At 36.9% G+C, this 55,857-nt stretch overlaps 2 protein-coding genes and 1 long non-coding RNA gene across 5 annotated transcripts; all 3 read left to right on the forward strand.

The window, feature by feature from the left end:
* Window positions 1-1,583: 1,583 nt before the first annotated feature.
* Window positions 1,584-2,443, forward strand: LOC128016922 (uncharacterized). Of its 2 annotated transcripts, XR_008184312.1 has the most exons (3): window positions 1,596-1,724; window positions 1,818-1,951; window positions 2,086-2,443. It is a non-coding gene; the product is annotated as an uncharacterized LOC128016922 (long non-coding RNA). The 2 variants fall into 2 exon arrangements; XR_008184311.1 differs by having other exon boundaries at window positions 1,584-1,951.
* Window positions 2,444-3,461: 1,018 nt separating this feature from the next.
* LOC128016923 (anoctamin-5-like) lies at window positions 3,462-35,821 on the forward strand. 2 transcript variants are annotated; one of them, XM_052601880.1, is made up of 20 exons: window positions 3,489-3,601; window positions 3,704-3,801; window positions 12,021-12,082; window positions 16,823-16,930; window positions 18,331-18,399; window positions 20,247-20,660; window positions 21,105-21,220; window positions 21,409-21,543; window positions 22,449-22,554; window positions 22,634-22,694; window positions 23,266-23,417; window positions 28,760-28,834; window positions 29,077-29,305; window positions 29,606-29,784; window positions 29,876-29,973; window positions 30,511-30,641; window positions 32,082-32,287; window positions 32,506-32,708; window positions 32,831-32,936; window positions 34,508-35,821. In XM_052601880.1, the coding sequence occupies exons 2-20, from the start codon at window positions 3,726-3,728 to the stop codon at window positions 34,736-34,738; spliced, it is 2,757 nt and encodes a 918-aa protein (XP_052457840.1). In that variant the 5' UTR covers window positions 3,489-3,601; window positions 3,704-3,725; the 3' UTR covers window positions 34,739-35,821. The 2 variants fall into 2 exon arrangements, with proteins under 2 accessions (XP_052457841.1, XP_052457840.1); XM_052601881.1 differs by having other exon boundaries at window positions 3,462-3,801.
* Window positions 35,822-37,218: 1,397 nt separating this feature from the next.
* On the forward strand, window positions 37,219-49,510 carry LOC128016924 (vesicular glutamate transporter 2.1). The gene is made up of 12 exons (XM_052601882.1): window positions 37,219-37,903; window positions 39,326-39,581; window positions 40,069-40,187; window positions 42,140-42,254; window positions 42,514-42,601; window positions 42,859-42,945; window positions 43,293-43,435; window positions 44,526-44,675; window positions 45,320-45,452; window positions 45,636-45,746; window positions 46,471-46,598; window positions 46,939-49,510. Exons 1-12 carry the CDS (start codon window positions 37,818-37,820, stop codon window positions 47,278-47,280), a joined length of 1,758 nt encoding a protein of 585 aa, XP_052457842.1. The 5' UTR covers window positions 37,219-37,817; the 3' UTR covers window positions 47,281-49,510.
* Window positions 49,511-55,857: the final 6,347 nt, after the last annotated feature.

The raw sequence follows: 55,857 nt of genomic DNA on the forward strand, positions 1-55,857 counted from the left end.
ATTTTATTGGCCTTGGAGTGGGTGGAGGAAAATGGACCAGGGAAAAGAATAATTTGTTCAGACTCAAGTGCTGCTTTAATGGCATTAAAGGGAAGGAAAAGTGAAGCCAGGGCAGATTTAGTTGTAGAAGTCTTAGTAACACTTAATAGAGTTAATAAAATGGGGAGTACAGTTGGATTTATTTGGGTACCTGCTCACATTGGTGTTCAGGGAAATGAAGAGGCAGATGAAATGGCAAGAAGTGCAGTAAATAAAAGTGAAGTAGAGTTGGAGGTTATGTTCGGTAGGGTAGAATGTAAAAGTATTATCCAAGAAAGAACATTGAAATTATGGCAAAAAGAATGGAATGAGGGACATAAAGGCAGACATTATTATTCTGTTCAGCCAACAGTAGGACGTAACCTAAATACAACATTAGAAAGGAAAGAGAGTGTCATTCTAACTAGATTAAGGTTGGGCCATTGTGCACTAAACTTTGGGTTAGCAAAGGTTGGAAAACATCTAGATGGCAGATGTAGATGTGGACAAGAAGAAACGGTGAATCATGTAATAATGGAGTGTTCCAACCATCATACAGCAAGATGTCACATGATTTCAGAGTTATTAGAATGTGGAGTCTCTAATATATCTGTTCAGACTATTCTTAACCCAAAGGACTATGAGTCTACAAAGATTTTTATGAAGTTTTTGCACAAGACTGGACTTTACGCAAGGATTTAAAGAATAAACCGAGGCCTCAAATGACCTGAGGAGGGCAGTAATACGCCGGTGATGCGTCTATGCTGCCGCAAATTCAAAAGAAGAAGAAGAAGAAGAAGACAGCTTGCTGTGAGAGACAAAGGTGAGAATATATATTTTCCCCCGAAATAATTATTTAAATTGAAGCGTATTAGTCATTTTCATACAGTGGTATTGTTATTGTAGTTAATAATCTATTAAAACTAAGGCGTAAAGTAAGCAACCTATAAGCAAAAGGTCTGAAAACGCTATCCCCAGGTTTCACAGGTTTAATCTACCCTGTCTGTGACCTACATAATATAGCATATTTTTGATTTCGCTGTAAACATGTTTTATAATGCATAACTAACAGTGAAGCTCCATTAAGTACACGACTCAATGGTGGATTTAAATAAAACATATATACTTCTTAAAGACTATTACTAAATGTCTATTTATCATCTGACTGGATAATGTTTGATAAGTATTGTAGATGAGCACATCTAATAGACATGAAACAGGTGTCTGAGTGATATCTGTGTGTGATATTGTGTAGAATTCACTTTTGTCAACACTGCTATAGATCATGTAAACAAACAAATCTACGTAAAGTAACTAAACATAACTTATCTATTTTATTTGTCCATTTGCAATATTGATAATTTAGGGAACATTTGTGTTGGATAAAAAGTGAGTTACATCAGTTATTAGCTCAAAATGTAAATGCAGTATATCAGATATATAACAGAGGATACTGACTCTTGTCTGGATGTTACAGGGGCAGACGAGAGACACGTGTGTTTATCTGCTGCTGAGACACTGATGAAGGAATGCTAACATCAAAGAATTTGTGCAAGTACACTACAAAAATAAATGAAACATTTTAAATCTTTAGTTGTATTTTATTTTAATGTAATTTTAAACAACTATTACACCTCTTTTCTTATTCTTGATTTCTGTGCATTTGCTGCAGATCTTTTGTGGTGGAGCAGGACCTGCAAGGAAAGGTGAAAAAAAGGGAAAACCTGAAACAAAAGAATAATGTAATGACTTTTTGTATTGTGTATGTGTATTTTTGTATGACATGAAAATGTCTGTAGACTGGTGATTGCACTGAGGATGGCGAAGACCACAGCATCATCCTGAAAATGATCGAGAGTCACAGATGACTTTCCACCTGCCCTTAACTGTCTCATCAGTACCAGATGCCAGGGAACCAGGGAACACATGTTAGGTAAAAACTGTTAGTCTGAATGCACTGTAAGTCGCTTTGGATAAATTTATAATTGATTTATTAATTTGAACCACTTCAGTTCAAAGTAATAAATCAATGCATGTACTTGTAAACTCTGTGTAAATGTTTTTCAGGTAGTCGCGCTCATGGGGTGCAGGCACACAAAATTTTCTCTAACTTCAAGGTTGTGTGGTTCAGAGAGCCGTCACCAAGGTCTTCCTCATCCTGTTGCTCAACGACATCCGCGTTGAGAAGAGTGAGATTATGAAGTGCAGCAGCAGCGCTGTATCAGCTGTGTTCAGATGGCAGGAGGATGTTGGGTTCACCATCTGTAAATACTTGATTGTTAGAACATTAAGTTTGAATGAAGCTTTGTTTCATGTGTTGTTGACTTGTACATGTATGCATTTATTGTGATGCTAACTTTTATACATTATTTTAATCATTTAGACATGTTTTTTTGCTGTCAGTAAATAAAATATAAATATTTTATCCATTCATGTATTAATTGCTTTATGTATTGTAAATTTATGTATTCACATTGACTGCATTTATTTAACTAGTATATATTCATGTATAGCTATGTCACAAAAGAAAATACATTTTGCTTCTTTTACTAAAATGTCTTTTGAAAAAAATTATATTGGTTGGCATTTATCGTTATTATTGCATGTTAAGTATTGGGGTGGGCAAAAGATGCAATTCTTTATGGGGTAATGTTAATTTTCGAGTAGTAATACTTACATTTTTTAAGAGTATCAAATCAACAGATTTGTGCAGATAGTCCCTAGTGCACCTAATCCTCTTTTTTATTATTATTGCCAAATTATTTAATAAAAGATCATGGTAAGACGGTTGTTTCTAACAATAAACAATCATAATGCCATAAAACAGTAAATTAAAAAAAAATAATAATAATGTTTTCATCATAGTATGAGATACTACAAGAAAAACATTTTTCACGTAAAATTATTAAAAAATATTCAAGAGATAACAATTTTGGGTTTTCTAATAATAATAAAAACAATGCTTTAAGGATAACACTTGATCACATTAGGGGAGTTAAAAATATACACAATTTAAATCAACAGTATTGGCTATACTACAATCACAAAATAAAAAGGCAGCCGTTTCTTCAACAAGACTATAACATGGGCAATGTTCTTCATTATCAAGATACTTATACATTAATTAAACCTGTCACTTATATCTTTTAAGTTTTTGTGCTTTTTTTTTACTTTGTAGGTCACATGATCAACATAGATAGAGGATGATGATATACAAATTGCATTCATACTTCATACATACGCATTTAGGCTGTAGAGTATGTACTCTTTTAGCGCTCGTTAAGTTAGTACTTATTGAAATTAAGTGCCTAATTAAAGGGTATACGGTTTCGAACGCATCCCAAAAAAATCTCGTTTTGACATCTCGCGTTGTTCTGTGTGATTTGAACAACTTCAAGTTACGCCTCCTACTTCAAGTTACGCCCACTTCAAGTTACGCCCCCGTCTTGCAGTCTGTAGACAGACCCTTCTCTCCTCGGCTGCTCTAGTAACTATTGCTGTTATGTTATGGAAGAAAAAGCGAGGGAGTGATTCACAGTAGCACAACATTCTCCCTAACATCACAAAGCTTGAAGGACATCCGGTAGACACTTTACTCATAAAAAAAAAATAAAAAAAGGAGAGAGAGAGAGAGATAGAAAAGTTAATATGTTTGGCTTGCTTTTTTTCCATTGTCTCGTGGGAGAAAATAAACGCACAAACTGAACATGAAGAAACTAACGGGGAAGACGAATGAAGACACTTTGATAGAAATGTCCAACATGCTGGATTCTCAGATTGAAGGTAAGTAAATTGCTACAACATTTGTGCAATCGCCAATATGCTGTATTCATAATAATAATGAGAAGGTCATTCTCCGTTGTCAGCGTTAAGGACAAGATAAACAAATAACCTCTGCGTTAAGTCAGCTGTCGGAATCAAAGAACGATGAAAAACTGCTTCGTGTTCACTGGTCAGTTCGCCTTAACAAAACAAAGTTGAGCTTAAATTAAAATAGCTAAATTCAACAAATGGAAAGGCGTGGAAAAGTCGCTGTCTACACTCGGAGGCTGTTGTTATCTGTTTTTAATCATCCAGTAAAAACGTCCTGGTATTCATTTATTTGCATGATCTAAGGATTTTGGAAAAAGTACAGAGAAACGTGATATGTTATTGTACGTATCTTTGAATGAATTGTAGCGTTAGAAGCAGTTTATGGACCACCCCTTTAATTAGTTTTCGCATTACTCTGTCTTGCCACATGGCTTGGCCTCAGTCCAATTAGATTGCGTTTTTATTAAAGTCTACACCTACCCCAACCCTAACCCTAAACCTACCCTTACAGTAATGCAGATACATAAAATATTGTTGTTTAGCATGAGAAAAAGAACGCGACATTGATGTGAGCATGCGCAGTAAACCCGGGTAGGATAAAATGTCAGGACACCGTCCTTATGTTGTATCAGTTAAATGTCTGGTGTCTTTGTATCAGTGTAGTACTGAATAGTGTAATGAAGTGTTCTCGATTTTTGTAGCATTGCATCAAACAAATAGCTAAATCCTTATTTTATCTGGAATGATATCCAGTAGGTTTTGCATTAGAGGTCCTTAACACAGCCTGGGAAGATGTTCATGGGTTTCCCTCATGACAACTAAATACAGGAGGCTACCTTAATAGAATATCCTGCGCTGATTTAATTCTCAGAGTGACAGACACTCTCACTCAATATTACTCGGCTTGTTAGCTTGCATTAAGGCTTGATGGAGACTTTTATTAAGTTTAAGGCATGTAGGCGTATGTTTATGTCAACAAATTGTGTTTACATAGTGTGTGGGTTTGTATGCCCATGTGATGTATTATTATTGTTGTTATTATTATTATTATTATTATTATTATTATTATTATTATTATTATCAGGGGCGATTTTAAGTTTTTTGTTCTAGGGGGGCTCAGCCCCCAATTAGGTTATAAAAAAATATATAAATGTATAAATAAAATAAAAATGCTTGACTAATAGTGTAAGGTGGTATGCTAAATGTATTGCAGTATTCAACTGTATTGCAGTATTCAACTGTATTGCATAGATTGGTATAACATTTGAGTCTGAATAAGCCAAATACAAGTCTTCCCACTCACTCACACACACACACACACACATACACACACACCTGTTTACTGTACAAACACAAACATTTTTTGTTTGCATTTCTGGTACAAGCCTCTTTCTTAAGCTCATGTATGTAAACCTATTTGTCACATGCACTGTAATTAATATGTTTATATTAAAAGTAATATTTTCAAATAAAAATGGCAACATGATCATTTTATAAAGTATGTGTTTATATGTGTTAAGGGCTTCATTTTTGCTTGAGGAAGCAGCTGTGGTGTGATGAGAAGCCAAGTCAAATCACCTTTATTTATATAGCGCTTTTAACAATACAGATTGTCCTAGCAGTTTTCCAAATAGGAAAATACTATGTCAATGCAAAAAGACAATAGTAAACACCCAATTTTCAGTTGAAGGAAGTTCATCCTTGAACTCAGTGATGTCATCATCCAGCTCAGTTCAGTTTAAATAGTATCTGTGCAATCAAGTCGACGATATCGCCGGAAATTAAATGTTCCCAACTAACCAAAACTCCATCGGTGACAGAATGGAGAAAAAACTTTGGGAGAAACCAGGCTCAGTCGCAGAAAGGGGTGAATGCAGTGAAAACTTTACAGTAGATGGGAAACCAATTGCTCGCCCATTACATTTTATAAATTGCATTTATGAAAAAGAACTGCATAGATGCAGATTTTATAACAATCTATCGATAAACAGGGAAAAGGGGAATTTGTGGCCTAATGGTCATAGAGTCGGAGGACGGAGGCATAACCCATTGGATTCTCACAACGGCAGGGATTTTAGGTGAGGGGAGTGAATGTACAGCGCTTTCACCTTTAATGCCACGACTTAGGTGCCTTTGAGCAAGGAACTGAACCCCAACTGCTCCCCGGGCACCACAGCAAATAATGTCTGCCCTCTGCTCTGGGTGTGTGTTCACTTGTGATGGGATAAATGCAGAGCACAAATTCAGAGAATGGGTCACCATACTTGTCCTCTTTCTCTGGCTCATGCACTGAAATAATCTGCTGATTGAAGAATGTGATTTTCTGAAGAATCTGTATTTTTTCTGAAACAATGACATCATAACCCCATGTCTCGCCCCAAATCAGACACCGTTACATTACGGAACCACAATGAAAACATCAAAAAACACTGAACGATTGTCCTTTTTATTAACTAACATTAACACAGATTAATAAATGTATTGTGCCATGTTCGTTTGTATACAGTGCGCAAGGTTTATGCGCATAGTCCAAGTCTTCTCCATTTTTAGTTTATCTCTGTAGCAGAATTACAGCGCCACATGCTGGTCCTAAATGTATACTTCATCATTTTGTGTCGGTTTTGTGATTTCGTGTGGATGCAGATATTTCTTTAGATAAAGAAAAAAAAGAGATCGGATAGGGAAAACTCTAGCTTTGTGTAGAAATAGGCTAAAATGGCCTAGTGACAGCCATGTTTATTATTATTATTATTATAATTATTATTATTTTGCTTAGGACTGATGCTGGGGATTGCCTGTGTTTGTCTAGAATGTTAGGAAAGCAGCCTCTTGGTTAGAAATTATTTAAATGATATTTCAGGGGAACCCAAACCTAATCCCTCCTGCTTTGCCTGTCACTGTGACTGTTTAATCTATGTACTGATCAGTGATTCAGTGGATAGTAATTTGATTATGCTTCCTGACTGTGACTGTGACACTGCACTGCCACGGCTCACATTATGTCAGCAATGTGTGATTGGAAAAAATAGAGAGATTTACAGTGACTTACAATTTTGTATATACATTTGACTTGCACTGTATTTCATCAATATACAGAAATGTTTCACTCTGAAATGCATTGAAACCTCAAGTTAGTTATGTTATATGAAAAGCTTTATATTGGCCAAATGCTTAGCAACTAGAGTACAAGTGCACTACAAGATTTGCGAGTTTAATATACTTTTGATTTATAGATTCTTTATTCACTGCAAAATGAACAAGTGCAGCAGAGCTTGGTCTACATTTAAACAACACTAAAAACAGCTCTTTTAAACTTCTCTTAGAGAATCAATCAAAAAACCCCAGCTGATGGGCAGCTCATTTTAGCTGCATAACAGCGTTCATATTGCTTATTTTATTTTAGCTATAAAGCTTCTTGTTGCAGCAGTAATTAAAGCATGGCAATATATTAGGTTACTTCTTTTCATAATATTTATTGCAGCATGCACATCATGACTATTCATCAGTGTAATATTGTTTAGTTTTAAATTTAGTTTGTTTTAAATTCTTTTATATATACACTTCTCAGCTAAAATAATGAAATCCAATTGCTCGTTTGTAAACTATGAGTTGGATGATTAATCTGTCTGAAGTGGTCCAGAAGAGGTTGTTTGACTATATATTCATATATATATATATATATATATATATATATATATATATATATATGTATGCTGATTTTGTTTAACTGATTAACAGTTTCAGTATTGCAGAACTAAAAAAACTAATCTTAAGAGCATATTTCATGGTACATGTATGTATGTATATAAGTCCAATATAAACATATGCACACTATAATTACCAAGGTAAAAACTTAGGGTTGAGACTCCAATACTTCCCATTGTAAATTGACCCTAAATTTTGAAACCTGAGCTAATTTGAGCTACATTTGGCCTTAAGGTCTAAGGCAAAAAATGGCAAAGTGTTTAGATATACACATGTACCTAGTAATGCGATCTGGCGATAAGTAAAGGAGCTCAGAGAGCTGAGATATGGAGGTTTCTGTTAACATCTGTTTAACCAACATTTGTGGTGGACCGTAACAAACCATAACCTACTTCAGCTGAACTTGTATAGCATTTGTCACAATGCATAGTTTCAAAACCACTTTATGGAAATCATCCCTTAGTGCCACCAGTGAGCAACCAAAGAGACAGAAAAGTGAGAGGAAAAAAAAAAATCAAAGGAACCAGTGTCTCCTGGCAAGGCACACATTACAATTGTTAATCCAGCAAAATCATAAAAACCTGCTGAAAAACTCTTTTGCTTTTCAAAAGTACTGCATAGTGTCTGACTGAATCATTCCGCTGTCTCTTCTGTGTTTATCAGTGCATTGTCACGCTGGACTGTCACACAGAAGACAGAGTCTCTTATCAGGGAAGACCTCATGGTATCCTTTCTAGAGAGTGCTACATCAACACCCATGTGGGCCTTGAATAGATTTCAGAGTCATGCCTGTTATGAGCCGGCTGTGTTTGTTTTTATGTGTTTGCATGAGTGGTTTTCTTACCTTGACCTCTCTTATAAGGTAATAGACAGATTAATTTAGTTGCATAGTTACTCTACTAAAAATGAGTTATTATGGTATTAAATAAAGTCACTACTTATATATTGTGGAAATGTTCAATATTGAAGACATCTAGTGCCACACTCTAATCAGATAATTAACTCAAAACACCTGCAAAGGCCTTTAAATGGTCTCTCAGTCTAGTTCTGTAGGCTACACAATTATGGGGAAGACTGCTGACTTGACAGTTGTCCAAAAGACGACCAATAGCCGCGTTTTCCACTGGAGAGCTTAAACCGGGCGTGCTAGCGTGTGCCAGGGCCAGTCGCGTTTCCACTTCCGGTGCTTGATCGTGCCTTGTTGGGGCTTCCTCGGGGCCATCGGCCAGGGTTTTTTGGCCCGACGAAAACCTTGGGCCAACGCGGCCCAGCTGGGGCTAAAGGAGTGGTTATGAACAAAGGCGGAGTTTCTCCGTGTCTGGAGAGCTCAGCGCTGCAGATCATTTCATAAAGATAACAGTTTAACACCAGCATTTAAGACTTTTAAAAATAAGTTGAGCTCAAAACTCACTCTTAGTCAGCAGCGAGTGTTCACTAAACAAGGCAGAAATATTTATAAGCGATTTTAAAGACTGTGAATGCTAAACATTTGTTACCATAGTAAACATGGTAAATGCAACCAGGAGAAATCAGATGTCAGCTTCTTATTCTCTATCACAATCGTGTATTTATTTAGTAACTTATATTATTTGTCATAAATATCATCTCGAGAGTTATAGCTCCACATTTCCTATCATAAAAATATAATAATGTTTTTGTTCGGGAGCTTTTATAAAAATAAAGATTATCATTCATTCTTAATGTGACGTATAGGCTAGTGTGGCTACAAATAAGCAGAAACAGACTCAACTGAATAAGCAGGCTGTTTTCATAAGCGGTAAAAATAAATAAATACAATATAAATACATTTATTTCAGTGTGATTAATTTTGAGTCCTGATAAATTAATTCATTATGATCAATGTATCATTTATTCTATAGTAAAACATCGATGCTTTAGAATTTGAATATTTAATAAAGCATGCAAACAAACGGCCGCTTTTATCGTGTGAGATCGCGCATGTTACTGTGATTTATTTCTAAGTTTTCTGATAACTTCAGTTTGTTGGTGAAATGATGGTTGCGTGACGTTGTTCCTGAGAGGCATGGTTGCGTGGGCGTGTTTTAGTGACGCGCAGCAGTGCTTCAGGCTCGACTGCGGAAACCCTGCGCTATTCTGGTGGGGCTATTACTGCCAATTTTCCACCACAAAAGCCGGTCGCTGTCAGCTTGCAATAGTCCTTTTCATAACTCAGAATCTCCTGCAACTAGATGCGCGAATGAGGCGTAAACGCTTTTTTTTGTTAAAACTTTGGCTTGCCCTTTTCTACTCCATTTTAAATGATGTTCATGTATTCAAATTAAGCACGGTTCACTAATGCACACATGCCACAATATCGATACAGAGACCGCTGTATCGATACTCATATTGTCAAATCTCTGTAGTATCGATGTCTCAAACACAGGACTACTTTCGATGGTGAAAACGACATATCCCATCGTGCCACTCTCCTTCATAGCTTCATCAAGCTTTGCCTTTATGGTTTTAAAAATACAACCTCTAGCGGTTTGAAAATTTACATATTGTGCATTTTAAGAGTGCAACGATGTAATCTTTATTTGTTTAGCTGATAAAATATTAAGTTCACTTTATTTTCCTGTATAAAAAAAAGGATTCAGGGAAACAGTTGATGTGTTTACTAGGCAATGACTGTGGGGGCCACAGGTTTGTATTCAGACAGGTTTTATCAGCATCAACACTACTGCTGCTTTTTCCCTCTTTAAAGCTTCGAAGTATTACACAAAGGTGCTATTACAAAAAGCTGCCTTTCCCAGTAGGCCTAATAATCACTCATCACGATCAGAGGAAGCCTGCAAAACCACAGCACCTGTTGGCTCCGCTCAGAGCAGTTATTGGTCTTCTGATTTTGGTAATGGTTTAAAGTGTTAACCAAGGCAATTATTTTCATCTTAGAGAAATGCATGTAGAAAAGTTGATTGTGTGGTTTCAAATTTTTAATTCCAACTTTACGCTCCTGTCCGTCTCATGGGTTAAGATGACTTTGCTGTTCTGACAGGCTACCGGAGGACCTTCCAGGCAGGTTCGGACAGAGCTGCATGTGCCGCTTGTCTGTCCGTTCCTCACTCTGCTGTTTTTCATCCTCTGCTGTGTTTCTACTTCATATTCCTTTTTTTTAAATTATGCTTCGTCAGCATCCCAGAGATCACATTGTGACAACTGTGCTTGTCTGTGGCACCAGATATTTGGGGATGTGAACCTTGCTCCAAATGCTAGCGATGTTTAAGGAAATGTTGAAGCCTTTGCCCATTCTTTCATTCAATTGCCTCATGTAACCTTCAGTACGTCAACTTGTCAAGGTTTGTGCCTAAGCTGTAAGGCTGGATATGATTGTATGTTTACAGCTGCTTTTATCAGAAATGCTGTTGCTTTGTGGTTTTGTTGTATAAATTGATATCTGGGTTGTTCCTAAATAACTGAAGAATGACGGCAGCACAACTGGCAACTCAAAATTTAATAAAGCACAATCGAATTAACAGAATAACCATTCTGAGACCATGATCTGAACTGTCCATTATGGAACATTTATTTACTTGCACAAATTTTCAGTGTTAACTATCTTTAATTTGATTGGCAGCATTGGGCTAGCTCACTAATTGTGATATCATGCGCTAACCAGGCATATGTGTCGTGTGTATCCTGGTACAAAAAGAGAATACTCTGCCTGACTGTTTGACTTCCCCACAGGAAGTGCTTTTATCCCGCAGAGTTGGCAAACAAAGCATTGAAGTCGTTGTTGGCTGACTAACCAATGGAATGTCTGCTGAAATATGTGGGGAAGAGACCAAAAGTGCAGCAAAGACAGAAATGACATGTACTACTGATCAAATGATGTGTAGTGTGACATTTTACTTCAGCCACTACAAAATCGAACACTGTAAAACACTGAGTGGGACTTTAATTTGGAGCTGCTGTTCAGCATAGAAAATAAAAATAAAAATAAAAACAGTTCTGAAAATGTAAAATGTCTCTTGAAACAGTGGAATGAATCAATTTAGCTGTCAGCTGAATAACTCTAGTCACTAGTTTACATTAATACTTTTACATTAAGACCTTTGGTCTGCAGTAAATGTGGGCAGGAACTACTGTACTGAAAAAGCCCTATTTTTATTTAACCAAATATTTTCTGTTTTCATACACTGTGTAAATGTACATAAATCGTACCTTTAAAGAGTAAAACAGCTTGTCACTGGGGCAGTACTCTTAAAGGGAACTTTTTTGTAGTAGAAATGTGAATATTAGTACCATTGAGTAGAACTGTTTACTTTAAAGTACTGCTTTGAGCATTTTAGGGGTAAATAAGGTACAAAATTGTCCCTTTAAGGGGTACTGCCCCAGTGACAATCTACAGAGTGTGTAGAAGAGCATGAATTCTTTGGGGTAGGAAGGTTTCCTGTAGACTACTGTATATTGCATTTGTGGTTCTGATATGTACTGACGTGTCATTTCCTCTGTGTCTTTTGCAGGTAATAATGGCAGTATTAACTCCATCTCTGATCGAGGGACACAGCTGCATGGTCACCGGGAGGTAAAATGCCAGATATTTTCATCTCATTCAGATTATCTTTTCAGATTATGGTTCAGGTTTATCGTGTTTGAAAAAGCAACAGATGTGAGTGGTATTATGTAATGCGGTAAATAGGTCACATTCTGAGGTTGAGGTAGATTAAACGTGTGAATAACCACAAGGCCTCCTTACTGCTCTAAAATTTTGGGCCAATCTGAAGTTAAGTCTAGTAGGACTCTTGAAGGCAGTTCAGATGGATTGGCCTGTCTACCCCTAAAACATTTATAGTGCTGACCAAAAGCCATATAAAAAGTGTTTTTGATTCATGAATTTGTGACCAAAATTGGACAGTTGTGATTATTGAATATTGATTTTTAAAAACCATTTTGTGGGTGGTTTTGAACAATTAATAAAAAATAAATAGTGGGTTTTACTATACATAAAGGAATATTTTAAAACAGAAAATAATTAAATCTATAAATCTGTTATATCTATCTAGAAATTACCATGAATTATGATTTTTAAGTTTGCATTAGGCTTCATTACTTTTCTTGACCTGTTTTTGAAAATTCCTGATATATCCGTGTTTTCCATGACTGAAGGCTCCCTGAATATATTCAAACTTGCATATGGTAAGAAAATGTTAATGTTTATTATAAAGGTGAAGAGGTTTGTTTTCATTGGACCCTTTTAGTGTATTGTTCAGCTGCATTAAAGTATCATAGTTCTCACTTTCCTCAGTTTTAAAGGTGTCATATGATATGATTTCAAGTTTTCCTTTCTCTTGGGAGTGTTACAAGCTGATTGTGCATAGATAAGATCATTGAAGTTGCAAAGACTAAAGTCTCAAAACCAAAGAGATATTCTTTATCAAATTTAAGACTTGTCCATGCTTCCATAAAACGGCTCATTCAAACACACCCCCATATCTTTATGTCACTGTGTGGAAATATTTGCGTAATTCCACCCAAATGTTCACACAAAGAAAGGTGTGATTTCAGTAACCGCAGTTAGTGTTGAAGCAGCCATGTCAGGGAGATGCTGTGTGTATCTGGGCGAAAGCAAAAGCACTTTATTTTCCCTTCCTAAAGTAGATGCATTTAGGAATCTTTAAGATTACATACAACAGAACAGCAACACATTTTATGGACGACTGTTTTGTGATCCTCGGAGAGGAGGTCATTCTGACTTTGCAAGGACCTACAGTAATGTGCAGTATTTTAAAAATATTTTTTTTTAAACATTAAAGCATGTCAACATATTCTGTTACACCAAATACACAAAATAAGGATCTTTAAAAAAGTATATTATGACCCCTATAAACCCTGATTTTTGCCATTTTTACATGAACGCATATAAGCGAGCATCAGATCGATTATAGTATGACTTTTTGTTTCTCTTGCTGGTGCACTTTGCTAATGATACTTTCTTAATCTTAGTGCAGTCAGCAATAAAGGAGTATTTTGGCAAACTACATGCAACTGTGCATTTTTGTCTCAATATCTCACTAAACCTGGACACAGATAAAAAAAAAAAACTGCAAGGTTTTGGAATTAGTCACCCTTTTGATATCAGTTTGTTGAGAGGGCATCTAGAGTTGAAGCTGTAGTTCTGCTTTGTATTAAATGATGAAGCATTACAATGAACAGCACTGTGTATTCTCAGTCAGAACAAATACCAGATAATCACAGGACAGTCTCCAGGCATCTGAGGTGTCTGCAGTAAGGGGAGTGACCCGCTCTTATCAGAAGTCTCTGTTTGAGAGAGTGTGCAGCATGAGTAGGATCAACATAAACCGTGGATACTGACAGGTGGAGATACCTAATTGAGTTTACTAATGCTGTATCTTCATGGGCGTGGCTTCATAGATGGAGTCATAAAGTGTTCACTCCCTGCCCCATCTCGCACCCTAAACCCCTCATGGTCATATTCTGAGTCTACACTTTCGTGACGTAATCCTACGTCAGTTAGCATTTGCTAGCACTGCTTGCAACATGAATATTTTGTAAATACTCTCACCACTGAAGCACTTTATGAAAGTTATGATGGCTCAAAAAGGTTTGGATACCCCATTCATAGTCAGGACCTAGGAGAGATTGTTGCTTTGTTAGAGCTAGCTTTAAATTACTGAATTGAACTTTAAATTATCCAACCATGGGCTTCCCAAGACGTCACTTCAACAACTACTGAACTTCCAGCCAATCAGCAACCTTGGGAAACCCCCTTTTCAACGACAACAAAGGTAGCAACGAGAACAAGTAACATACCTCCAGACTCTGATCTGTACTGGTGTATCTAATATAATTTAAACCTCATTGAGGAACTCAATGCGAGGGTTAATTAAGTGATTGATGGTTGTTCATTTCTATGCAATTTCAAGTATTGCTGTAAACTTGGGATTCCACATTTTAATTCTCTTAAACTCATTCTTTCCCTAACTTTTGATCTTCCTGCAAATCTTGCAAATCTCTGCAATCCTAAATGTGTGAGTATGTGTGCTTATGTGTTAGATTAGTTTGTGTCTTAGATTTATCGAATAAAGCCTAATTCATATTGAAAAGAGAAGTATCTTGTGTTTTGTGCTTAAAAGTTAATGTCTTAAACTGCTGATCTTGTCACTGTGCTAATTAATAGTTTTAAAACATAGTTTTCACTATAGTTTGGATATTAATATCCAGCGTAGATTTGATGTTAAACGGCTCGTTCAGTGAATCGCAGGGCGTCTCCATGATCAGCCATGAAACACTGATTCTGTTCAAATTCCCTTTAAAATCTTAAATGATTCCCTTTGAGCAAAATTGACCTGTTTCCCTTACAATGCCGACAAAGGTTATCCTTCAAACGTACTGCCTTTCATTAAAAAGGAGTTGCTTGTACAAATGTTAGAGCGATACGGTAAATTAGTCTCCCAAATAAAAATGATTCAAATTGGCTGTAAATGACTGTGACGAGTGGGGCGGGGCCGAGAGATGTGGGAACGGGCGAGGCCGGTAGAGTGATTGGGAAATCCGCGACACCTGCGCCCCACCGCCGGTCTTGAGTCCCACAGAGGAGATGGAAGGATATAAAACTGGAGCGACGATAGTGAAGGACGAGAGAGGACCAGGCCTGGGCCATTATTTTATGTTTTGCTTTTTATTTATGCTCACCAGTCGTCCATGAGGGGCTGGTGCGCTGGTTTGTGTTTATTTGGAGTTATTAAAGTTTCATTTTGATTGTGCGCCGGTTCCCGCCTCCTCGTTCCCGGCGATTATGGAGTTTTTATCATTACAATGACCATTACTAAAACATGTAGTATCGTTTAGATGTTTCATGTATGTTTATGGTGTTAAAGGATAACAGAGAAGAGTTGGACTTGACGTTTAACTTTAAACACAATGAATTAAATTGTGATCTATGCCACAACTAATAACATGAGACGCCTTAATTGCAGTGAAATAGGACACCTTGTGAGAGCTTGCCTGAGAAAATAAGAAAAATCTAAACACAATGTGTCGACGGTCTCAGTTGAAAAGGCAGGTGAAGATAAGGAAGTAGTACAAACTGTTAGAGAGGAGCTGCCTACAACAACTAATGTAGTTGGAAAAAATCTGAAATCTAAAGATGTAAACCTAATTGATCTATCCGATGATACAGCAGCTTTGAAACAAGCAATTGATGAAGGATAAACTGGTTGAGATGGAAGAAGATTCTGTATCTGATCAGATGCAATCAGCTAATGGTTCAGGTGATTTCTGACGTAGAACTGGTAGGAGATCATTGTTCATTGGAAGAACAGGATAAGTGTGTTTCTAAGACACCACAAAAGAGAAGAACGAAGCAGCATCATTACAGTAAACCAAAAAGAATGGATAAAGTTGATTGGAGTCAAACTGATACTGAGAATGAACTTTCTGAGTGTAGCATCTCCTTTGATTAATCTCAAGATGAGTTACCAAATCATTCTTATAATGTAGATGATATTAAACTCTTTTTGAGAGTAACTAAGAATGCAAGAAATGTTTGCATCACTGAATACTTTCCTGATTTGGAGCAATTAGCTGAGAAGGCAAAAATGTTCAGGAATGAATGTCTGTTTTCTGATCAAGAGATTTACAGGTTGAAAAAGATTCTCACCCAAGCTAATGTACAGTTAAGGACTAATGTTGGTAATGAAAAACATTAGAATTATAGTTTTATGAGATGACTATTGGTGTTTCTTGTGTATCCTTCTCTTTGATGAAGGAATTTTGGTTTAATATCAATAGATTAAAAAAGGCGTTTGATAGAGTGGAACATGGTTATTTATGGTATGTTGTTAAAACTTTTGGTTTTAATAAAGTTTTTATTGATAAGTTAAGAGTCTTATATTGTGATGTTGAAAGTTTGCTGTAGGTGAATGGTGACTTATGTGCCCCCTTTAGAGTTTTTAGAGGTATTAGACGGGTGTGCTCTGTCTGGTATGTTATATAGTTTGGCAATTGAACGTCAAAAGTTAAGAGCAGAATTAAAGGGTGTATGCATTCCTTATTGTAAATAAGTAAATGTTTGTTTGTATGCATGTTGATTTCACACTTTCTGCAGAAGTAACCGTTCTCTAAATACCGTACCTGTGGTTTTGTAACCTGGAAAAGATAAGAGACCCTTACAGTTGATAGGAATCACATGTATCATGTCTCGTTTTTTCATTGTGACAGAAGTCAACTCTGAATGAGTCTCTGTGGTCATGTGGTTGTGTACGAGAGTAGGAATGTTTTTAATTTGAATCTCTTTCTTTTGTAGATAGACAAGTTTGGACAAAACAGGGACTCTGTTTTCTTCAAGGATGGTGTTCGGCACATTGATTTTGTCCTGTCCTACGTTGACGACAAGGACGGAGACAAGAAAGCGGTATGCCACTAATATACAGTAATTTTATTAATGCACGTCTAAAACATGATGCTTGTTTATTTATCTGTTAATTCAAACATAGGGTTGGGAATCGTTAGAAATCTTCAGATTCCGGTTCCATTTAAAATCATTAAATAACTATTAAAAAATAGTGGCAAGGAAAACTTCACAATACTCAACTGCTCAATACTGTTTATTACTTACTCTCAACTTAAATTAAAGGTTGGCAATGTCAAAATGCGACAAATACTACAGTAAACGAATTTTCAGATTACGGTAAAATGCATGAAAATACATATTTTCTATCACTTTGTTTATCACTCTTGAAATGCCCTGTACACTAAATAATCTAACCCTCATACTTGCATAACAATAGCAGTCCATTTATTTAGTGGTCCAAGCTGAAGTCAGTATGTATATTAATGACAATATGGGACAAATATTATGTAATTTAGTGGTGACAGGTGCTGTGTGCTACCGTTACATGTACAGCCAGACAAATCGGCATGCACAGTTATCAAATGCGCGAGTGCACATACAGTCGTGGGAAACGATGTGTTTGGCAGTTTAAGACACAATGCGGCTCGGCGAGTCTGTGGAGTGTGCTCCATTGGAAACAATGTGCTCTGTAATTAAAGAGTAGGGCGGCGTTTCTGTTATTTGGTTTGTGACATCCTTTAAGGCACATGACGAATCATCAGAACACCGGCACACGGCTGCTCAAAGCGCTTGGTCACGTTTCACACTAGAACCGTTTTCGGGAACTGAAATTTAGAAATTGCTCACGGTTACGGTTCTTTTAAAAAAACAGAACAGGTTGTGAATAAGAACCGGTTCTCGGTTCCCAACCCTATTCATACGTTTAAAATGCAATTCACTTATGACAGGTTTGTCAGGTTTTCCACAGGTGATCCCATTATGCATTTTTATGCAGGAATGATAATTAGTGTGCATTTTCTCCTAAATGTTCTGTACTCGCCCTGGTTAAACAATCAAACAATGACTGATGCTTAATATTGCTCATTGTGTCCAAAAATAGTGTCAAAAATAATGGGGGCGTGTAGTGGTGGTGAGATGGGGTGCAATGTCTGCTGGGTCCTAAGATCGTCAGAGTCAGATTAAAGCATGAAGTATATCCCTTGAGTAACCCGTTTGAGCTGGTGTTCCATAAGATTGGTAGTTATAAGTCACCGGTGCTTGAGGGAAATACAAGTTTTCTCTAAAGACATAGTTCAAAGCTTGTTTACAACCCTCAGAACCTAAAATGTCACACTGTTACCAGATACAAAGCTCAATGAATAGATTACTTGAGTGATGGTAAAAAAAAATAAAAGAGAAGAGGCCATGAATGATATAGTATAGTTGAAAACGCCTGTTTTTGTGTGTTGTTTTTCCTCCAGGAGAGAAGAAGAGAGTTTGAAGCCAACCTGGAGGAGGCTGGTCTTGAGCTGGAGACTGAAGATAAATCGGTGAGGTTCTGAGCCACACATGCCCCCTCATGGTTGCACTTCTATAGTGCATCTTAATTTTATTTTATTTTCCTCCTATACCGAAGCACAGACCTTTATCTTTTTCTATGCCCACTGTATAGAGATAAGTGTGTGTGTGTCTATATATACAGTATTGTTCAAAATAATAGCGGTACAATGTGACTAACCAGAATAATCAAGGTTTTTCGTATATTTTTTTATTGCTACGTGGCAAACAAGTTACCAGTAGGTTCAGTAGATTCTCAGAAAACAAATGAGACCCAGCATTCATGATATGCACGCTCTTAAGGCTGTGCAATTGGGCAATTAGTTGAATTAGTTGAAAGGGGTGTGTTCAAAAAAATAGCAGTGTGGCATTCAATCACTGAGGTCATCAATTTTGTGAAGAAACAGGTGTGAATCAGGTGGCCCCTATTTAAGGATGAAGCCAACACTTGTTGAACATGCATTTGAAAGCTGAGGAAAATGGGTCGTTCAAGACATTGTTCAGAAGAACAGCGTACTTTGATTAAAAAGTTGATTAGAGAGGGGAAAACCTATAAAGAGGTGCAAAAAATGATAGGCTGTTCAGCTAAAATGATCTCCAATGCCTTACAATGGAGAGCAAAACCAGAGAGACGTGGAAGAAAACGGAAGACAACCATCAAAATGGATAGAAGAATAACCAGAATGGCAAAGGCTCAGCCAATGATCACCTCCAGGATGATCAAAGACAGTCTGGAGTTACCTGTAAGTACTGTGACAGTTAGAAGACGTCTGTGTGAAGCTAATCTATTTTCAAGAATCCCCGCAAAGTCCCGCTGTTAAAAAAAAGGCATGTGCAGAAGAGGTTACAATTTGCCAAAGAACACATCAACTGGCCTAAAGAGAAATGGAGGAACATTTTGTGGACTGATGAGAGTAAAATTGTTCTTTTTGGGTCCAAGGGCCACAGGCAGTTTGTGAGACGACCCCCAAACTCTGAATTCAAGCCACAGTACACAGTGAAGACAGTGAAGCATGGAGGTGCAAGCATCATGATATGGGCATGTTTCTCCTACTATGGTGTTGGGCCTATTTATCGCATACCAGGGATCATGGATCAGTTTGCATATGTTAAAATACTTGAAGAGGTCATGTTGCCCTATGCTGAAGAGGACATGCCCTTGAAATGGTTGTTTCAACAAGACAATGACCCAAAACACACTAGTAAACGGGCAAAGTCTTGGTTCCAAACCAACAAAATTAATGTTATGGAGTGGCCAGCCCAATCTCCAGACCTTAATCCAATTGAGAACTTGTGGGGTGATATCAAAAATGCTGTTTCTGAAGCAAAACCAAGAAATGTGAATGAATTGTGGAATGTTGTTAAAGAATCATGGAGTGGAATAACAGCTGAGAGGTGCCACAAGTTGGTTGACTCCATGCCACACAGATGTCAAGCAGTTTTAAAAAACTGTGGTCATACAACTAAATATTAGTTTAGTGATTCACAGGATTGCTAAATCCCAGAAAAAAAAAATGTTTGTTCAAAATAGTTTTGAGTTTGTACAGTCAAAGGTAGACACTGCTATTTTTTTGAACACACCCCTTTCAACTAATTGCCCAATTGCACAGCCTTAAGAGCGTGCATATCATGAATGCTGGGTCTTGTTTGTTTTCTGACAATCTACTGAACCTACTGGTAACTTGTTTGCCACGTAGCAATAAAAAATATACTAAAAACCTTGATTATTCTGGTTAGTCACATTGTACTGCTATTATTTTGAACAATACTGTATATATATATATATATATAATGCATTACTTCAGTGTCATTTGATGTGATTTTATATCTTCCCCTGCAGGAGTCAGATGACCGTAAGACGTATTATCTGAAGATTCACGCTCCGTGGGAAGTGTTGGCCAACTATGCTGATGTGCTAAAGATCAAAGTGCCCTTTAAAGCGAGTGATATTTCCAAAGCTCGAGAAGGTCATCTGGAGTGGCTCACTCAAGCTTTCCGGCTTCCAGACAACATCATGAGGCCAGAGCCGGACTACTTCACTGCACCTTTTGACAAGAGCAAGGTCGACTTCTTCCTCATTGATGATAAGGACACATTTTTTCCTCCGTCCACTCGCAACAGGATCGTGTACTACATCCTGACCCGCTGCCCTTACTACAAGGAAGACTGTACAGAGAGAGATAAGACGTTATCTCTCGGAATTAAACGTCTGCTGAACAACGGCACCTACACTTCAGCTTATCCCCTTCATGACGTGAGTGTGAGATTTATGCACTTCATTCTATCTGTCTGTCTATCTCCTAATAAAAGTTAGGGGTCAGTAAGATTTTTTAAATATAAATTAATACTTGTATTCATTAAGGATGCTTTAAGTTTACCAAAAGTGGCATTACACTTTTACTGTAGTGACTTTAATAGTGACTTTTACATGGTTACAAAAATATATATTAATTAAAGTATTAATGCCATCACAGAATTAAATTACATTTAAAAATGATTTAAAATTAAGTAAAACAGCAATTGTATATAGTAATAGTAATACACCACTACAATACAGTTTTACTGTATCCTTGGTGCACACAACAGACTGCTTTTAAAACATTTAAAAAATCTTACCAGCCTCAAGACAAAAAAGCCCCCTTGCATGTTAAAAGAGTTAGTGTCTTAGGTCAACATCTGACTGGTGTTTTTTCCTCAGTGTAAGTATTGGAAGAAGCCACAAGATGCGCAGTGTGAGAGTGAGAGGTATCATCTGTATAGATACTGGGCTCGATTCCTCTGCTTCTACAAGAAGCAACCACTCAATCTGATCAAGTGAGGACACTGCAGACTCAATGCATGCATACCTGTCAGAGTGCAATAACCAAATCTGGAGCTGATGCATCTTCATTAAACTGCTGATTGCAAGATAATATCAGTAGAAGAAATGATTATCCTCACTTTTTTTTTAGAGCAGCATATCAAACCATAGTGTTACATATCCTCTTTGTGTTTTGTCATAGGAATTACTATGGTGAGAAGATTGGTATCTACTTTGCCTGGCTGGGCTTTTACACAGAAATGCTGTTTTTTGCTGCAGTCATGGGTGTGATCTGTTTTGTTTATGGTGTGCTGAGTTACGAAGACAACATCACAAGGTTAGTATCACTGGAAGGTTATATGTTTCAAATGAACACACATCCATGCCTCCTGAGTCTGACGCTATGTGGTTGCATGCATTCTTAACAACCCTTTGCTATTTGTGACCAGTGCCTGCGACTGTCAAAACGCTAAGCCATCAGACAGGAAGTTGTTGTTTCTTTATTATTGAAATGGTTTTTGCAGTTAAACACTAAATATTGTTATATTGAATGAGACGGTTTATATTTTGTGTTCTTTTTTTTAACCATAACTTCTGATAGGTGTTAAAGTATTAGTCAAATGTTTTCGCCATAGAAAACAAAGTATTTGTGACCTTTTATCTCACAATTAACTCTGAATGTCTGAATTGCGAGATGTAAACTCTAAATTCTGAGGGAAAAAATGCATAATTATAGAGAATTGTGACATGTTAACTCAAAAATGCAAGGAAAAAAGGCAGAATTCATTTAAAATGCAGAATTCTGAATTTATATCTTGCATTTCTGACAAGTTTTCTTAGAATCGCGAGAAACAAAGTGTAAATTGTGAGATTAAAAAGTCACTTAAAAAAAAAAACATGTTGGAAATGGGCTTCCATAGTATATAAACGTTTTTTTGTTTTAATATAACAAGCAAAACCATTAAGGGCACATACATTCTGTGAAAGATGAACTCTGGAGCCTAGATGCATTTGTTTTTCTAGTTTGCAGAGCTAAAGATGTTTGTGGAACATTCTCATAAATATGGTGTTTGTTGTTAAACCTGAGTGCTTTGTTTGTGCCCAAGTTTTCCATGGTACGTTAATACTGTTTCCTACTTCACTGATGTAATGCAGTCTGAGGGTGAACTGAGATTTTGGTCATATTCATGTCTGCATCACAGTAATATTTCTCTCTTTTGCTCTCCTCTTCCCTGTTTTCAGCAAGGAGATCTGTGACCCACAAATCGGTGGGATGATTGTCATGTGTCCACTCTGTGATAAAAAGTGCACCTACTGGAAACTCAACTCAACGTGTCTGTACTCCTGGGTGAGAAATATTTTAGCTTCATTGTTTGAAACATAAATAATGATTTCCCTACATCACAGAATGATCTTTTTTCCTTTAGCAATCCCATCTATTTGATAACGAGGGGACTGTCTTCTTTGCCATGTTCATGGGTATTTGGGGTGAGTGCACTCTGATTGTTTGAAATACTTGCTCAATAACTCCATCTAGTGGTTAGAAGGAACTTGCTAGAATGAAAGATTAGCAACTGTGCATGAAGCATTTTAAAGTATTCATATTGTCAAATAATTGGTCACAGAATTTGTTCACTGTACTATACGTCTATAACGAAGGAGCATAATTTGTCTATGCTTTATGAAAAAGTGTCTTTAATTACTTGAATGGTAGTGGTGCATGTAGATTATCCATTACTGAACACTGTCTTCATTTCACACAGGCCTCAAAAATGAGCTCCGCTTATGCTGTGATTTGATTAATCAGCACTGAGTTAATATTTCTGCACCCAGTGTGCTGTATACTCATAAATTAATAATAAAAAAAGTTTATTTAGCTTCTAAACCTTTGTAAGAACTTGTTTGAGTACAATTATTGTAAAGAAGAAAACAACACTCTGTGGCACCATAGGGTGAAGCTGGTTAGATTTAAGTAGAATTGATAGTAAGTGTGAATGTGATACTCCTAAATAATGTATTTCTTATTTTTTCTGCTCTGTTTCATCTCGGTGCTTTGCAGTGACCTTGTTCCTGGAGTTCTGGAAGCGTCGACAGGCCCGTCTGGAGTATGAGTGGGACCTTGTGGACTCTGAGGAGGAACAGCAGCAGCTACAGATCAGACCAGAGTATGAGTTGAAATGCACAGGCAGTAGACTCAACCGTGTCACGCAGGTACCTGAAAACACCACAGCATCAACATCTTTTGTTAGTCAAGGAGCTCTAATAAAATCCATAACCTACCCTTAAATTCATGCTAAAGAAAATGATAAATGCATAATGTATGTACACTACTTTTTATTACATTACCTTTACATCAAATTTGAAAAAAAACTAGTGAACGCTAATGTGAGGCAGTTTCTAATACAGCGTCTATAGGAGTGATGGTAAATTAGTCCCCCATTCACTGCGTGGAAGTTTACCCAACTATGAAGACTTCTGCTGTTGAAATACCTGGAAATGTGAAAAAGGTCCCTCAAGTCAAAGGACTTGCCTTTACCTTGCTCCCAGGTCTTCTGCTGTAAATTCATCCGTTTTAATTATTGTTCCATGTCACAAATACTATTCACAGATGTTCTTAATACAAATGCAAATTTATATCAAGAGTTTTTGTAAAGATGCACTGATCGAGCAGAATTACCGTATTTTTCGGACTATAAGTCGTACCTGAGTATAAGTCGCATCAGTCCAAAAATACGTCATGATGAGGAAAAAAAACATTACCATATTTTCAGTGTAGGCTACAGGAGCACTGAGCAGCATTGAGCGCCCTCTCGCTGCTGTAGATGGTAATGTTATCTCTTGGTTCATTTCTCTTAATTACATTAACAAAATTACATTAAATTACATTTACATTTACATTTAATCATTTAGCAGACACTTTTATCCAAAGCGACTTACAAATGCGAACAATAGAAGCAGTCAGGTCAACAAGAGAACAACAACATCAATTAATTTTGATAAGTTGCACCTGACTATGAGTCGCAGGACCAGCCAAACTATGAAAAAAAGTGTGACTTATAGTCCGGAAAATATGGTAGCTGATTGGCCCGGACTGGTGAGCAGCTAGTCAGTCTCATGTCTTGCCAATTCCGAGCTAGTCTGTTTTGACGTCACATCTACTCTCACATCTGCATGTAAACATGTCATTGACGTAGAAGTTCTTCACTGTGAGTGAAAATGACAGAGAGTTTGAAATCTGTAAAACAAGTAGATTTAGAAATCTACTTTGGACAATTATATACTGTAGGTAAGAAAAATTTCTTGACCATGATGTTTCCCTGACTATCAAAACAATGGCAATGCAACACAGATTTTTTACAATAGTGGTTAAAAAAAAACAGGAAGTTAAAATGAAGCGACATACATTTTAGACACAATATTGACTTTTTTCGCAAACGAAAATAGTTCCAATCAAAGCCACAGTGGAATTGTTGTGTCTCTGAGAAACACAGCAATGTTTAGATGAAAGAATCCATGTTTTTGAATAAATCAAGTGATTTAGTAACCCATTCATGAAGACAGTGGTCCTGCCCCAAATGGCACACTACATGCGCACTTGTGGTCTTGCAAACTTAAAAATGGCCGCCCCGTGCACATGTCCATTAAAGGGTTAGTTCACCCAAAAATCAAAATTATGTCATTAATATCTCACCCTCATGTCGTTCCATAGCCGAAAGACCTCCGTTCATCTTAAGGGCACAGTTTAAGATATTTTAGATTTAGTCCGAGAACTCTCAGTCCCTCCATTGAAACTGTATGTATGGTATACTCTCCTTGTCCAGAAAGGTAAGAAAAACATCATCAAAGTAGTCCATGTGACATCAGAGGGTCAGTTGGAATCTGTTGAAGCATCGAAAATACATTTTGGTCCGAAAATAGCTAAAACTACGACTTTATTCAGCATTGTCTTCTCTTCCGTGTCTGTTGTGAGAGAGTTCAACACTGCAGTTTGTGATATCCGGTTATAAGCTGATTACTTTTTTAATGTGGCTGACTCCCTCTGAGTTCAAACAAACCAATATCTCAGAGTAATTCATTTACTCAAACAGTACACTGACTGAACTGCTGTGAAGAGAGAACTGAAGATGAACGCCGAGCCGAGCCAGATAACGAACAAGAGATTGGCTCGTTCACGAGTCAAGAACCGGTTGCATCAGTTTTCGGATCACCAGTAGTTCTTTCGGACCGTTCGATTCAATAAACCGGTTGTTCACCGGTACTTTGGCACTCGACGTAATGGCGTCATTTGCGATGATTGCCCTTGATTCAAGCCTTCGCTTTACCCGGGCTCATAACATTAGCACAGAATCAGTTCAGTATCAGTCACCAAAAGAATCAGGGGTGCGTTTCCCGTACAACGACGTAACTCGCTGATTAACCACCATAGTACGATGCATCGTTATGGAAACAAACTAACTACTCACGACTGTTTCCCGAAACCATAGTACCTGTGTCCCAGATCCATCGTTCAAACTACACTGGTTTGAGCCGTCGTTCTTCTTCTTCTTCAATCTAATGGCAGACGGGAGACATGAGCACATACTGCCACCTTCAGTAATTTGGTTTTATTTTATCTTTTCTTCGACCTGAATTACGCTTTTGAAATGATGTTACGTAGGAGTCGAGTAATATCGAATCATTCATTTGTTCTGCAATACATTATATACACACACAGAGTTAAAAATGTGCTCTTTTCTGAATGTCAATAATTTCACAATTTCATATACATACTATTTCTTAGGCTATTTAGCTAATACTGATAGGCTACTTAACCACAATTTAAAAATACATAACTGTGGTGTACTGTTGTGGACACCTGATGCTTATTACTGGCTCTCTCCAGTCTGGCCCTCCAACATCAGGCCCCCTCCTGCCTGGTCCTCTAACATCAGGCTTCATATCTTCAGAGGGCAATAAGAAAAAACATTGCTTTAAATTCAGTTGTTAACTACACTGCATTATTATGCTGTTGGAAATTTCTGGAGGTGGTGGGTGATGGCCTGATGGATGGGTGATGGAAGCACGCGACTCTTTTGTGTGGGCCACTTCTGCAGTTTGCAGGTGGCTGAAGAGGGTGCATGGCTTTGGGGATAGCTGGCTGCTGGGAGACAGAGGATATGTTCTTCACCCATACCACCTGTCACCAGTGCAACATCCAGCCACCATTGCAGTTTAAACCATTTATTTAATCTGACATAACTTCTGTTAAATATTTGATTAATTTGCTGATATGCATTAAATGAACACTTAAAAACACACACAAAAAAATAATTTTGCAAACAGTGTCTATACTGTGTGTCTGTCTGTTTATCTTTCTCTCTCTCTCTCTCTCTCTCTCTCTCTATCTCTCTCTCTCTCTCTCTCTCTCTATATATATATATATATATATATATATATATATATATATATATATATATATATATATATACGTACATACATAAACACATTTGTAGAGAGTATTCCATTTTATAATTCTGTAAAAACAACAAAATCTCTCACATATTTATACATTTTTGTTACTTTATTTTGGTACATTCATTTACTATAAAATTACTTTGATTTGAGTGTTAACATTTAATGTTAGTGAAAACCTCTAACACACTGTTTTACCAATATTGTTATATGACAAATATGTCTTTTGGAATGTTTTTACAAAGGTAACTCACTCGACAAACTCACCGTTTCTTCGCACAAACGAAACGATGCGGCTGTGTTCCAATCGGCATGATTAATGCTTTCAGAAGGCACTTCGAAGGGAGAGTAATTGCGAGGGCCATGTTGCTATATAGTTTCAAACTGCATTTGTAATAAAAAATAAAGAAGGCGAATTAGGTAATAAACTTTAACCACAACTTTAAGTCTTTTAAATCATTCAAAGTGGATGGTGAAATCGTCTAAAGGGATTAGGGCATGGGGTCGATAACTCTGAATAGAACACAGCCCAGGTGCGGCGCAATCAACGACGTCGACACAGCAAACTAACGACAAACTATGCCTCTAACCACAGGTGGAGAGCTGTCGTTCCAACGACACAAGTTTGCGATGCAGTTTGCAAATGTTCGTTTGAACTATGGGGAAACACCAAATCGTTGAACTACGTTGGTGACGACGGAACTTGCGACCATAGTTGGCTAACGATGCTTTTGGGAAATGCTCCCCAGTTTGGTTCAGATGCTCTATGTGTATGTTCTATGTTACATTATGGCCCCGTAGAAACAGTTTTTGTAAAAATAGGCTAACGATTGCGTCATAACCACTCGACTCTCTGTCGCATTACCGTACAGACAGGAGGAGAAGCTCGCAGGCAATTAACTTAATATGGCGTACTGGCGTTACATTTTAAAATACTATACAAAATAATTAATCAGAATACTTACTCCTGCTCACTCACGCCAAAGAACTCCCCGCTCAAGCTCGCCGTCTCTGCAAGATTAACTATGGCAGTTTGCACGCACAGCTACTAGAAGATTTACATCTGTCAGACGTCGTCAATCTTCGTTTGAGTCTGCGCATCTGAAATGGAAGTGCTAAAAAACGCTAAAACTGGGCTTCATTTGTCTCAATTGAGTTCCAATGGGGTCGCTGTGTCCATTTCTTTTACTGTCTATGTTCTAGACTCGAGAACGAGTCAATCTTTTGTTCATTATCTGGCTCGGCTCTGTGTTCATTTTCTGTTCTCTCTTCACAGCAGTTCAGTCAGTGTACTGTTTGAGTAAATTAATTACTCTGAGATATTGGTTTGTTTGAACTCAGAGGGAGTGTCAGGCACATTAAAAAAGTTAACAGCTTAAGTCATTTGTGGATTAATGCATATTAGAGACGCGAACCGTTTAAAATGATTCGGTTCGAACTGGTTCAAAAAGATCCGGTTACATCGAATGATTCGTTCGCGAACCGGATATCACTACACTGTTGTGTTTTGAACTCGCTCTCACAGAAGACAAGGAACAGAAGACAATGCTGAATAAAGTTGTCGTTTTTGCTATTTTTGGACCAAAATGTATTTTCGATGCTAAAACAAATTCTAACTGACCCTCTGATGTTACATGGACTACTTTGATGATGTTTTTCTTACCTTTCTGGACATGGGCAGTAGACCATACACACACTTTTAGTGGATGGACTGAAAGCTCTCGGACTAAATCTAAAATATCTTAAACGAAGATGAACGGAGCTCTCACGGGTTTGGAACGACATGAAGGTGAGTTATTAATGACATAATTTAGATTTATGGGTGAAATAACCCTTTAAGTTTATGAGACCGTAGGGCAGGGTTCCTCAAATCTGGTAACAAGTATACAGTTTATAATATTTACTCAAAGTGGGGAAATGACATCTGTTCTGTTTTGTTATTACAGCAACTAATTTCTACCCTTTCCCAGTCACAGAGTACTTTATTTTCTAGAGTTGTTTAAGTGAGAGAACATCTATAGCATATTATTCCGGATTAGGGGAAATTAACTCTAGTCCAATTATAGAGCTTGAATTGATGACACAATCTTTATTGCTAACAGGTAAAGGAGCCTTATCTTCCTTTCCCCAGCAAGTGTGCCCGATTCTGTCTTTCTGGAGCAACTGTTCTCTTTTGGGTGAGCTAGTAAGATAAACCGTACAACTGTATGATATAGATGAGGTTATCTGTCACTATCACACAGCTCTTTGGAATACTTGATTATGATTGGTCAATCATATTTTGCAGTGCAATATTATGTCTTTTTAAACTGTATATTTGACCTTTTATCCTTGGCTACCAAACACTTACACTTTGGTTGCTCATTTAAATTAAGATAAGTCTGTTAATAAGTCCTTCCCTCTCTTTGTGTTTTGTCAGACGTGCCTGATAGTGGCCTGTATAATGGGAGTGATTGCTTACAGATTGGCAGTTTATGCAGCGTTTGCCAGCGTCATGAAGGACAGCCCCACCAGTAAGATCCAGCTGGTGGGACCTCTCATCACCCCTCAGCTTGCCACCTCTGTCACTGCTTCCTGCATCAACTTTGTCATTATCCTCATCCTCAACTTCCTCTATGAGCATGTGGCCATTTGGATCACTGATATGGGTGAGCAAAAATTAAATCCTCATTTCACAAAAGAAAATAGTTGTTTGACATGTTAAATGCATTTCAGTTTTATAGTTTGCTTAATACAGTTTATCATAAATGAGAATATGTCCACTTTATTTATTCCTTCATTTGATTATTTGTTGAGTAGCAATGTAATAGCTGGATAATGTGCAGTCAAATGGTAATCACAAAATTACCTTGTGTATTTGTTTTCTGATACTGACTGTACATTATACCTCATCTGTTTGTTGAGCTGCATGGAGAATATTTGATTAACTTCCTCTTTTTAACTCTCAGAGATCCCCAAGACCCATCTGGAGTATGAGAATAAGCTGACCTTGAAGATGTTTATGTTCCAGTTTGTGAACTACTACTCTTCCTGTTTCTATGTGGCCTTCTTTAAAGGGAAGTTTGTGGGTTATCCAGGAAACTACAGTTATATGTTCGGAAAGTGGAGCAAGCTGAGAAATGAAGAGGTGAGACTGTCTGAAACACCAGTATGTCAGGGGACCTAATGTTCTTCAGAATAAGTAGATCTAACCTGACCATATGCATTTTAATATTTAGTGTGCCCCTGGGGGCTGTCTGATTGAGCTGACCACACAGCTGCTTATCGTCATGGCTGGAAAACAAATGGTTGGGAACGCTCAAGAGGCTCTGTTGCCGTAAGCATTATATTGAACTTTGACCTCGAAGAATGTTTGTTTTTTACTTGTAATTTTATTTCACATATGTTTTTTAGTTTTAAGTCAATCAGTGATTGTCCTCTAGGCACTATCCATATACTGTTCAGTCATTTTTACATTGTCATTTTGCAGACGCTTTTATCCAAAGCAACTTACAATTGGGGGATACATAAAGTAATTCTTCTTAAAGAGGCAAACGGACACAGGAAGTGCTTGTAATACCACATTTTAGATATTGTTCAAGGACAAGCTAGAAAGAGAAATAATAGTTATAATCTTTTAATGATGAAGTCAAGTAGCTTCGAAAGACATGAGTTTTTAGCTGTCACTTGAAAATTATTAGCGATTAGCATTCCGGACGGGGGTGGGAAGATCATTCCACCAGCCAGGAATGGTGAATGAGAATGTTCTGGAAAGTGATTTTGAGCCTTTCTGTGATGGTACCATGAGGCCTCACCACCTATCATATCTAAAACACACATAAACACATAATGGTCCTTTGTGGCTGTGTCACAGACTTCTCAGAAACTTGTGGGGCAGCAGGAAAGGGCGAAGTCATCCAGAGAGTACATACAGTAGATGGGAGCAGGACCACAATCTGCAGAACTTCAGCCAGTTTGGACTCTTCTATGAGTATCTGGAAATGGGTATGATTTTACGCCCTTATTTGGTGTTTATATAGCAAAGCAAATAATTAAATTAATTTTGATATTTTTTGCAGTTTGTGCTAAATAAAATTATATTGTCACTCTGCAAAATATAGGCAGCACCAAGGGTTTTTTTTAAATACATTTTAAACTTTATTCTGTAAGGATGCATTAAATTGTGACAGTGAAGACTTTTTACATTGATTACACTGAAAAAAAAATATTCACTGTTGCCACAAAAATATTAAGCAGTACAGCTGTTATTTCATCACTGATATGAAATAAGTTATGATACTTGAGCAACCAGTTAGCACATGATGATCATGAGATGATCATGTGACACTGAAGACTGTAGTAAACTCTGCTGAAAATTAAATTCTGCTTTTTAATCACTGAAATAACATTTTAAAATATATTAAAATTAAAAGAATGTTTTTATACTGTAATATATATATATATATATATATATAAAATAAATGCAGCCTTGGTGAGCATAGGAGACTTCTTTCAAAGACATCACAGAAATCTTGTTGGAAGTGTACGGAAGTGTAGGTTTTATTTACTGTACACTATATATTTAAAGAATATTGTAAAGTATTAACACTGTATTAAAGCTGCAGTAGGTAACTTTTGTAAAAATGTATTTTTTACATATTTGTTAAACCTGTCATTATGTCCTGAGAGTAGAATATGAGACAGATAATCTGTGAAAAAATCAAGCTCCTCTGGCTCCTCCCAGTGGTCCTATTGCCATTTGCAGAAATACATCGCTCACGTTAAAAAAACAAGAAACAACCAATCAGAACTGTGGTCCGTAACTTTGTTTGTGTTCAAAATTTACAAAATGTATATAATAAGCGAGTACACCATGAATCCATTTTCCAAACCGTGTTTTTAGCTTGTCCTGAATCACTAGGGTGCACCTATAATAAGTGTTTATATTCGGACTATTTTAGATTGCTTTGGGCGTACCGCGGCGGAGTAACCCAGTACCTTTGTGATTCTTCATAGACATAAACAGAGAGAAGTAGTTCCGGCTACGATTTTCTTCCGCAAGACGCAAGCAGTTCAGTTTATTAACCGCTAGAGCGTCAAAAGTTACCGGCTGCAGCTTTAACACAATAATAATTGAATGCATTGTATTTTCATATAGATAAAAAAAAAAAAATATATATATATATATATATATATATATATATATATATATATATATATATATATATATATATATATATATATATATAAAGAAATTTCCGTAAAAATTTATATTCCAAAGACAAATGATTTGAAGATTATATTATTTAAAGCTGTCTTTATGCTCCTTTTAAAGAAGCCTCAAAGATGAGAAGTGTCTAGATCTTCACATCTGAAAGGGCTTTCTGTGAGCATTCGTCCGTGCTTCTTCTATTAAACCAGTTTTTTCCTGTATGTTTTAAACAGTGATCCAGTTTGGCTTCATAACACTCTTCGTGGCCTCTTTTCCACTGGCCCCTCTCCTCGCCCTCTTCAACAACATCCTGGAGGTGCGAGTCGATGCTTGGAAGTTTACTACACAGTTCAGAAGGCCAGTGGCAGCGAAGGCCCGCAACATTGGAGCGTGGAAAGAGATCCTTAATGTGGTGGCCATCTTGTCCGTGGTCACAAATGTAAATGCAAACTGTTTTGTTCTGCTTTCAATTTTTGACTCAGCCTGTAATTTTACTGTCTTGTGTAAAATTGGTTCTGGATTTGAATTTCCTTCTTACAGTTAGTGAACTATAAGCAATGTCATTTCCTGTATAACAAAAGGAAAGTTATTGCCCAATGAAATCAAAGCACTATTTCTACCATACTTAAAATCTGTTGCATCTCATTTGCACTTGAGGCTTTCATCGTGGCATTCACCTCGGATATGATTCCTCGCCTGGTCTATCTGTACGTCTACCGCCCAGGCAGCGAGGCCACTATGAGAGGCTACATCACCAACAGCCTCTCCTTTTACAACATCTCTCAGATCCCTGAAGATAACTTACCTGAACATGGAGAAAACCCATCCTGGTTTAACAGCTCGACCACCACGACATGCAGGTGTGTAACTGCATAGTGAAAACTGTAGTCTCTATTAGACCTACACATCAATATGCTAAATTAACAGTATGATGTGTGTATATGTATATAATTATTTTTCTTTTTCTTTTTTTTTCTTTCAGGTATCGGGACTACAGATACCCACCTGGGCATGAAAAGCAATACACACACACAATGCAGTTCTGGCATATCTTGGCTGCTAGGCTAGCCTTCATCGTCATTATGGAAGTAAGAAATATGCATAACATAAGGCTTCTAATTTCAATTTAGGGGTGTACCCGTACAAGGCGATCTGAACCGTGCCCGAGTGTGTTTGACTAGTGTGATCGCTCCATAGATTCGTTTGGCCGTCCATGGCTCGCTTGGAAGAAGTGGGACAGAGCACGGTTCAGTTGGGCTGTAGTGTGATCACACGGAACAGCTACTTTTTTGTGTGCACTACGGTCATCATTACGACCGCAAACATCATCTATTACTACTACTACAGTACTTTTCAGTTAATTTAATTTAACTAAATCAATTATATTAAGGTTTATAACGGGTTGGGTCTGGTTCTTAATGAACAGGAATTGTAGTTTGCCGATAAAGCTGCTAATTCTTTTATTAATGTCAGCTGCCTCCATAATAATCCTCTCTAATACATGCAAGTGAAAATCGCTGCACGGCATAAATGAATTTATTAGGCAGTCTATTAGTGAAAGTGGTTATCTTGTACATGGTTTAAGCTCGCTCTGGTCCAGAATGTTTAGTGCAAGTGTGAGTGCAGGTCAGCAGGGGAGAGGGGAGGGGGGATAATCATGCTTGGGCTCTGCACAAGGCAAGTGTGAGTACACTTTAGGAAACCGAATTAATACAGTAGAATATGCAGGGTAATGTAAAATAAGTCTATTTGTATATAAGTATATTATAAATATAAGTATATTTGTATTGGAGTAACATGATCAAGAAAAGGAAAAGCAAGTTAAAAAAGCAAGGAATCTTAAAATTCAGTAGCTTAGACTTGTTTTTTAAATTTTATTAATACTTTTAGCAAGGACACATTAAATTGTTCAAAAGTGACAATTAAAACTTAATTTTTACAAACAAAAAATGTATTTCAAATAAATGTAGTTCTTTTGAGATTTCTATTCATCAGAGAATTCTGAAAACTGCATCATAGTTTTTACAAAAAACTAAAAAAAAAACTAAAAAAAAAAAAAAAAAAAAAATTTTATATTTATTGAGTACCAAATCAGCATTTTAGAATGATTTCTGAAGGATCGTATGACGATGAGTGTAGTAATGGCTGCTAAACATTCTGCTTTTCAGTCACTCGAATAAATAACATTTTGAAATATATAAAAATAGAAAAGAGTTATTTTAAATTGTAGTAATATTTCACAACAATATATATATATATATTTTTTGCTGTATTTTTGATCAAATAAATTCAGGTTTGGTGATAAGAGACTTAATGGAACACAAGAGGCTTAATTCAAAAACAATAAAAATGTTTCTGCTCTAGACTTTTGATCCTTAATTCTGTCTATTAGTATAAAAACATGCTGGCTCAATCTTTTTCTGTCCATAAGAATTAGCACATCACATCCGATCTTGGTAAAGCTTCATCATGAACATTGCTTATAGCATCTAAAGTCTAAAATAAAACTGAACCCAATACAGGAACAACGGAAGGACATATACTGTATGAGCTTAAATGTTTGGTATACATTTAGTTACTATTTAACACAAACTTAGATGTGGAAATTTGGTTCTATGCACACATGATGACTGTTCCTCTGTTTCCTCTCCTTTCTCAGCATGTTGTATTTGTGGTGAAATTCTTCGTGGCGTGGCTGATTCCAGATGTGCCGGTAGAGGTAAAGGCACGTATAAAGCGTGAACGCTTTCTGGTTCAGAAATACCTGCACAAATACGAAGTGGACAAACTCAAGATGCAGCTGAGTCAGAATTGCAGTCAGGCTACAGAAATGGCCTCGCTGCTGCCCTCTAGTCCGAGTAAACACCGGGTGCTTTCTGAATCTATTTGATTATCCCTGAATCCTCAGGACTAATCTAATGTACTATACACTGCAAAGCATGGTGGAATCGAATCTTTGGGACCCCTCCATACATTTATTGCAAAAAACTTCATCCAGACACCTGCCAGATCTTTTATAAAAAAACTACTTGTGAGTTTTATGGGAAAACCACTCTCCTCTGTGTTTCTCTCAAATGAATGGAGTGCACATGGCAGAGCTGCACTTCTATAATGGCAAAAGCTTGGTGACTGTTCACAGAGATTTCAGCAGCAAACCTTCTGGAACTCGGCCTGCTGCTTCTCAGGTTACCTTGAGCAAGCTGCTGGGAGTTCAGCTGATGAATAATCATTTATGACCATTAAAAGAGTGAAAATGTTTTACAAGGCAATAAGCTTTTATGTACGTCCAGCTTGTTTCCATTATATATATATTTTTAAGAAGTAATCTGCATAACCTGCTATATGTCTTGTTGTGAAAGAGGTAAATGTAGACAGTGAATTTTTTTTTTTTTGATATGTCAGATTTTCTTGCAGGGTTGTGAGGTTTGACAGTTAATATATGTTGTTAGATATTTTCTTTACAGACCAAGCTGATAGCTGAATAACTATCAAGAAAACCATCATCATTTCTGTAGTGCTTGGATTATCATGTTTCACATATGTTTTATTATTGTTATTTTTGATTAATGCCACACATTTTGTTTTGTGCAATATTAAATGTAATGTTTTTTTAAATGTATTCTAACTTTGTTAGTTTTCTTCAAGGATGAATTTGTTTCAGCACAATCATAACCGATATATTATCTGGTTGGAAGGATTATTTTTTATCAGATTAAGCTTTACAATGACTTGCGGTATGTTTTCTGATACTTTGAAAATCAGAAACTCAAGCCAATATTCATTACCTCATCCTGTAAGAGTCTGTCAAGGTTTGCACATGTCTGAAGCTAAATGAGCATTAGCTCTCATCTGTAATCATGACTAGGTGAACACTAGTCTTGTGTAGCCCTGTTGATGAACACTGTTCGCTCCACACCAACCATCCTCTATAGGGACATCACTTGTTTGAAAGTGAATAAACGTGTTCAAATTATGTCCCACGAGTTTTTCTGTTTTTAAACTTTCTTACAATTTCACTACACATTTTGTGAGCCAAACCCGTTAAATTCATAAATGTTATAAATCCTTTTCACTATACTTGTAAACAAAGTTTTATCCTAAAGTAAATGCTATAATATATCTGGCATAACGTGACAATAGTTTCATTATATATATATATACACATATATATGTATATATATATATGTGTATATATATACACATATATATGTATATATATATATATGTGTATATATATGTGTGTGTATATATATATATATATATATGTATGTGTGTGTTTGTATATATATGTTTGTATATATATGTATGTATATATATATATAATATATATATGTTTGTGTATATATATGTATATGTATGTATATGTATGTATATGTATATATATATATATATATATATATATATATATATATATATACATATACATATATATATATATATATATATATATATATATATATGTATATGGATTTATTTGTGTCACAAATGCATTTTCCTTAACAGCTGTCATAAAGATACTCGTATATGTGGATATTATTTTTTGGTCGTCTTATTTATTTGGTCCACAGATGTTCACATAATAAGTTGCATTAATCCTTGAGGAAAAAAATAAGCTCATGAATAACCATGGATCAAGTTTATAAAAGGAAGTCTTGTCTCCAACGACGAGAACATGCCAAAATAAAGAGATTGAAATGTATGGACACATGTTCAGCGCTTGTTGGGCGTCCTCTGTTAATGCGGTCTTGAACACAAGGTGGCGCCTGCGCGTCACTGAGCGCGCTCTCGACTACCTGTTGTGCGAACCGCTCAACTGCGCAGAGTTACTTTCCTACAAAGAGGTCTGTGATTTAGCAGGTTATCAAAATAAAAATACTACGATATAAAATTATCTTATCAAAATGCCCCTTCATTATGCTCAACCATAAGAAACTGACTTAAATTAATAATAGCTTGCATCTGGGGTGTATTTGCGTCGAATTCGACGTATTTTTTTACATACAATAGCAGTTTTATTTATTTATTTTTGCTGTGAAGGACGGTGCTACGGAAAGAGGGAAGGGGACTGTGAGCTATGTATGAATTATTAATACGCTTTCCTTCACACCATCACACGGGGAAACACCCCTCATTCGGTTTCCATAGCACCGCCCCAGGAGGCCTGCACTGCCTTTCATGGCAAACAAGCAATAGGCATAAAAGCACAAATGCAGAAACTTAGAATGTCAGCTCACGTGCCTGTCATATAAGCATCGAAAAACTATCCTCTGTCGCTTGTGGATCATAATTCAGATAATTTGAGATCAAAATCACAGAAAATGTGAATGGAATGTGAACACTGTCCGCCCCTCTGTAACCCCTCCCAAAGCAGTGCACCGCTGCTGGCTCTGAAGGGAGCGATCCGCTCCGCGCACAGCGCACTGCTGCTTGATAAAGGAGTGGCGGCGGAAGCTCGCGCCGCTCTGAACCCGAAACTGTCGCTGACCTTGGTGCTGAAATCCATTCACCTTCTTCTAAAGCTGCTCGACTGTCGCTTTACACCGAACAAGTGACGGTACGAGGCGAGGAATTGGTTACCTTTTTAAAAAAATTCTTCTCTTAATTAACCATACGTCGTTTTTTTTTTTTTTTTTTTTGGCAAATCCGAATTTGTTTTTCAACTCCGTCAATTTGAAGCGAACGTAAATTCGTTGACTCAAGTCTGAGATGGCATCGCGTGCTCTTATCGCGCGCAGGGCAGTTTATGAGTTTATAATTATGAGTAGACAGAGCCAGACCACTTCTGATATCTCTCGTGTGTAGGCGGATTTTTTTTTTTTCTTCGCTCTGTGAACACCGTCGTGAATTTTCCTCATCTGTCTAACTGAATCTCTGATCCGCTGGGTGTCGGTCCGGTATGCTCTGTCATTTCACACTGTGACATGGTACTTTAACATTACCGGGAAAACGAGGGATTATCACATTTGGACATGGAGACTCCGAGGGAGCCTGGTTTTAAGCCCAGCAAAGAGGGGCTGAAGCAGCTAGCGGGGAAGACACTGGGGCACGTGTACAAGTAAGATATTTTAACATTATAAAACAGATTCAGTCGTTTAGAAATAATAGGCCTACATTTGTTTGTGTGTGATTTAAATGAACTATTGTTATAACAGAACCGAAAATCACGAATTTGCAGCAAGTTTTGCCTGTTCACTAACGAGTTTCCCCAGTCGGTTTTGGCGTCACGCCTCATGAAGACGTGAAGAAAATTATGTAATTCTGCATAATCTTGGGAGGAGGGGATGGAAGCATGCAAGTTTTTCTGTCTTTGAAGGTTGTCATTGTAATCCGGTGTTTCAAATGCATTTACGATTGAACAGTTATCGTTAAATTAGAGGATTCCCTTAAGTGCTCCTTCTTTTCAGAGACCATTCACGTATTCCCGTTATACCTTTAAAAAAAAAAAAGACCGCGATGGAAATCATGCGATAAAATTGGTTTCTACATAAGTATTTCACGTTGGTTTGATGCTCCTTTATATTGAATCGTTTCGTGAGTGTGTCTTGTAAAAAAATATTTGAAATCAATGAGGAGAGTAAAAGTAAATAAATAAATAAATAAAGATCGACAGCCTCGACCATCTGAACGAATTTTTCTTTCGAAACTGAAAATACCTTCTTTCTTTCTTTTTTCTCCCAGGCACTACCTTTAATACATATTTCCTCATTCTTTCGTTTTTTTAAAATACTTACAGACATTTGGTAGCCTCTGGCTATTTTCCAAAATATTAGGACATTGTCTTTTATTTGTCATCTGAGATCAAAAACGGAATTTACAATTTTAATGCAGTTAATGTGCATTTTGTGTATTTTAAATCTTCCAAAGATCAAAAAATAAAATGCATTTTATTCCCGTCACATTTGCAAATGTGATTTATGAAATGAAATTTTAATACGCCTGAATTTTTTGTATTTTTATATATATAAAAAATACATTCTAGACATTTTGCACATAACATTATATAATTTCTCTTGAAACAATATGCTTCCATTATCTAATAGTAAATAACTGTTCAAAAAAACTCTCCTTACGGCTCTGGTATAATAATATTAGTCTTAGTGAAGTTCGTGAACATCAGTGAACCTTAAGCCTGTGTATGAATGTAAATAAGGTGAAGGTGAAGAGAATGCTGCAATGCGGTACAGCGCGCTTTACAGCAGCACACGAAGCCTATGTGGAGTTAACACAATCTTTGTGGTGAAAAAAATAAGAAAGAACTCTTTGTGTAGGCCATTTCAATAACTATTGCCTGAATATGTGCAGCTTGTAGTATAGGATACAAGTGGGAGTGTAAATTGAATTAAATGTTAAAATGAATTATTGACACGTTATAAGTAATAAGTGTGGATGAAATTCATTACTGGTTCTCCAGGATTGTAGTCGTTATGATGTAAGTGTCCTACAAGGAGTCTGACAAATGTTCTTCTGACTGATTCAGAGTGTTAGAAAAGCGGCAAAAACCTGGCGAGAATATCGAGCTGACCGAGGATGGACGGCCTACCCAGATCAAGGACAAAAAGCCACCTCTGTGCGACTGCACGTGCTTTGGACTTCCGCGCCGCTATATCATCGCCATAATGAGCGGCCTTGGCTTCTGTATCTCCTTCGGTATTCGGTGCAACTTAGGCGTGGCCATAGTGAGCATGGTGAACAACAGCACCATTCACCTGAACGGGAAGATCATCATTAAAGAGGTTTGTGCGCGAGGCACGCTTGGATTTCATATGTGCACGTCTGTTTCGTGACACCCCCACACCCCTCAAGAGCGTGCACACACACATACACATAGACACGCATGCACCTTGGCTACACTTTGTTTTACGGAAAATAAAAAAGGGACAGAATTTAAAAGCACAATGATTTGTTTTTGTTGGAAGAAGGCTTAGTGGATGTCCCATTGCTAGCTTGGAAAATATTGAAAACAAGAAGGCTACTCATGCAAAAAGAAATTGACCTTGGTTACTTGAATGTCATCAGCTTCAAATTGATTAAATCTTCAACTGGAAACTAACCCTGCGCTCTTGTCATTTTATTTATTAATTCATTTATTTATTTATTCTTTGCACAGTGATTTATATTTTGTTTGATACAGCTCTGAAATATATTCACATTTTCAATTGTCGATACTCTTTTACAGATAGGATTAGCAACCTGATATTTTCTGTTGTTTCTCTCCCTTAGAAGGCAAAATTCAACTGGGACCCAGAAATAGTTGGATTGATTCATGGCTCATTTTTCTGGGGTTATATTGTGACGCAGATTCCCGGTGGATACATTTGTTCTAGATTGGCGGCAAACAGGTAAAGCCCTAGAAATATAATAATTTATTTATACTTAAAACTATTATTATTATTATTATTATTATTATTATTATTATTATTATTAGGCAATTATTAGCTCATAATGCTACAGTAATTAATTGCCTTTGAAATCACACTTGGTTAATAGAACTTCCCATATTGCAAAAGAAAACCGTAGGTTTACCTTGTAGCTAAAAATACCTAATGTTAACGATAGGACATTGAGTAAATTAATAAAAACCACGAATAATAAATAGTCTTTAATAATATTTTGTTTTATCGTGGTTAATATAGATGTCAATTTTTTTTAAACCAGCAGGTAAATTGTTTATTGTTACATGAGCTGGCGAGTTCAAATTGGCCTAAGTGTTCGTCAGAAATGAAACTTTATGTTCTCTTTCGGAGAAGTTAAATTTATTATTTAATGCAAAATGAGAATTAATGCAAGACGATAATAAATATCCGAAATAAACGTACAGCGGACGATTAAAGCGATAGTCACGCTCGAATTCGTATTTCCAAATTCGATCTGCAAATATTGACTGTACAGAGACACGTGATGCGTTCTACATTTGGTTTGAGTTCCACACAGTAAATAGCTTGCATGGCGGTACCATGCTGTATCATACAAGGGGTGGTTATTCATATTGGCGAATGGAACTGTACCTGCCATTGGAAGAAAAAAATGGATAATGGGAGGAGCTTATTTAGCAGAAGTTCAACCCAATCTTATGTATTTATTTATTTATTTATTAAAGACTCTTAAAGTCACACATATGTGGTGAAATTAATTTCATTACGAGTTATTTTATAACACTTTATTTTATGCATTAGTGCAGTTTAAGCCAAGTTTATTTAGTCAGAAAAACGAACAAAAGAGATCGAACTTCTTGAGAAACATCCAAAGCTAGCTATCTTAGCTTCTCACGTTCTTATTTTAAGGCCATGGTCAAATGCATATGAGACATCAATGTTGTGATTTCATTATAAATTGATTGATTTTCATATAATATAATATAAACCTTTGGAATACAATTTTTATTTGTTCAGAGGGGAAAGTGGGGGGAGAGAGAGAGAGTTCATATGGTTGATCATCCTGCTTGTGTTCTGTGAGTGGCAGAGTGAATGCTGACCCGTCGTGTGAGTTTGTAGGATTAGACTGTGGGAGTGGGTCTGTGGGGCATTCTCCACCTGTTAATGAGATCCCGGGGGGAGCCGTGTCTAATCTGCTCAATGAGGGGGGCATGGCAACCAGCCCCGGACATTCGCCAGAGGGTTTAGCTGTACCTCATCTATCACACAGCAATTTATAATAAATAAATAAATAAATAAATAAATAAAGCTGCCATTTCGTAAACTGGAGATGTGTTTAAACAATTTATGGCTGGCTAACAACAAATGAACGCTGTCAAGGAACTATCCTATAATAAAATGCTTTGCAATTATTAGGTCTGTTAACTCAGATCTTCGAATCTTTGATTTAATTGACGTTGCTGAAATTGTACCATAGTTCTCAGTTCATATTTTGGCTATTGGTCGACGTGATTGAGATCTAATAGAATCAGCGAGTCTCGTGCTGGAGAACTCCCTCAATCCGATTAGCAAGCGCCGCTGGGAGAGAGGTGAGAGGGTCTCGCGCTCTACAAGAAGGGCGGAAAATTGGAAATAAAATGGAAGGCCATATTTCCTCTGTGGCAGTGCTGGCATCACCCCGCGCGACCGAAGGAAATATTCTTGTTGCTGTTGTTGTTTTTCTTAAGAACAGATCACAGAATTTAGATTATATTTTGATTGAAATAGTGTGAGTATGAATTATTGATAATTATAGATATTGATACTTTTCTCTCAGCGATAAAAAACGTATGAATAAAATGTTACAGAGGAAGCTAATATATATTTGCATTCTATAACCTATATTCTATAATTTAACCATGTTTCCATCTATTATTCAGGGTTTTTGGCGCAGCCATTCTCCTCACATCCACACTGAATATGTTCATCCCCACAGCTGCACGTGCTCACTATGGTTGCGTCTTATTCGTTAGGATATTACAAGGGCTTGTAGAGGTAAGAAAGTACGATTTACTCTCACTCGTAAAAAGCAATCTAATACCATAGCCTCTATAGTTATTTATATATCATTTGGTCACTTGATAATAGATCTTCCTTTAAAACAAGAAAGAAAGAAAAAATCTTCCTGGGAAAAGCCTGTAACAATCAGTTATGGCATGATATACTTTTGCTGAAGAATCTATTTACACAAAACTTTTTGTCTCAGCACATTTCTTTGTGATATAGAGCTGATGTGTAGTATTATTGTTTTTAGGGTGTGACCTACCCAGCCTGTCATGGGATCTGGAGTAAGTGGGCTCCTCCACTGGAAAGAAGCCGTCTAGCCACAACCTCCTTCTGTGGTAATTTCCATCTTTATTCTCTTTAAAGCAAAATAGATTAGTGCATAATAAAGAAAACCAATGTCATTATATTTGTTTAGTTGCTACCTTAGTGCCTCATTATTGTGTGCATGTTAAAATTTTAAGATACATTTGTTTATCCGCAAGAATTCTAGTAAATATTATTTAGGCATGAACCATATTTTCCAATGTTGTTTTATTGCATATTCAGTGTCTGATTTTTTGATCAATTGAACTCCTCTTCTTCTCTTCTGTAGGTTCCTATGCTGGAGCTGTCATTGCAATGCCTTTAGCTGGGATCCTGGTGCAGTACACTGGCTGGTCATCTGTTTTCTATGTCTATGGTAAGAGTGGTTTATGCATGTACTGTATGAGCCGTGATTGTGATGTAAACTGTCATTGTATGAGTGTGCTTAACGCTCTTGATGAGTGTATTTTAGGAAGTGTAGTATGGATTGACTCACTGATGCTGGGTATTGATTTTTCCTTTTGATTCTCTCATGTGTCTATCCTCTGTGCTGACCCTAAATCTGCCCGTCACTGGGCCAAGAATTAGTGCCGTCTGGAAAGCAATGAATTGAAATCCAATTAGTTATATGAGGAGTTTTCAGTCTGCTGATTTTCCTGTCTGCTTCTTTTATGATGTTTTCTTACAAGACCAACATCTTAAGAACTGTTTGTTTCCCTTTAGGATGTGTTGGGATTTTCTGGTATATGTTTTGGATCCTTGTGTCATATGAGAGCCCAGCTGAACATCCCACCATCACAGCTGAAGAACGCTGCTACATCGAGGAGAGCATCGGCGAGAGTGCGAATCTCATGGGTGCTGCAGAAGTGAGTGACCACAAACATAATCTTGCTCCACTCTTGATAGGAATGGAATCTCTCGGATATAGTGGGGTTGGATATCTCAGAAGAAAATGCTTGATCATAGGATTAAATTCCTTTTTTAAGAGCTGTTTTGACTAACAGCATAACATTTCCTCTCACCCAAACCTATAATTAAGCACCGCTCTATAATTATCTATAATTCTAATGCTCATTTTTTGCTTGCTGCTTGTTGACACAAATCTACTTCACTTGGTTGTGCCTAGAAAAGTTGTCCTTCTAAAATATTTTGTTCTATGCATCTGTTCTTTGTTGGATTTTGAAATGTGGGTGTTGCTTATAACACAGGCTTGCAGGGATGCAGTGTAAGGGGGCTAAATGATTGGAAAAGTCTGTCATTTTCAGCAGACAGTCCAGTTATGGCATTTTGATTGTAAAACAAAAAAATAAACATGCACAGAAGAATTGTTCACAATAAGATCTATATTATTCATTTAGTATACTATGCTTTATGACAACTTTAAGATTGGGAGCTAAAACAAACTCCTGGTTCTCTCTCTGCTTGATTTTAATTTCTTTTATGAAGAGATCTGAATTTGAGATTTCATATAGGGTAAATAAAACCACAGTGTTATTTTTGTCAGGATGTCTTGAAAACAATGAGAAGATAAAAGTCATATTTCTTTGGTGATCACACTTCTAGGTTTATAGTTATTTTGTAAATATTAGACACAGCCGAATTTGTACCTTATTGCAGTCGTATGGATTTTGAGATAGAGGCTAATACAAGCAGTGTCACTCACTACAGGTCACCAAAGGTTGATTTTGTCACCAAGGTGTTATTTGAGGACATCTAATGAAATCTGTGAGTTTAAAGTACCAACAAGGAGTTAGTCTATAAGCGTATAAAATATCAGACAGCGTGCATTTCTTTGGTCTAAATGCCATGCGCTCTCAGGGAACATCAGTACTGACAAAGAATCAAAAATGTTCACTCCTGCTCGCAGAATCAAGACATGACATATAAAATCATTAGCAGTATGGGTACTAATGTAACCGTTTACTCCACATGCTGCAATACTCATTTCTCTTTCAGAAATTCAAGACACCTTGGAAGAAGTTTTTCACATCCATGCCTGTCTATGCAATCATTGTGGCCAACTTCTGCAGGAGTTGGACCTTCTACTTGCTGCTCATCAGCCAGCCTGCATACTTCGAGGAGGTGTTTGGCTTTGAGATTAGCAAGGTAATTGCAGTTTACCTTTCATGTTGTTTGCATTTAAACTCGTATTTGTTTTATACAAACCTAATAATTGACAAAATAACTAATAATTACTTAATCAGCAATCAAGCTTTATTTGGGTCAGAATGGCTAGCCTTAGTGTCTAAATCACATATGATGTTTGTCTGTAATTCCAGTGTGCATCAGTAAATGGGTGACCTTTGTCATTCCCTAAGGTCTGAAATAGGTTGATGAATTATTCATTGTGAATAGTTCATAATGAATTATTCATCAATCACTTATTGGTGATTTAAGTCTGTGCTTGCATCTCATTTTGCTCTTGTTTTCTCACTTCCTACAGTTAAACCTTCAATCATGTCTTTACATCTCGTTGTAGTATTAACACACTAATGGTGATGCCTTACATACATTATGATGGTGCATGTCAATTTGTTTTATTTTTTAGAAGACATTTATTTATCAGATTTATCCAGTATTTACTAAAATTGTTTTATTTAGGATTTTTACATGGACCTGTTTTCCTCTTTTCTGTGGTTTAAGTACATCCTATTTTTCCACAGTATTAACTAACATTGGCTAATGGCTAATGCTTTCTGCAGTGTTTTCAGTAAGATGCTTCTGAGTCTGTCGGCTGCTGTCTTATTCAGGTTGGCATGCTGTCAGCCTTGCCCCATCTGGTGATGACCATTATCGTACCCATTGGGGGACAGATAGCCGATTTCCTTCGTAGCAAAAACATCCTGTCTACTACCACAGTTCGGAAGATCATGAACTGCGGAGGTGAGAGCAGCCTACTGCATATAGCTCCTATAAGACTGAATTCTGATTAAATCCATGTAAGCTAGGATTGTTCAAGGAATGGATGAAAATAAATAAAACATTTCTTCAAACTGAATATTAATAGTCATAATAATAGTCATGTAATTGTCTTTTTTAGCTTAGTGTGTTGATTATCTTTCACAGGCTTTGGGATGGAGGCCACTCTATTGTTAGTGGTTGGTTACTCGCATAGTAAAGGAGTGGCCATTTCGTTTCTTGTGTTGGCTGTCGGCTTCAGTGGATTTGCAATATCAGGCAAGTCTTTGGAGAAGCAGTATGTCTGATTTAATATTTTGCCTTGCTAACCTGATTTTTATACACAACAATGACAAGAAAAAAACAGTAATAAAAAGCCACCATATCCACAGCCAGGGATCACAGCAATTAATGACTTATTTCTGACAAAATGCCATGTTTTCCTTTTATCACTCAAAATGCTCTTCCTGTGCTGCAGCTTGGAAGGAATAGGTTGTTCTGCTGGACTTTTTCAATAATTCATACACACTGTCCCCTGAGAGCAGCCTCACAGGCAGAGCACTCAAAGGGGGAGGGGCCAGAGACTCCTCCGCTCTACAAGATGGCTGCTCTTTCTATTTTTAGTCTGAATCTCCAGCATCATGTTAGAGATCCTGAAAAATGTTCACTCTTGTTGCAGGACCACGATGTGCAGATTATACTAGAGGAATTCAGTCATATAAAAATGTCATTCTGTAATGTTGTTTGTTGAAGTGTTATTTTAGTGTCATTGATATACTATTATAGTTTTAAGTTTTATTAATGTTGGGTTAGGGTTAGTGTATTTTTTGCAGTGTGTATTTTAGTATAAACGTTTTTTTAAAAATTTTATTTTATTTTAGTCATTTGTTTTAGGGAACAATAGCAACCGTGGTGTGTTGTTATTAATTCAGTGCCAAAAAGAGAAAAATTTATTTCTATTTTGTCCGATGTTAATGTAATGTATACCTTTACTGTCCATCAGGTTTCAATGTCAATCATTTAGACATCGCTCCTCGCTATGCCAGTATCCTCATGGGAATCTCTAACGGAGTGGGAACTCTGTCAGGAATGGTGTGCCCTCTTATTGTGGGAGCCATGACCAAAAACAAGGTAAGACCACCTTCAGGATTTTCTTTTGAATTCTAGATCTTCAGTACGTTAAGATTTTGCCCCGTGGTGGATTAGATGGCTAAGGCGTGACACTTCCGTGGTTTGAGAATCACAGCAAAACTGTTATCTTGATTCTTTTCTATATTATTATATCTGATATATAAATAATATTGTGATTTCAAAAGGTTCTGTGTGACAGATTTTCAGATCTCTCTCCCTACCTTTTATTCATTACCAAAAGTGCTTGGATTCACCAGCATTAAGCCTATGATTATTTAATGCGTTTTTCTTGCAGCTCCTTTATGTCAATGAATTCCTGACAACTCTTTCTTCCTTTCAGACCCGAGAAGAGTGGCAGTATGTGTTTCTTATCGCTGCCATGGTGCATTATGGCGGTGTAATCTTCTATGGCATCTTCGCCTCGGGGGAGAAGCAGCCGTGGGCAGATCCAGAACAGACCAGTGAAGAAAAGTGTGGCTTCATTGATGAAGATGAGCTGGCTGAGGAAACTGGAGACATCACCCACAGCCACGGTGCTCTGGGAGGTCCAGCCAAGACCTACGGTGCCACTACACAGTTGAACGGCGGATGGGCAGAAGGATGGGATAAACGAGAGGAATATGTACAGGAAGGTGTGGAGGAAGGGGGCTACAGACACAGGCAGGGTGGGGATTACTCCTAGACCTCACACACACACACACACACACACACACACAAACACACACACAATGCATACAGCCCTACAGCAGCATACGGTGGAACAAAAAAGTATTTGGATAGACTTGGACACAAGTCACAACTAAAAGTGTATAAATTCCATTGCATCATCAAATAAGAAAATTTAAGTGTAATCTGCAAAAATTAAAATGCAATTTGTCTTTCTTTGCTTTAAATAAGTGGATGTATGAAGTGTCATCATTTTGAAATGATATATTATTTATTAGATATATCAATATATAACTGAATATAACAAACCTGTTGTTATCTAATCTAATGCAATGACATTTCTACATTTTTAAGTGTAACTTAAATGTCCAGATACTTTTTGGAGCCACTGTACAAACAGTACAGGATTAAAAAAAAAAAAAAAAATATGCCAACACTGTAGATTTTGTAGTGTCTGTGAGTTTTGAAAAAAATATTATCGGTGAACATAGAAAAATAACCTATAAATTGTTGTATGTTTGCACAAATTTAAATGATCAAATCCTACATTTACATATTAATTTAAATGAGTCAATTATTCAAAGGAGATGGCACATATCAAAAATTGGCAGACTGTACATTTTCTATGTATTAAAACAGAGTAACTTTATTTCAAGTGCAATCATGTGTAATATTCTGAAACCGAGTTTTTCCACTCCATTATTCTGAGCCTTTTCAGCATAAAGAAGCCTGTAGAGTTAGTCAGGAAACTGGCTTCCAGAAGCGAGGCTCTAGAGTCATTCGTGGAGAAATACTGCTGTAGAGAATTCCAGCCAAGCAACTGGTTTCCACTTTTTTTTCTGATTGCACTGAGAGAGCTGTGCAATGTAATTTAACAGCACAACCTCATGATGCGTTACTCGTCCATCATTTGTCATGTTTTTTGAGAGATTAAAGAGGACATTTGTCTATGACACGGCAGAGGACAAAAAGCACAGTTTTTTAGATAAAAGCAACAAAAGTGTTTCTCAAGCTCAGCAATTATTTCAATCGTATCCGTAAATATAAATATATTTTTGGACGGTGCTGTTCAATTTGGTGTTTGGTGTAATAGATGAAGCTTGGGAAGGGGTTTGATTTTAGATAATTGGGATTGCAAGAGCTACAAAAAGCAAAAGCACAGTGTGTCAAGGCTACGAACTCTTTAATTTCCATGCAATTGTTTTAACTCCATGCCATTTTGACATCTGTGAATGTTGGTTATGCATGGGTCAGAACTGTTTTTGTCTTTACAAATGTTTTTTTAATTGTATTTTACACATTTTTGTTACATATGATTTACACAAGATTACTAATCTGTTACATATGTGTCAATTTCTTTGCACAATTAACCAAAGGTAACATGTAGTGAGATATTTGAGCTGGGATGGAGGGGGATGGGAGAGTTTCCATCAAGTAAAGAAGGAAGAACCTGTGAAAAGGGCTTGCATAGTCCTAGCAGAAGGTAATAACCATATTCAATGTACAAAGCAATAAATCTATGGTAACAGTTACTTATTAGCAGTCACTCATTAAAAAATATGTAACACATTAGCACATTTAACTGTAATCATTTTGGTTTTAAGTGTTTTTGTGATGACAATTAAAAAAAAGAAAAAATATTAAATAACTACTTACTGTTAAATATATATATATACATATGAAAATATATTTAGATTTAGCAAGAGTCCAGTGCAACTCTCTTTACTGTGAAGAGTTTATGTGCTGGACCCACTCACCAGAAGAGAATGATTCTTAAGTGCCACCTGCAGCTGGTTCCTGTGTAAACTCTTACTGGGGTCCTCAGCTCCGCAGGTGGCCGCACCTCTGTAGTCGTCCTGTATGGTTGCCAGTGGTTGCTTTTTGAGAGTATGTTATTGTCGGGTATCCTTTACGTATCTTTTTGTCCTTCCCCTTTGTTTCTGGTCTGTGTATTGTCTGTGGTTAGAGAAGCGCTCCCTTGTCTCCCTCTTCCCTCTTTCCTCCTTGCATTTTCCCACTACTGTTTCAATATTCAGTGACACAAGGATCGTGTATAAAGGTATTCAAAAATCTTCAAAAATGACAGTAATTTGCCTGATGATGTTGAAGTACCTTATTCTTGTTTTCTGCTTAAGAGTGAAGTGTGAATATATGGCTTCTGTGTTACTGTAAATGGAGAGGTATGTTGATGTGAAATTGAAATGCTCTATATAGCCTTTTTATATATAAAAGTATAACAAACTTTACTTGTCTGTGTTGTTTTACTGTGATTCCATTAGGCTTTGCATGCAGGCCAAGGACAAACCTGCTTAAATTTGTGTCAAATTTGCTGCCAATATTGTGGATATATAGTAATCAGTGTTGGTTTCTGATTAGTCTTCAAGCACACCAAGTACTTTTTCCAGCTGCTGCGAGTTTGTAAATCATATCTACGATTTTAGCCCAGGCATTGGTTATGCATCACCCATATTGCATCTCTGTGCCCTTTCCTTGCTCTAGTAAAATCAATATAGGGGTCCCTGGAGATCGGCAAAGCCTATTGACCACACAAACGTCCTAATGGAGGCAGGAAGGAGGGGCTGCACTTAGAAGCTATTTAGAGGATGTGTTCAGACTCCTCTCTCATCAGCATCTCTGATGCAGGAAACCTACTGCCCTCCCGCTGTTGTGTATTTTTAGCAGACAAATAAAAACATTTCAAAACTACTTTTTAATGATGGTGTTAAGTTAAAATCTCAGATATAGGTTTAGAATTTCATAATTTGGAGCATCCATTGTGCTTGATTAAAAAGTCTCTTTGGTAACACTTTACAATAAGGTTCTATTAGTTGATGTAATAACTAGCATGAACAAACAATGGGCAATACAATTATTACAGTATTTATTAATCTTTATTAATGTTAGTTAATGAAAACACAGTTGCTCATTGTTAGTTCATGTTAATTCAGTGCATTAACTAATTTCAACAAACACAACTCTTGATTTTAATAATGCATTGGTAAATGCTGAAATTAACATTAACTAAAGATTAATAAATGCTGTAGAAGTCAACTAATGAACCTTATTGTAAAGTGTTATCGTCTCTTCAAACATTTGATCTGTACGTCTGACAAATATTTTCTGAAATATAAGGTTAGTCCTGTAGTTTGCATCTGTGCCTGTTCTTTCAGATAGATAGATCAGAAAAAAAAACAGTCCTCACACGAAATAGTGCTGCAGATTCAGACAGATCCGCATCCCTGCTGAACACACAGTAAGAGAGGTGTGAATGAGACACTCACCTGCCAGACGCTTCAGAGGTAGTGACCTTGGCAGTGTTTTTGCCAAGGATTTCTATCTATCTATCTATCTATCTATCTATCTATCTATCTATCTATCTATCTATCTATCTATCTATCTATCTATCTATCTATCTATCTATCTATCTATCTATCTATCTATCTATCTATCTATCTATGTCTGTCTGTCTGTCCATTTGGCTATTGTATTGGATGCGAGTTTCTAATGTTCAGATGTCACAAACATCCTCCACAACCTGGAACACAGCCGAGTGTCCCCATGCATTCAGTAGGGCAGTCAAAGTCAAGCTCCTGTCCCGCCGTAGGGAACCGTCACAGTCTGGACGATGTCCAGCTTTGCCCTTTCTCTCTGTTACAATGTGTAAGTCAGTTACTAATTGGATAACCTTTCTTTCAGCGGCTGATTTACAATATCAGATTGACTGAAGAAACATGTTCACACTCGGGTGAACATAATTGAAAGCTTGTCAATTGAGTGTGGACGTGTAATTGGTCTGAATAAGGTTTTGTTCTAAATTACACAAAGATGCTCAGGTTACTGTTTTTACAGAAACACACCACCATGATAACCAAGAATGCCACAAATAGAACCACAAAGGAAGAGTAAGAGCATTTTTTAATAGATAGATAACTGAATTGTAACGGTATCTTTTAAATAATATTATAAAATGGATAGTTCTGGTTCTTGATTCTGATTGGTTGAGCCGCATTCAAAGCTGTAAATTACGCTCCAAACATACACCTTTATTTACTTCTGTGTGTTGCGCAACTACATTGTTTAGTGGAAGAATAATGTTTTTTAGTTATATTGTTACAGTTTATTTGCTCTGTTTTATTCTTTGAAATCTTACTATGTGTATGGAATAACCGTTTTATTAAAGCAATAAGTCGAGCCTAAAACCGGCCCTTAGCTGTTATTAATTTGCTGTGAACCACAGCTTCTTGGGGCTTATTGCTTTACTAGCCATTAACTTCTAGAATAATTAAATCATTGTAAAATATTCCATCTAAGATGTAAAATAATATGTTTTTAAAATATGAAAAGGATAAAAAAAATCTAAAAATAAAGTAATTATACTTTTTCTTGGCAACTTATTGGTTAGCGGATACCATGTTGAGCTATTGCTTTTGCTAATTAGACAACCACAATGAGCCTGTCACTTGTGACCCTATTACACGTGTTTACTCTGGTTCTGTCAGCCGTAACCGTCACGGATGTCCAGCACAGATTGCAGTCCACACCCTCCTCACTTGGTGTTCATTCAAGCTTCTCAGTTATATCCGTCTAATGTCACACTGAGAAGAAAGATTAGAGCACACACAGAGTGTACTAGCATAATAGCATTTTTTCTATAAGGACTAATATAAAAATAATCATTTTGAAGCATGATTGTAAACCTGTGTCTTTTATGCTCACGTATGTGTTTTTGTTGGTGGGTGGAGGTGCTTGTGCATGGAGGCGTTTGGGGCAGGTGTTGCAGTGGTCTCTTGGGGCGTGGAGGGGTGGTGTAGTGAGACTGAAATCACTCTTTGATGACAGGGGCCTGCGTGAGGGCCCTGAAGGCTCGCATCAACCCATAAATATCTCCTGATCCCCTCATGGACAGGGGCAGGCGACTGGTTGGCGTATCCAGTGTTTCGTTCTCCATTGGGAAAAGGAGGGAGAGGTGAGGGTGGATGTCTGTGTAATCCATCTCATGTGTGAGGGGGAAAAACAGTGAATGAATGAGCTCTCATATTAAAACCGAATAAGTCCCTTCCCCCACTGGCCCAGCTCTCAATCTCCTCATAAATTATTCCATATAGTCATTAAATTCTTGTCTATTCCAGCAGTGGAGCATATGAGGATTTTTTATGCAGCTGTTGTTTAAGTTTAAGTATCGAGTGATATGTGGTGATGTTTACCACTACTTCAGTCCCCAAAGACAAGTGAAACTGTTAAATTCAGCATATACGTTGTATAAGCAGAGAGAGAATCTGGGCTTTCCCACTCAGCCCCATCCTTTAGAAAACACCTGACTGCAGGCATGTGTGTGTGTGTGTGTGTGTTTCTGTCTATAGCCTTAGGTGGGTTTTTGCGTCAGTAGTACTGAATGCTGACGTCTCATACTCTCTTCCTGTAATCAAAATTCACATCTTGTTCAGGTGCTGGAAGAAGAAATCATGTGGGTGGGGAAAAGTCTTGCTTGTGATACAGGAAGGGCAAGCCATTACAGCTGCTGAAGGATTTCAGCATATCATGAACGTATATCTTCTGCTGTGACAGAATTTAACAGATACATTTCTTCATTTCTCTTACAGATTTTACTTTTTTTTTATCCACTTTTTTTCATTAACTTTCATGCATTTAAATGCATTTTAAACAAGAGCATATATGTTTACAAAAATAGGCTTTTCTGGCCAATAATGATGAAACAAATTTTTATATTTAGTCATTATTAATATTTAGTAAAAAAAAAAAGAAAAAAAATTCACGAAAGGCATTTAGCAATATTATTAAATTATTTGTTTTTTAAAATTATAATTTAAGTATTACTGTCAATTAATGTAAATGAGTTTGACTATTAAAATGCAAATTTACAGTAATCTAAAATTACAAGTAATCTTTTACTGAAACAAACAAACACATTTTTAACCCTAACTCTAATATGTGCTGTTGATGGATTTTGCATTTATACATAATATGCAGTGGTGCTCCTCACCATCATCTGAATGACAGAGTGAGTGACAGAGAGGAGAGAGTGCCTGTGGGACTCAGGGGAGAAACCTGACCTTTAAACAGAGCTGGCTACCAGTCCACAATCAGACGTACGTCCCACAGAGGGGCAAAGCACATCTAGTTGAGACGGTGCATAGGAAAGGGCCATTAAGTTATGCATATCTGTTATCTTTCATGCAACACTGTACACCTCATGTATGTTTCAAGCAGTTGTATAGTTCATAATTTTTGAAAGCACCATAAAACTGCAGATGCCAAGCAAATGTTTTACTTGTTTCCATACTAGAGCAAATATTTAGAAATGTTTTAGTTGCAGTCATAACAAGAGAACTTTTTCTAGCATAATGAACGACAGAATTACAAAAATGAACGACAAGGAGAGAATTAAAAATCAATTAGTAGATTCATTCTTTGTGCGTGGAGGTGGGTATGTGTGTGTGTGTGTGTGTCAGTGCTGCCAGACTGAGCTTTATTTACTCAGCTCTCACAATACCCCTTCACCAGATGGGAACCAACAGAGTGAGGGGGGAAAGAGGGAGGAAAAGAGGCAGAGAGAGAGGAAACAGAGGGAAAGAGAGGAGTGGGAGATGTGTGCCCCATGCTCACAGCCACGAGGACTCCTTTGTTCCCCGTCAGACCCCTATTGCAGCATGACAGGGGGACACAGGCTGGCTGTAAAATCTCATTAAAAAAGAGAGAGAGAGACAGGCCTCAAGAGGGCTTGAGATCCCATTAAGACGTCGACATACAGACTTCAGTCATAAAGCCGCAAGGACTCCTGTCAACATGCATGTACAGAAACATCAGGGAAAAAAGCTAGATTTTTATCAAAAACAAAACACAGAACAACTGAAAATGGTTTCCAAGAGAGAGCAGAGTATTCTGAAAAGATGAATACATTTTTTATAAATTAATTAAAAACAAAAAAATATATATGTATATGTGTGTGTGTGTGTGTGTTTATATATATTTATTCTTACACTTGATAGATAGTTTTTTATGTTTAGTTTGTTTTCTCCCCACTGTTGCATTAATATAATAAACACACACAAAAACACACACAGGCACACATGGTGCATTGGCTCCCCCACCTCACAGGCCTGATTATTGATTTCCCTCCTGTTGTGTAGACACCTCCTCTGCAGATTTGATTAGTCACACAGAGGTGACAGAGGGGAAGTAAAGCTCTTAGATGAGAGAGAGTGGTGACAGAGAGAAGGTGAGAGAGAGAGAGAGGACGAAAGAAGTCGAGAAAGATAGCTCTATAAGAGATTTAGAAATAATGAGTGCAAACTTTCATCTGATTGAAGATCACGTGCATACAACTAATGTAGTAATATTTAGACATTTGAACTCAGATTATATTTCTGTTTTTAAATTCACCTGCATGTATTTCTTCATTTGCTCATGCTGTCATAATGGATTTTTACACTTAAATTTTTGCGGGAAGCAAGAGATCACATTATGGCACCTGCTGGTTTTTCAGGTTTGATGTCATCATTAATTACTTTATGGCACTTTGCTGTCTAATGCACTGATGAACTGACTAACTGCATTCTTACTAATGTGTATTTTAACTGCTGGGATAAACACACACGCACAAGTAAAATGTGGAATATTTCTTTAAATCGCATCGTCCCTTGCGTGTTTGTGCATATGCATGTTTCACAGTGAAAGAGTGTTAAATTAAACACCTTGTAAAAAGCTAAAAGTGAAAATAAAATCTCCAAGTGTGAACTCAGATCTCAGAAAGCTCTCTGGAGAGTGCTTGTTCTTAACACTTCTATTTTTATGACTTAACATAGTCACATGAAATATAGAAGGAAAAGTGATATGGGTTAAGACACTGCAATTAAGTTAACTATTTTTGCAGTAAGATCTGTAGCCAGATTCAAAGGACCAGCAAGACAGATTGGTAGCAGTTTGGGCTCGAAAAGAGAGGTGTGGGCTGTGTTGTCTGCAAATGCTTTCTGGCCTGAACTCCCATGACAGATATTAATTCCAAGTTCAAGACCAAGCATATTTTAAATGTGTTAAATTTGGTATGTCTGTTGAGGAAACCACAATTTTTAAAGGCCTTTATTTTCAGAGGTACATAATTTCTGAATTAATTTCTGTCTCTGTGTTGATGTTTTGAAATTAACCCAATATGCAAATTTCTATGTCTTTTAGATTACTTACATGATCATACTTTACTGGAATCCCTGTTATACACAATGCACACCATTCTATAATCTGAATTATTGTTTATACTTTTTAGCAAGTAAAAGGCGTTTTAAAAAGGTTCCACTTTCAGGTTGTGGTTCATGGTTCTTTGTGCTGTGAAATTTATGCTGATTATTTTATAAATGAAACATAATAACTTCTATATTGTTACTAATATTTCAAGAAGACCACTTAAGAAATTGAAGCAACTAGGTTTACTTGTTGTTGGAATATTATTCAGATACAATTATTATTATTATTATTATTATTATTATTATTATTATTTTAAATCAGGTTTTGGAGGAATGTTCATTATAATGTTCAATCATCACTGTATTGCAATGCAAAAAACCTAGTGGGCTTTGATCAT

This window comes from Carassius gibelio, chromosome A7 (assembly GCF_023724105.1).
Source record: "Carassius gibelio isolate Cgi1373 ecotype wild population from Czech Republic chromosome A7, carGib1.2-hapl.c, whole genome shotgun sequence".
Lineage (NCBI taxonomy): Eukaryota > Metazoa > Chordata > Actinopteri > Cypriniformes > Cyprinidae > Carassius > Carassius gibelio.

Coding starts and splice junctions, on each gene's coding strand:
- LOC128016924 (XM_052601882.1), top strand. CDS start 37,818: ATGGAGACTCCGAGGGAGCCTGGTTTTAAGCCCAGCAAAGAGGGGCTG. Junction 40,188..42,139: donor TCTAGATTGGCGGCAAACAG/GTAAAGCCCTAG, acceptor TCTATTATTCAG/GGTTTTTGGCGCAGCCATTC. Junction 43,436..44,525: donor ATCTCATGGGTGCTGCAGAA/GTGAGTGACCAC, acceptor TTTCTCTTTCAG/AAATTCAAGACACCTTGGAA.
- LOC128016923 (XM_052601881.1), top strand. CDS start 3,726: ATGAAGAAACTAACGGGGAAGACGAATGAAGACACTTTGATAGAAATG. Junction 12,083..16,822: donor AGCTGCATGGTCACCGGGAG/GTAAAATGCCAG, acceptor TTTCTTTTGTAG/ATAGACAAGTTTGGACAAAA. Junction 32,937..34,507: donor CCTTCATCGTCATTATGGAA/GTAAGAAATATG, acceptor CTCCTTTCTCAG/CATGTTGTATTTGTGGTGAA.